This window comes from Helianthus annuus, chromosome 4 (genome assembly GCF_002127325.2).
Source record: "Helianthus annuus cultivar XRQ/B chromosome 4, HanXRQr2.0-SUNRISE, whole genome shotgun sequence".
Classification (NCBI taxonomy): domain Eukaryota; kingdom Viridiplantae; phylum Streptophyta; class Magnoliopsida; order Asterales; family Asteraceae; genus Helianthus; species Helianthus annuus.
The window spans coordinates 33,946,285-34,018,373 of NC_035436.2; the positions used below are offsets into that span (position 1 = coordinate 33,946,285).

At 34.1% G+C, this 72,089-nt stretch overlaps 4 protein-coding genes, 2 long non-coding RNA genes and 1 pseudogene across 9 annotated transcripts; 4 read left to right on the forward strand and 3 right to left on the reverse strand.

Moving 5' to 3' along the window:
- The first annotated feature begins 8,157 nt into the window (after positions 1–8,157).
- LOC110936085 (G2/mitotic-specific cyclin C13-1) lies at positions 8,158–10,814 on the forward strand. The gene is made up of 6 exons (XM_022178432.2): positions 8,158–8,647; positions 9,305–9,537; positions 9,630–9,816; positions 9,910–10,059; positions 10,176–10,310; positions 10,416–10,814. The coding sequence occupies exons 1-6, from the start codon at positions 8,297–8,299 to the stop codon at positions 10,488–10,490; spliced, it is 1,131 nt and encodes a 376-aa protein (XP_022034124.1). The 5' UTR covers positions 8,158–8,296; the 3' UTR covers positions 10,491–10,814.
- An 8,113-nt stretch (positions 10,815–18,927) lies between these two features.
- Positions 18,928–22,775, reverse strand: LOC110933176 (annotated as a pseudogene).
- A 2,152-nt stretch (positions 22,776–24,927) lies between these two features.
- On the reverse strand, positions 24,928–28,409 carry LOC110936084. 2 transcript variants are annotated; one of them, XR_004891601.1, is made up of 4 exons: positions 28,260–28,409; positions 27,331–27,376; positions 26,306–26,861; positions 24,928–25,679 (listed from the first exon to the last, which is right to left on the reverse strand). It is a non-coding gene; the product is annotated as an uncharacterized LOC110936084 (long non-coding RNA). The 2 variants fall into 2 exon arrangements; XR_002589701.2 differs by having other exon boundaries at positions 26,694–26,861; positions 28,260–28,405.
- A 1,177-nt stretch (positions 28,410–29,586) lies between these two features.
- LOC110933175 (replication protein A 70 kDa DNA-binding subunit B-like) lies at positions 29,587–31,910 on the forward strand. Its single transcript, XM_035989277.1, has 10 exons — positions 29,587–29,857; positions 29,938–30,040; positions 30,142–30,269; positions 30,365–30,449; positions 30,530–30,665; positions 30,744–30,952; positions 31,021–31,141; positions 31,217–31,396; positions 31,506–31,574; positions 31,674–31,910. Exons 1-10 carry the CDS (start codon positions 29,587–29,589, stop codon positions 31,908–31,910), a joined length of 1,539 nt encoding a protein of 512 aa, XP_035845170.1.
- Positions 31,911–34,276: 2,366 nt separating this feature from the next.
- Positions 34,277–42,411, forward strand: LOC110933198. The gene is made up of 12 exons (XM_022176432.1): positions 34,277–34,612; positions 34,690–34,827; positions 35,369–35,482; positions 35,595–35,690; positions 35,778–36,012; positions 36,777–36,842; positions 37,207–37,458; positions 37,558–37,794; positions 37,912–38,335; positions 38,430–39,373; positions 39,444–40,664; positions 40,751–42,411. Exons 1-12 carry the CDS (start codon positions 34,277–34,279, stop codon positions 42,409–42,411), a joined length of 5,724 nt encoding a protein of 1,907 aa, XP_022032124.1.
- Positions 42,412–49,360: 6,949 nt separating this feature from the next.
- On the reverse strand, positions 49,361–57,053 carry LOC110936113 (WD40 repeat-containing protein HOS15). Of its 2 annotated transcripts, none has more exons than XM_022178447.2 (14): positions 56,898–57,053; positions 55,621–55,766; positions 54,985–55,468; positions 54,056–54,150; positions 53,911–53,957; positions 53,641–53,791; positions 52,859–52,922; positions 52,612–52,770; positions 51,666–51,787; positions 51,492–51,566; positions 51,350–51,403; positions 51,197–51,270; positions 50,323–50,397; positions 49,361–49,729 (listed from the first exon to the last, which is right to left on the reverse strand). In XM_022178447.2, the coding sequence occupies exons 1-14, from the start codon at positions 56,956–56,958 to the stop codon at positions 49,510–49,512; spliced, it is 1,827 nt and encodes a 608-aa protein (XP_022034139.1). In that variant the 5' UTR covers positions 56,959–57,053; the 3' UTR covers positions 49,361–49,509. The 2 variants fall into 2 exon arrangements, with proteins under 2 accessions (XP_022034139.1, XP_022034138.1); XM_022178446.2 differs by having other exon boundaries at positions 54,056–54,153.
- Positions 57,054–61,757: 4,704 nt separating this feature from the next.
- LOC110934538 lies at positions 61,758–68,960 on the forward strand. Of its 2 annotated transcripts, none has more exons than XR_004891602.1 (3): positions 61,758–61,815; positions 62,292–62,345; positions 64,929–65,010. It is a non-coding gene; the product is annotated as an uncharacterized LOC110934538 (long non-coding RNA). The 2 variants fall into 2 exon arrangements; XR_002588419.2 differs by lacking the exon at positions 64,929–65,010 and adding an exon at positions 68,862–68,960 and having other exon boundaries at positions 61,762–61,815.
- Positions 68,961–72,089: the final 3,129 nt, after the last annotated feature.

Genomic DNA, 72,089 nt, shown 5'->3' on the forward strand with positions numbered 1-72,089 from the left:
TCACCCATAACAGGTCCTGATGTAAATTCCGCTGCCACACAAATGATAAACACCGATACCACCATCTCTGAGTAGGCCGCGATCGCCCGCCTCCCGGGGCAGGGGTCGGGGTTGCGACAATACGGCCACACAAGGACCCATGAGTGGGCTCGCTACACCCGATAGATCTACCACTCATACCCCTCGGTCTTTAAACAAGATTAGTGGTCTTAAGTGTGTGCCTACCCATCCACATGATCTAACAGTTCATTCCTTAGCTAAACATACCATTGAAACATGTATTTCACCCCTGAAAGTTATAAATCCGAAAACAATTAAGAGAAAATGGGGACATGAACTCACAAGTTTGCGTCCGTAATCTCATGTACCCAAAGTAGATATCCTCAAGCCGTACTACTACCTACACACGTGTTAAGTTTTATTAGACGCTTAGGTCGCGTAACGACTCTTAGCCTTAGTGATTTATTAAGACTTATTTTGGAATTCTGGTATACTTTGAGTTACACGCTTGGTGTATGTTGCATATATAATTATATAATTCCAGATTATATAAATATTAGTTAAAATAAGGATATTTTAACTTAAATTATTTCCATACAATTATTTGAAATATTGTTAAAAATAATATATTTTTAACTTGTTTTGTCATATGGTTCTCACATATATATTTTCCAAGTATAGGTATACTTATATTTGCGTAATTTACCAAGTATTGGTAGTGTATGCCAGTATGTATTTATACGTATAGGAATACGTATTTTCTTGTATTTATTAAGTATTTTATACTTAATTTAGGTACAATTTTCCGGAATATTATTTTTTACATAATTTAGAATTACCAACTTTATATTCTTGAAATATACATGTTTTAAGAGAATCCTATAGAAAAAAATCTATAAATTTTATTTGATAAAAATATGTATACTTCCACATATATCTTAAAAATAATATATTTTTAAGATTAAACTTAGAAAAATATATATTTTTAGTTTCCACCAAAATAATATATTTTTGAGTTGTTTATGAAAATATATATTTTCTTCCACTTCAAAAATAATATATTTCCAATTTGACAAAATATGATATATTTTTTTAATAGTTGTAAAAATCCATACTTTGCCGTTTCTTCGGTTTCAAAAATACCGTTTACCATATTTGTCAAGATACGAATTTTATTTCCGGAATATATATATATATATTTATATATATATAGTCCAAAGTACATTGTCCGAATCGTCTAATATTTGGGTGTATATATATATATATATATTCTTGTGATTTTTGTAATATTTCAAATTGCAATTTTTATTATTTGGTGTGCTATATTATTTTCATGGTTCCTAATTTTTAGTATAACTAATACAAGCAATATACATGTAGCACATAGTTTTTTTGTGACTTCAAAATATATATTTTCCTAAATATGTACTTAGTCATCATTTTTATTATTGAAACTCAACTTCCAATACTTGTAAATTTTTATAACAAAAATTATGGCAAAATTTATATTCAAACCATGAGCAAAATTTACTTGTAGACACTTGTTTAAATATATTTTTCTAAGTGTTGAATTTTTACAAAAATTTTGCCATAGTTTCCCTTGAAAATGGAGGTTTCCATGCTTATTAGCATATCATTTTCTTTTTAAAAATTCATCATCAATCATCAACAATTATCCTACAACTTACCATAAGCCATAACATGGATTTCTACAAGATGGTATGATCTTGAAGTTTTATAAAATCTTGTAGTAGTTTAACATGATGTTTAACATGGTATGCTAATACTAAAAACATGATTTTTACTTCATAAAACTCATTCTTCCAAAATTTCAACCTTTACAACTTGTAATACATTTTTACAAAAATTCATCTTCTTGAGTTTTTCATGTTCTCCATACATCAAGTGTTCCATTTAACACTTAAAACATGTTTACTTTCTTTCAAAAACCAAGCCATGTTAAATCCTAAAGTAAACTTTATTTTCTTGAAACTTTTATTTTTGAAATCTTATATTTTTAAGACTTACAACTTGTAGGAATCGTCATCCTACACAAAATCAAGTTCATCTTCAAGTTCACACTTAACATAAAGGATGATCAACATAGATCTTTCAAGATCCATCCTCATACTTGCTATATCATGTTTTAAATCATCATCTAGCAAGCTTTTATGTGGTGATCTACACCTTACATTCAAGAAATCAACAAACAAGTTCATCATATACACTTAAACAACTTGGATCTTCATGATTTCAAGCTTTATTCTTATGTTCATGTTCTTGTTTTGGTGTGATCTTTAGATTATCTTGTTACTACCTACTTTAACTACTAAAATCAAGTGTATAAACAAGATTAGGAGAGCTTACTACTAGCATAAAGGCTAGGGAAGAACATGATGCAAGTTGAAGAAGAAAATAGGTGGGTAATAGCTCCATAAGATGGTCCTTCAAGTCACCTTGCTTGCAACCTTCCTAAATAGCTTTGATACACCTTAGAGACACCTTACATTGTATGGAGATGAGCTAGAAAAATGGTGATGATGATGAGGGTGTTTGGCTGTGAGCTTGTAGAGGAGGAAGAAAGAGTTTGTGAAGTTTGAATGAGAGAACGATAAGTGTGTTGTAGACTTGTGGTTACTTAACAATGTCTTCCAACATCTTATTAACCAAGAGTCTAAGTGTTTGGAAGTAATTTTGGAGTTGGTGCAAGTGTTTGGAAGGTGTTAGAGTTGGTATTTATAAGAGGGTTAAGTGGTTGGGGTTTAAATGAAGGTAGTTGGAAGTTAGGAGGGGTATTAAATGAGTTGGTTGGAGGTTAGGACATTAAAAAAAAGTAGTTGGGGAGATGCAAATTTTCATTTTTAGTCCTTGCACTTGTATTGTTGGTTATTTTATGCTATAACTTGTATTATTTACAAAAAATTAAGTATAAATCATGTATATAAGTGTAACTCAAGTAAAGTGAAGATATAAATAAGTATTTGAATGCATAAAGAGTCCTAAAACGCGTATTTGTTCGTGAAATAAGTATGTGTTTACGAGAATGATGAGCAAGTATCAAGTATGTGAATAAGTCGAATGTAAAACAAGTACGAATAATCAAGGTATAGTCCGTATAAAATACTCAAGTTTTATTACGGTCAAAGCTTCGAATTACGAAGCTGGAAGTGAAATACGAATACGATACAGATATAAGTTTCCAAAAATAGGGATATAAATAATCTTTCTAAATAAGGAAGGTTTCAAAAACGAGGCGTTACATGAAGTTCCACTAATATCACCACCGATACCGAAATACATTTCCGGATTTTGCGGAACTGGAATTCTTTTGGCCTTTCTAATTTCTTCTTCATCTTTATTCTCTAATGTTTGAACAAATTCATAGATACTAATCATGTTCAAAACGCCATTTTTCTTTAGGATCTACACGAAACACAACGAAACAGACACGAAGTATATTTCGTGGAACAATATTTATAACACGAAACATATGTATTTCGTGTATCCTATTTCGTGTCCAATATATTTCTTGTATATACATTTCCTACATAAGCCATGTTTGTTTCGTGTAGTATATGCATACAATCCATGCATATTTCATGTGGAACATTTGAGATTCAACAAGACTGTTTCATGCATGTGCACATGTAATTCTCACAAAGTGTTTCGTGTGTGCATATGTATTTCATGCATGCATTGATGTCTTGAATAATGATGACATCATCATCATGATGTCATGGTGATGATGTCATTCTCGCACGTATCGTATCGTCGTCACTTCCATCTTGTACGCGGAGTCGAATTGACGGAGGAACGCCGTTGACTTCGGTCGTCTCTTGAACGGTCTCGAACGTCACTAGCGGCATCCACACTAAGTGCATCAACACGTTTTAAAAACATTTGATCAGCTTCATTCAATCCGTATAAAACACACAGTATTGTAATTGCAACATTAAGAGTTTTTATATTTGTTTATATCTTTCAATTACCCACAGTACTTGTCACTCGCCCATTTCGGTGACAGTGGTCATGTTACTATTGGCTAACTCTTTATCCAATAGTAAAACTAATCAAGTAATTTAAACAAAACCCCACATACCGGCTGTAATTTCAAATTACAAAGACTTAATCACTATAAATACAACTAGAAGACATTTAGGGTTTTGAAATTCATTTTGATAAAAGAGAATGACTCACTTTGTAGATTTAGGATTTTCAGTGATAGCCTTATGGTCTAAGTCTTGGGTTCCTAATTAAGCACACAATGAAACACGTATTAGTGTATTAACCCAATTCAACTTTAACGATAATCACAAGATCAAAACCACAACGTAGATGACAAAGTATAGCCTTATTCAGGCGGCACTTAAACATCAGTTGATTTGGTTTCAGATCGATCAGACATGGTATCATACCAGTGATCCGAGTTAGCACGCTGATTATGGAGCAGAGTTTTAGAGCTTCGGGTATTATAGCAGTACTACGAGAGAAAGAAAAAAGATTGAGCAAGTCTGGAATGCTCAATTCACGTCCAATTTATAGCCGAATTTTGACCACGTCACGTCGCGCGATCGAGTCTTCCTTTCATCGTCGCATAGCACGAAGGTGTTAACCTAAGGCACATATGGCATGAGTCACCACGTACCACGTGGTGCTACGTGTCTTCTAGCGGTCAAAGGGGTGTCGCGTCATGCGACTGCATTCTCATAACATCGTCGCGTAGCGCAACGTGACCCAAACCTGATTTCGTCGTTTTTCATGCTGGTTTCCATCGTACGCGTTTGGGGTCTTGATTATGATTTGTTATGTGCCTTTTTCGGGAGTCATAATATCTTTATGGCCGGGTGACCACTACTGTCCCCCATTATACCCTTACTGGTGAGTCTGGTACGTAGACCAACACCAAGAGATCATGCACCCCTCCTTCACAACAACTCAACGCATCACTTGATGGTCGAACTACCCCGGGTTCATGGACAAGCCAGTTACACGTCATCGCATGATATGTATCGTCCTGATACTCCCGTTTAGCTATTTTTATCTCTTATATATATAAAAAATCTTGTATTCAATTTTATTAGTATATTTAAAAAAAATATGATTTACGATGGGGTAGGCTAAATATACCCCCCTCTTATTACTTTTTATACCCCCTTTCTATAAAATCACATTAAAACTTTTAATATTTACCCCCTACACAAATTATCATTTAAAAAATTATTCTTTTTGTTACAAAACAAATTCAAAAGTGTAAAAAAAATTACTAACGTTTTTTTAAATATTTATTTTTTAATTTTTATTTAAATCATATTTTTTAAAGTTTTCATATATTGTTTCTAAAGACACTTTCTTAAATAGTATTTTGATTATATTTTTTAGAGTAAATTACAAGTTTTGTCCTTTATGTTTGTAACAAATTGCAGGCGGTGTCCTTTACCTTTAAATTTGACGAGTTTTGTCCTTAATGTTTCAAAATCTTGCACGTTATGTCCTTTAGGCTAAACTCAGTTAGATTTTTTGGTTAAGTATGGTCATGTGCCTTGCACATGAGGGTATTCTTGTCATTTTACCTCCCTATGGGCTATTTTGTAATAAAACTCTTTGCTAGGGACTATTTTGTACAACTTCTAAACTCATCTTCATCATCTCCAAACTCCAACTGAACTACACCCTTCATTTGAGTTCAAACTCTGTAAAATCCACACAAACCCATCAAATTTCAGAATAATCTCATCAAATTAAACCAAACCCAAATCACATAAGCTACAATATTCAAAACCCATATTGAAAAATACTATTTAGATTAATCCCTTCAAATTAAACCAAACCAAACCCAGACATAAGCTATAATCATCAAAACCCACATTAAAAAATACTAATTTAGATTAATCCCTTCAAATTAAATCAAAACCAGATCAAATTAAATCACATAAGCTACAATATTCAAAACCCATATGGAAAAAAAAAAAAAAAACAAACTTGATCAGCAAACTAACTGAAAAGGGGATATGAATATATGATCTTGAAAATTACAAAATTGAATAAATAACATGAAGTAAAGTGAAGGTTCCATGAAAGTAACCATCATCTTGGGGCTAGAGAGGGAGGAGAGAGAGAGAGGGGAAATTTCACCGTCCACCACATCCAACTTGAACCAGAGGCATGATTTATTTGGGTAAGTAAAAATTAATTTCTTTAGCTTCAGTTGTAGTTTTATTACAGGCAAAATGTTGACTTTAAAAAACGATATGTGGGCCATCCGCCATTCAGGAAAGTTTAGAAGTCACTTGCCGACATTGGAAGAACTGTCTTTTGGTGGGCAAGGAGAGCATATGTTTGTGCCCTTGTTCAGATCCAAACACCACATTGGATCCAACCGTCTCAGATCCAACTTGAACCAGAGTGGAGATGGTGGGTCGCCGGAGGTGGTGGTGATGGATGATGGCAGAGGGCAAGAGAGATAGTGAGAGAAACAAGAGAGAGAGAGATATAGAAAGAGACTGGAGAGAGAGGGGGGCTTTTAATTTTATACATGTTTTATTTTTTAATTAAAATAAATGGATAAAATTACAAAAATAACCTTATTTGCCTACTAAAATTACAAAAATACCTTGATTTAACAGAAAAAAATTAACTTAGTTTGGCTTAAAGGACATAACGTGCAGGATTTTGAAACGTTAAGGACAAAACTCGTCAAATTTAAAGGTAAAGGACACCGCCTGCAATTTGTTACAAACATAAAGGACAAAACTTGTAATTTACTCTATTTTTTATTGAACATCTTTACAAATAAATAATAACATTTTTTCTTATAAAAATAATAAAAAATGTTTTGAACTTTCTTTTTGAAAAAAAGTCTATATTATGTTTTTTCCTCGTCTAGTTTGTATTTTAAAGGTCTTACTTTTATAATTTTTAATACTTTAGACGTGTTTACAAAATAATTAACAATTTTTATTTATCAAAAAAGTAAAAAAAAAATATATTTTAAAATAGCATTTACAGCCCATCTATGTAAGTGAACAAATAAACAATAGATACTAAAATTATTTTATCAAACTATAAATTAACAATCTATATAAATTCAAATTTAATTAGTGTAAAGAATATATGTTATAAACCTGTTAAAACCAGTTTAAGACTTAGATCGAAGTGAACACTTTTCTAAAGCAAAACAAATGGATAGAGTTGATTCACAAATATTTTTCTCTTCTTCATTTAAAAAATAGATCAAACTGGTTGATTTCAAAAATATATATGGATTTTTTTTGTAATCAAAAGTAGGTCATTTGAAACCAAAAATCACGTAAAAGCATAAACATAATTACGAATAATAATTGGTTTTCGACTACGCATCAGATACCCACTTCAGGTCGTTCCAAAATAAAAAAAAAACATTTTAAAATATTAAAAAATAATAAATATAAGACATTTAAAATACAAACTACACGAGGAAAAAAATATAATGTAGACTTTTTTCAAAAATAAAATTCAAACTTTTTTTATTATTGTTTTTATATGAAAAACGTTATTAGTAATTTGTAAAGATGTTTAATAAAAGAAAACATAATCAAAATACTATTTGAGAAAGTGTAAAAAAATATCTGAAAACCTTTTAAAAAATATGGTTTTTTAAATAAACATAAAAATATTTTTTTTAAAAACGTCTATATTATATTTTTACACTTTTGAATTTGTTTTGTAACAAAAAAGAACACTTTAAAAAATATGACTTTTTAGGGGGTAAATATGATAAGTTTAAATGTGATTTTATGGAAAGGGGGTATAAAAAGTAACAAGTGGGGGTACGTTTAGTAGCCCCCTTTACGATCTGTATGTTTTTTATTTTAATTTCCAGAATTTACAATGAATTAACTAAGGGGACCAAAAGTATAAATAGTTTATCAAAGCTTACAATTTTCATTTTTCAAAAGGCGGGTAGTTAGTATTTCAAACCACAATCAAAACCCATGTTTAGTTTTTAACATTTAAAACTAGCCGCCACCCGCCACTCCATCAACCCAAAACATTTCACCAAATTTTAAACCCTGGACCCGCATCCGACGTGTCAACCTCCCATTCGTCGGTTCAAAAATTTCATTTCAACAATTTTCACTCTCACCCCTCCACCCCAAAACCTTAAAAATTTCAAAACACAATAAAAATGGCGGCATCTCCTTCCTTAAAAATATAAAACCACTCACAGTCACACTCTCACCACACATCTCCACCAACAACACCCACATTAATCCAACAATCACCCATTTGTCTCCTGTGTTCGTTGCTGTATTCATCAATGGCGGACCAGGAGAACAATTGCGGCGTGAGAGTCACGCGCCTCGCGAAGAAAAGAGCTATGGAGGCAATGGGGGTTCACTTGCAACCAAAGAATAAGAAGAGAGTGGTGTTGGGTGAGTTATCGAACAATGCGGTATCTTCGAATGCCGATACGGGATCTGATGGTGGTCAGATCGTGAAATGTGGGGCCAAGAAGGTGAAGAAAGTGGTGCAAGTGGTTACAATGGAGGTGAAAGAGAAAGAATGTGAAGTGGTTGCTGAGAAGATTGATGATGGATTGGTTGATAGTGACCCTCAAATGTGTGAAGCTTATGTTTCGGATATTTATGAGTATCTTCGTAATATGGAGGTCTGTTTCTGATTCTGTTGTTTGATTTTTAGGGTTAGTGTTAAGCTTGGTAAAGTGTGTGTGTGTGTGGGGGGGGGGGGTTGGATGGGTTCGGGTGACGGGTCAGAATGGGTTTGGAGCAAAATGAGTTTTTGGTCAAAACGGGTTCGGGTCAATATGGGTTTGGAGCAATATGAGTTTTGGTTCAAAATGGACCCATTTAATTGATTAGGGATTTGATAAAATGGGTTCTTTTAATTAAAGTATCAATTTAGTTTAGGTTAAAACCCGTATTGACCCGATCCAAATTAATACTTTTGGATCGGGTCAATACGGGTTTTTGGCAAAATGAGTTTGGGTTAGAATGGCTGTTTTAGAAAGGTATCAATTTGGTTCGGGTCAAAACGTGCCTTTTTTAAAAGTACTAGTTTGGTTTAGGTCAAAACGGATCTTGAGAAAAATGCATTGGGTCAAAACAGGTTTTTAGCAAAATGAGTTCGCGCAAAACGGGCTGTTTATAGAAAATAGTATTAATTTGGTTTGGCGGTCAATGGTTTCTGACCAAGGTAGGGTCGGGTTGAAATGAGTCATTTTGAAGTGTAAATTTTGATATGGGGCCAAAGTATTTTACTATGTTGCATTCAATTAATAGAATTGTGTTTTTATTTTTGAATCCAGATGGAGGTAAAGAGGAGACCAAAGGCGGATTACATCGAAAAAGTGCAAAAAGATGTGACAGTTAACATGAGGGGTGTATTGGTTGATTGGTTAGTTGAAGTTGCAGAAGAATACAAGCTTCTTCCAGACACTTTATACCTCACAATCTCATACATTGACAGATTTTTATCAGCAAATGTTCTCAACAGACAAAGACTTCAACTTCTTGGCGTTTCTTCGATGCTGATTGCGTCGTAAGTATCACAATTCCGTTGCTTAACAGATTCTGTTTAGCTCTATGGTTTCGTTATCCGATGCTGATCTAATCTTGTTTTATGATCACTAGAAAATATGAAGAAATCAGCCCTCCACACACCGAAGATTTCTGTTACATAACAGATAATACGTACACGAAGCAAGAAGTGGTTAAGATGGAAGCCGATGTGCTAAAAACGCTCAAGTTTGAAATGGGAAATCCCACAGTCAGAACTTTTCTTAGACGGTGTACTCGAGTTGTTCAAGAAGATTATGATGTAAGCTCTACCTCCTTTATGTTTAATGGTTGTTTTGTGTGTCGTTGATAATTATGTAATGGTTTATTTACGGGTATATTTTGAAATTTGCAGACACCTAATTTGCAGTTGGAGTTCTTGAGTTATTATTTATCCGAATTAAGCTTGTTGGACTACAGTTGCATCAAGTTTTTGCCGTCTATGATAGCTGCATCCGTTACATTTCTTTCGAGATTCATTCTTGATCCAAATTCACATCCCTGGGTAAGAAACTAAGAATCATTAACAATTTTTTTTTAATTTTTAGGTTTTTAAATTATTATTATTTTATAAAAAAGGGAAACAGTGATTCTTATGTAATTATATTATTTGTTGTACAGAACTTGGCGTTGCAACAGCAATCGGGATACAAGCCATCGGATTTGAAAGAATGTGTTCAAATTTTACATGATTTGCAGTCAAGTAGAAGAGCTGCAAATTTAGTGGCAATTAGAGAAAAATACAACCAACATAAGGTTTGTTCAGTATTACTATTTACTGCTACTAATTTACATGATTTTTGAATCTTGATGGCGTTGGTTTAAAATGTGATTTTAACTGTTTAATTTTTTTTATCGCAGTTCAAATGTGTGTCGGGGTTGTCTTCTCCTTCTGTGGTTCCGTCTTCCTACTTTGATGACATCAAGGAGCAATAAATTTTGAAAAAAGGATGATGGGTGTACGCGTACTTATGAAGATTTGTGTTCAAATATTGAAGGATTTGAATGAACGTGAATCATTTGACTTGATTGGCGAGTCGAAGGGTGTGAGGCTGGCGTCACGCTTGATGGTTTTGATCGTGTTTAACGCAAGCTATGACTATGATTGTAGTTTTGCTTTTACAGATACAATTTTGGATGAGGAATAGACATTATTTATTACTTGTTTAAATCAAAGGAATACATGTTACTTTTGCTATCAGAAAGTTTGGTTTCTGGTTATGGCTATAATGTAATAAAAACAACTTATAGATTGATCAACATTTTGATTTTTGGTTCTTTATATTTTATAAATTTTCACAAACTATTGAAACTTATAGAGCCCTCAACACCAAAGCGAATCTTTTGCTTTAGCGGTAAGGGACATGGTGTGGTCGTTCTCTCTCTGTTCTAGAAGTGAGACGTTCGTATCCTGTAATATATGAGTAATTAGGAGTAGGTTAGCTTGCCTTTAAAAAAAGAGTTAAATGTTATTTTAGTCTCTGTGGTTTAGGTCATTTTGTCAGTTTAGTCCAAAAGTTTTATTTTTCGCATGTGGGTCCAAAAATGTTTCACCATTGTCATTTTAATACACTGGGTTAACTTCATCCATTATTTTTGTTAATGAGAAAGACAATTCGGTCATTTCATATGGCTGAATTGTCCTTCTAGTTTACAGAATTACATACAAAATGACTGAATTGCCCTTCTCGTTAACATAAATAATGGATGAAGTTAACCCAGTGAATTAAAATGGCAACGGTGAAACATTTTTGGACCTACATGCGAAAAATGAAACTTTTGGACTAAATTGACAAAACGACCTAAACCACAGGGACTAAAATGACATTTAACTTATAAAAAAGAAGTCGGTTTGGTTAATTTGAGGTTTATATGGTTTGGTTTATAAGTTGAAAAATTGGTTTGGAACTTGAACTGTTAAGTGGTTTATTTTTATTGTTTATTTTTTATTCAAGTTTTAAATGCATAGTTACGTATAAGTATACATTGTCTTCATCATTATAAAAATATGATAGAAACTAATGATTTATTTAAGAAACTTGGTTGCAACCATCAAAACGAGTTGTAGCTAATGGTTCGGTTTTGATTTTAGTATTCAAAACGGTAGTTAATGGTTCGGTTTAGAGTTTTAGTCAAAACCAATCGGATCATAACAGTATAGTTGTGTTGCTACAAGACTTAACACCTAGATGCTTAGGTTTTGAAGCAGTGCAAGATTGGAGTTGATGCCTTCTTCGGTTCCTGGGCCTGGGTCAAGTCCTTGGTCCGTCGTAAGTCTTCGTTCCTTCCATTTCTTTTACTCGTACCTTCGCGTTACATTTTGGAATGAAGGAGACCAATGCTACGAGATCCAAATCACCATGAAGTTCGAGTAAAGACCCCAGGCCATGACTAGCTTTCGTCGACTGGACTTGTGTTGGGGTTTCTTGTTTTCGAGTTGAGTTGGGTGTAACCATGGTTGTAAAACAAGGTCTACAAGGCTGAGTACTCCCCGAGTAGTCACTACAAGGTAGGCTGCCGAGGCGACTTTCTTCAACTCCGACTAATTACTCGGAATCGATCAAATGCGGTCAACATTGGCCGAAATCGGATCTAGTAGGTTAACTCGGGCCGAGTTTGACTTAAAATAAAATAAAACATAATTTCTATGCTTGTCATATTAAAGAATGAATATCAATTTCACGTATTTTGTTATAAATATTAGTGAATTTATGTTATTTGACATATATTTAATTTCTGAAAACTAATTTCTTTATAATTTGGCATCTCCGAGTACTCCCCGTCTACTCTCCGGCTAGGCCGAGTACTCTCAACTCCTCGGTCGACCGACTAGGGTGCGCCTAGCGACTTTTACAACCATGGGTGTAACCCAGTCAAGTTGCACCAAACATATATCAAAAACCTTTCTTCATATTTCATATAACAAAATATGAAGGATGACATGTGGTCTTTGGTTTCAACTTAAAATGTGAAGTCGTTGCTAAAGTTACTAATACCCTTCATGTCAAAAGTGACTTTCGGTCTTTCACTATGTTGAACATGTTAATAATGTAGCTTTTTAACTTGATTAGTATTGGCGGATTAATGTAATAATGACTTAAAAGGTTACACTTATTGAGAAAAATGTATAATCTGAAAAATATGGTAAGAACACTAATAAGTGTACAAAGAACTACAGAATATGAAAATATGGTAGAACACTAATAAGCGTACAAATAGGGATGGCAAAAAAGCCCGAGTCCGACGGGTATACTTGAAACCCGAAACATATGGGCCGGATATACCCGAAGCCCCGACGGGTATGGGCCAGGTGGGATTAAAAATATAAAAAATTTCAGGTACGGGTATGGGATTTAGTGACACCCGACGCGAATTATACCCGAAAAGTATATTAATTTAAGTTGTTAGGGATTTTATGTTTAGTTATGTTGTTTCTATACAGATTAAGATGTGTGTTAGTTTTGGGATTTTCTAAATACATTTCAAATTGTTAGAGAGATTACTTGGGTCTTTATTAATGTTACTATTTTTCATGTCTGGTGTTCAATTAAATGCAAAATACATAAAATCTATCTACTATACTAAAGCAAAATAAAGGTTGACCATTTGACCATGATGTGGCAGCTCTCTTTGGCCAGATAATTGTGACTTTGGGCGCCATTCTTCTTTTCTTCCATATTCCTTCATTTTCTTCAATGCTAATAAATATCAGTTACCTTCACCGCTCTCTCTCTTCAATTATCTTTGTTACCACCGCCTTCTCTTCAATCGATTCTTTTCAAGTTCATCTTCTTCAATCGATTCCTGATAGTTGTCTTTGATCCATATCGAAAGTTTGTAAGTGTAGATTGTATATTTCTTAGTTTAATCCTTTTTTTTTGTCTGAATTTTATATTGTTTCTGAAAAAGTGTTATTCTGTACAACAAACCCTAGATCCGGTTGTCATTATAGATTTGTTCTTTATGATTATTTGCTTTTTGTTTTTGTTATGCATTTTTGTGTTTAATCATATCACTAAATCGGTTTATCTCTTCTGTTTTTTGTTACTTTTTTTGAATTTTGAATAAATTTTGTATTGTATAGTGTATGAAACCCTAAGTCCGATTCTAAGTCCAGATCTGTTTATAATGTTTAGTAACATTATTATGTTGTTATTAAATTTTATGTTTACTCATATTCCAGATCTGTATGTTATTGTTATTGAACTTGATGTTAGATTTGTTAAAATCCCTAAAATGTTTAGCTGATATCAAAATTTCATTGTAAAAAAATGTTTAATTTTTTATTGAAATTTGTTGTTTGTTCATATTCCAGATATTTATTTTATTGTTATTGAAATTGAATCTATGTTTACTCAAATCCCTAAAATGATAAGCTGATATCACAGTTTCATGGTCAAAAATTTGTTGTTTATTCATATTCCAGATCTTTATGTTATTGTTATTGAATTTTATGCTAGATTTATTCAAATCCCTAAAATGATAAGCTGACATCACTGTTTCTTGGTCAAAAAACGTTTAATTTTGATTGATTATGTATTGTATGCACCATAAAGTCTTTGAATATATTGTTTTTAATAATATAAGATCTGTTTCATTTGTTGTTTTTTTTGTTATTTTTCCTTTAAATTTTAGCCTGTATCTGATTTTCTATGAAGATCTGATGCTTTATGATGATTAACATTACTGTTTAAATTCATTATAAAATCTGATTTTTTATTCGCATTCAAACCTGTTTTTGCAGGTTTATAGTATGCCTGTCCCTTCTTCATTAAGGTATATGCTTTTTTACTAACGTATTGTATTATAATATCCATGTGACTTATCCAGTAAGTTATATTTCGCGTTTAAACCTGTTTTGTTAAGAAGAAACTTTCTGTTGAATAAAAAATCAGTGAAAGTTTTTTGCTTGGAACATTGAGGCGTCGTTGATGTTGCCAAGGAGTCTCAGGAAATGTTAAGCTATATAATTTTCTTACACTCCTCGGCAATGTCAACGACTCCTCAAAATAGTTTCTTCGAATCTCTCTGACTGATTGCTTCGTCGACAGATTGTTTCTTTTTCTCATCACAGATTTCCTGTATATTCCTTAACCGCCCTAACTTCATTATATATGGAAACTTGCCTTTTTGAATGAATAATATTTAATTTTTTTTAGGTAATTTTGGAACCGTTTCCATTTGTACTCCATATATATACAAAATTGTTTTTAGTATAATGTTGCAATCCTTCACTTGAGAAGCGTATTCTTTTTTTTTGTTCATCATCATACCTCCAAATACAAGCATCGGTAAGTATATAAAATGACTCCTCAATAGAGTTTTTTGTATTATTTATGTTCTATTTAACTGTGTAACTGATATTTCAAGTGGTATCGACATCCAAATACAAGCATCGGTAAGTATATTGCACCTCTGTTTGACATTTGTATTTTTTATTATATATAACTACAATTATAGTTATTTGGTTTTTATGTTCTATTTAACTGTGTTATTGATATTTCAAGTGGTATCGATATCATAAACAATAATCACTATTTAGAATTTTCATTATATATAACCACAATTATAGTTATTTGGTTTTTATGTTCTATTTAACCGTGTAATTAATATTTCCAGTGGTATCGATATCATAAAACCTAATCACTTTTTATAAATTGGCTAAATACATTTGTTATAGAAATACTGATTCAACTGATTGAAGCAAAAATTATATTATCTATTGTTATGAGATTTAGATTTTTATTAATTTACTATTTATACAATTTTTTAATTTTCTTATTATGGTTATTTTCATGTTATACAACTCATTCTTCAACTTATTCATTAATCCTTTTTTTGTTAATTATTTTTATTGAAATATATTATTAGATCTGATTTTTATTTTGTATCCTGTTTTTTTTTGCAGGTATTTAGTATGGGTGAACGTTCATCAAGGTATTATGTGTATATATTTTATAGTTTCTAACAATCCCCTTTTCCTGTTATATTTTCTTAACATTCTATTATGTATTTCAGTTACAGAGGACCCTGTTTCTGTCGGGTAATGAATCGAGCAGACCAACTTATTCTGGTATACGAAAAAATATTACTTTAGTTATTTGTTTTATCTGTTTTTTCATATTTTTAAAAACATAACATTATTATTATGTTGTTTGAATCAATTGAAAATATTTATAATTCATTTTCCATTTCATTATATTATTAGTCCATTCCGGATGATGCGGCCTCCAAACTATGGGGTGTTGACAAAGGCCCTACTAATGTTATGATACACATTGAAGATGGTCGTGACTTTAATGTTTTTTTAAGCGCGTCTAAAGGGAAGTTATTTTTTTTTCATGGATGGTCCAATGTTGTTGAACACTTGGGTCTAACTCAGGGATGTTTGGTAGTATTTAATCCTTTAGATCATGCTACCTTTAAGTTAACAACTTATCAGAATGGTGTTAGTCGTGGGTCTTTCTGGACATATATGCTACCTCCATCATGCAATTTTTATGTAAGACAAATGTGATTTTATTTTTCCTTAAGTATTTAATTATAATTTATAAATCTATACATACTAACCTTTTTTTTTTCATCCTACAGGTCATCCCTGAATGTATTTTCCCCAAGATTTACGATTTTTCGTCAAATGATGTAACCTCTACTGTGATGATCGACAACCAAACCTTTAACGTTTCCATTGTAACTAATGACGGCAAAGTCGGTTTTTCCGCTGGTATGGATGTAATTATTAGTATGTTTCAGTTGGAGGTTGGTTGTTATTTCTTATTCACCAAAGGTTTTGGACACTTTTTCTATTTGAAAGTCTTTGGAAAAAACGGTGTTGAAATCACATATCCTAACCTAGATTTTCATGAGGTAAATTAAATATATGTACTCACTTCTATGTATTATAGATATCAGGATGTAATTCATTTTTTATATATTAATTTGCAGATTGAGGTTGCACCTATAGATGTTGATAATGAAGTTGAAGAACAAATACATGGTGGTGTTACTCGGTTTGTTCGTACGGCTGGTGAAGATTATTTTGTAAGTTTTGATATCATTTTCAAAACTGATATAACACATAAGTTTTATGTTATTTTATTTTATTTAATCGAGTTTTAATATTTTTTATTAATTTAATTTAAATACAGAGAATTCCTGATCACGTTTCACGCATGGCTAGGCTTCATGAAGGGTTAAAAGATTTGACCATAAATTTTTTGCATCTGGACCCGCCAATGCAGATTACTAATGGTACCAGACGTGAAAGAAGAACCAATGGTCGTGGTTATCGATACGCTTTAACCTCTTGGAAGAAGTTCATGAAAGCCGCTCAAATTAAGGTCCGTGACGAGGTTCACTTTTCTTTTGATGAAAATGAGCAGGTCTTGACTATTGAGAGGGTTGTACCTTACGTTAACCGTAGTAATTAGATATATGACAATTAGGGCATGTTTTTGGCCTTTCAAGTTTCTTTGGTTATAACATTGGTTTTTGGACTTTAATTTCAAGTTTTTATGTATCTTTCAATCTATTTCTTATTTTAACCACTGTAAGAAAATACTTAAAAGTATAATATATAATTTTAGTAAATTATATTCCCACTAAAACATTTTATCATAGATAAAACCACGATATTCAAACTACTTTTATATAACATTGCTGATTATTGTTTACAGCTAAATATGTAAAAAAAAAACAATATATAAACTAACTTTGCATATATGAAAAACTATTATCAACTTAGTATTATATCTTCAGCATATTACACTAATTTGTTACATTATAAACATTTTATAAACCTTCCAGAATAGTTTTCTTTATTATATATAATAATTGCATGAAGTCAGGTACTACATAGTAGGTTGCATATTTATAAATGTTTTCATTATTTCGAAATTTACTAATCATCACATTTCCCTCCGTTCCTTGCAATTTCAAATTAATAACTATTGAAATTGTTAATATGCCCCATGTGTTTTTTATTCAGTGTAATCGTTTACAAATCTATAATAAGCCAAAAAAATATACAAATTTAGTATACGTAGGGATGGCCATTATATGGATATGTTCTTCAATGTGTGATATGTCATAGTTCAATGCTGTGTTTAAAACTGCTAAAGTTGTAGAATGTTCCATAGTTTCAAATTCAATTTAAGGTTATGAAGGAATTTAATATTGACAATCCGTATACTAAGTTGGTTAGTTACATTTCATTTTCTAATTTTTAAGACATATACCCTATTTTTGGACATTTAGATTGATTGACTATATTTTTAGAAAATACCTTCATATTACATATTTCCATTTTCATCGTATATTATAATTGATTGTGTTCGATATTTTAAATTTTTAAACTTTACAATGTTTACTTAATTAACTATGCCTACCTATTATAAATATTCTTTAAACATTTCACATTTTAAGCAGTCTTATCTATTCATCATTTTTTCTATCATTTTTCATAATCTTTGGTAAGAATACCATTGACAGTTCTATACGACATTGATTTATAATTTATTACAATGTGTTAGTATATAGTGTTTTTTTTCTAAGCTTTACTTTGAATTTTATGCAGAAATGGAAGAAGGTGCAATCACATTGTTGAATAATTTGGACCTCAATGTTGATAACTATACCATAAGAATACGCATTGTTCGTTTGTGGACAAGAGCTGATTTCAATAACGCTAGAAAAGTGTATTGTTATGATATGATAGTCATGGCACTACAAGAAATTTGGTTCTTTACCAACAGAAAGTATATGTGGGAAAAAGCATATAATGTGTTGTTAGTTGTCTTTACCTACATATAAAATAAGTGTAATGATGTGTAGGCTCATGACTGTGGATATATGTCATTACCCACACATAAGTTATATGTAGGCATATAGCAAGCTATACCTACACATATATATGTTGCTAAAAACCATTTATATGTGTGGTTAAAAGTACAACAATTTATTTAGAAAACATCTGACGTGGCAACTGACGTGGAATCTGACGTGGCATCCAACATGGCAGTCGACGTGGCAGTTGACGTGGCATCCGACGTGGCGGTTGACGTGGCATCTGACGTGGCGGTTGACGTGGCATGAATATATGTGTAGGTAAAAGTAATCTTATGTGTAGGTAAAAGTAATATTATGTGTAGGTAAATGTTGAAGATGTGTAGGTAAATATTGAAGATGTGTAGGTATTGATCTTAATTTGTGTTGAAAAAAACATTGATGTGTTGGTAAATATATTTGAAATTGTAGACATTAACCACACTATATGTAAATAAAAATATTCAATATGTACAAATAAATACCAAAGCAATATGGAAACATTCGTGAACAAATTAAGATTCTTAATTAAACTAATTAACATCAGTCATACAAACAACCAAATAAAAGTGGCAGTTATAGAAATTTAAATACTAAAACAAACAAAACTAAAAGTGTTTATATGTTACTAACAAGTTATAGAATCTACTAAATCGCTTTCACTCATCAATGTTTTCAACACCCTCTAATGCATCACATTGCGATTGTTCTAGTGTGCTTGATGGACGAGGCATGATATTATTCTCAATCAACGCTTGTTCCATAATTGCACATTTACCTTTCACGGTTCCAAGTTCTTCCACCAGCTCATCGTTAGCATCCACAGCTCTTCGTAAGCAAGAAGCTTTGATTTTTTTAGTAGCACCCATTGCGCTACTAGAACTAACCGGATCACGTCCCCGCCCGTGCAAACGAAGGATTGAAATAAGAAATCCGTTTAACCAAGAATTTAAATTGGAAAAGAAAAGGATGCAACTGAAAATTAAATACTCACCTGCTGGACAAACGAAAGTGAGGTCCGAATGGTAAAAGAAGAGAATGACGTACCTCCTGCCAATATAATCGAGGAGCCTAACCTGCTTTTACATAGTTCCTAAGATTGAACAAAAGTTCCATATTTTTTTTCAAATTTAGACGACTATTGTGACAAATATTAAGTTTTATCAATAAATATGAAGGCAAGGTACAAATAATTTAGTTACCTTGATGAGTTCTTGATCAAAAACAGGTTCTGCTTCCAAATCTGGAGCCTTATTTCCAACTAAGGGTAGTGCCTACATAAAGAAACAGAGTTAAGATAAGAGATGATAAGTAAATATTAATGTCACTAAATAAATGAAATGGTAAAGAATTGATCTCATCTTAATCCTTCTTCCGTCACTCCTCCTCCTATTCTCCACCACCGCCGCCGCCTCCGACACACCAATGGCGTACGACGAGCTATTGGCCTACGATTTCTCTGTCGGTCTTCTCCCAAGACCTAAAGACGGCATATTTTAAGAAAAATTAGAACCACACAACTACACCAAGACCTAAAGACGGTATATTTTAAGAAAAATTAGATATGTTTTTTAAGAAAAATTAGAACCACACAACCAGATTTCAAATATAACAAGTATATGCTGAAATGAAGGAAAAAATAATAGTAGGAGCACCATAACCAGGATGGCAAACTTTCTCCAAAGGAGTTTGGAATTAGAGGTGTAAACGAGCCAAGCCGCTCGTGAGCTAATCCAGTCCGAGCTCTCTTAAAATTAAAGAGCCAGGAAAAAGTCGAAATGAGCCCGGGCTCGACTCAGCTTGTTTACACCCCTATTTGGGATCAATTTTGGCGAAACTTACATCATGTACAACAGTGTATGTGTATTGACTAAACGTAGAGGTCCCCGTAATAGTGCATACCTCTACTCTAAACCAATACTTCAAACTGAATTTATAAAATAAGATACCAAATAACCATAAAGTCAACCTAGTAGGTAAAACTTAAAAGGTTTGTTATGCTTTCATGAACAGTGCTTGACCTTGCAGGACATTTATCATGGTTGGTTGAATTACTAGGCTCACAAAACCTTATCTTGATAGGCCACGGGATAAACTTTGTTGTCGTGACTTTATTACGATAAGTCGTGAAACAATAAATTTAGCTATTATACACCTTATTTCCAAATTGGAGCTATGCATAATGATACAGGCGGAAATTTTAACCCATCGACTCTTGAATAGATAATGGAATCTACCTGGGAAGACGAGGATCAATAAGGCGTCTCTCCCGCAAATCTTCCATTGATAAAAGCTGCAAAGTGCAAACATTGGAGTTAATCGAAATGGCAATTTTAAGTAGTGGTCATTTTAGTTCCGGTACCAATTCTGGATCTGGTGATCAAATCCTACTTCTTCCTTCTGTAAAATATAAACCCATACTTGATCAATATAAAAAAACTTATTAATTGATGTTTCTAGCTTTGGCTGTATACAGATGAATAGTCAACGGTACCTGAAATGATGCAATCATTGTGAAAACCACCACTCCTTTTTGTATTGCATCTATCCTTCGGGTAGCAAAACTATTGTCATCGCGTACGCGATGTACATGATATATTTGGAACTGCAAACATATAAAGATTGAAAGAAAACGGTTTAATATATTGCAACAACCATTCCACTTATAGGTATAGAACAATGTATAACATACATGATAACAGTTTTATAAGCTAACAGAGTTAGTTACTCATTATCCCCAAAAGATGAGGAGTAGGACTTACGCTCAAGATCCCAACAAGAAGAAAGTAAACGTGTAAGCTATGAACAATCTTGAGCGAATCAACAGTTTTTGATGCCGCAGCCAATGCCTGCATCAAGTCAATTTTTTAGAAAATATAAATTTGCACTTGTGTTTTAAATATTATAACGAGTAAAATGCTATTTTCAACCGGCTCATTAACTCCATCCATTTTTCTCCGTTAAGTCAGTGGTATTTCCGTTTTTTTGTTAACTTAAAGGGCAATTCGGTCTTTTTCAGGGGTATTAGGTCTTTTTACATAAAGTGAAAAAGACGGAATTGCCCTTTAAGTTAACAAAAAAGACAAAAACACCCCTGACTTAATGGAGAAAATGGATGGAGTTAACGAGCCGTATGAAAACAACAAGATTTCAAACCTTTTGGATCCAGATGCGAAAAAACAAACCTTTTGGAGGAAAGTTGCAAAACTAGACAAACCTCAGGGACGAAAATGGCATTTTACTCTATTATAAATGATACATTGGCATGAAACTATTTTCTATATTATAAAAGAGTATACGAACATATGAAAGTACTTTCCCAAATCATAAAGAATGAAAACAAGGTGCATATGCATATGCTCCTGTAAACTATTGATGAATGAAAATAGTACCTGTCAAATGAACTCTCCTCCAAACATTTTCCCGAATCGTGGAGCATCAGGCAATGTGATCCCTTTGAATATGTTGACCTTCATAGAAACCATTACAAATATTAGTTATTTTTGTTTGATGAACGTACTGCACAGACACAAGTTGATGCTGCTAAGAAGATAACATACCCTAGCCTGCTAAAATCATTAAAAAAATCTGAACTTTTCAAAATCTAGCTTACATACTTCTATAGGCTCAAGATGCAATATGCTCTCAACAGGTGAGCATGTTTCAACAGTTTGTTCTGCACTCCATATTGATTTTGACTGCAACAAATTGCAATGCTCATGGGGCACCACTAAGCAGGTCAGCAGTCACAACAAAGGAAATATCAGACACTTTGAGCAAGGGTTCCTTCAAAATACCAGTTACTACATTTTTATGACTAGAAGTGGCGAAATGACGGGTCGGGTAGGATCAGTAACGGGTCAAAACAGATTACGGATAGAACGGGTCAACTGCGTTCATTAAAGTTATCCACAACACTGAAACCCTAAATTAAACAACGTACAGATCATTAAGACATTAACGAAATCAATCCGTACCTGACACATATCACCTTAATCGTACCAAGTGCATACATTTCAATAAATTGAAAAAAAAAAAATTTACGCCGTTATGGATTCAATAATAACGGAGAAATTACTGAAATTACGGTTTGAAATAGGATTTGACCTGTGCCATAATTTGGGAACTTTACGATGAAGCAGCTTCGTGGTAACTTGCTTGCAAATGCACCATTTGGGAACTGAACCTACCGGGTTGTCCGAACCTTATAGCCGCCCATGTATCAGCCTTCACACGCATCCCTAGTATTACCTTGTCGTGGCCTGAGAAAATAACCTCGAAACCCTAGCCGCAGATCAGGTCCTATCTCTAACTCACTTTTTTACTCTGGTTCTCTCCTTGCAAATGTAAAGAACGCGGGATAATGAAAGATTGGGATGAGGAGCGGGATTTCAACATTTGGATGCAATGAAATAGATTTTGGTCTCCAAAACTTCATTGTGTAGAGACGAAGAACAATGAGAGAGAGAATTGAGAGTAAGGTTTCTGTGAGCTTTTGAAAATTAGAAACTTGTGTGAAGGGAGAATAATAGCCGTCTGATTATGATTTGAGTGGACGGTGGATGAGATATTTGGGATTAGTATCCATGTGGTGTCTTTTCTGGCTGAGGTTTTTTTTTTTTAAGAGCATCTCGGTAAGGGTTATAGATGACCAAAGCTCGGAAGAAATGGGATTCGAACCTGAACACTCCCGGGCAGAAACCCACAAGGTGGTAAACCTTCCGTTGTACCAAAAGCTTTATCTATTAATGTGCATAATGAGTGTACATTATGCATTAAATGAATTTTAAGGGAAGTGGCAAATGACCTAAGTTGCCCTTTCAATATGTATATTATTTATAGTATAGGTATATATGTGTACATATCATGTTATATATACAAGTTTGAAAAAATAAACTATTATAATAGAATAAGTTACGATTTTGGCCCCTGTGATTATATCACTTTTACCCTTTTAGCTCAAAATTTTTTTTATCATCTGAGCCCCTAACTCGTTCGTTCTGTCTTGTTTGCTGCTGTTGGTACAGCTGGCCAACGCTGCACAACATGTCGTGGTCTGGTAAGCTTTATTATCAACTACTGGAAGCATATAAACTCGCTTGACCGATCTACACTCTGAACGCATATAAACCCACTTGACCGATCTAAACTCGATGTTCGTTCTGTCTTGTTTGCCGCTGTTGGTACAGCTGGCCAACCCTGCACAACATGTCGTATACTAGTAAGCTTTATTATCAACTACAACAAGAAGTTACAGCCATACATGAGGTTATATGCACTGATAATACATTCTGAACGCTTTCAACCCGCTTGACCGATCTGACTTGTTCTCTTTTTACCTTATTTTTCTTGTTAAAATACAAGCCAAAACACAAAAGGGTGGGGGCATGTAATAACCTGTTAAAAAAGGGGCAATTTAAATAAATTAAAAGAATGACAAAACTACCCTTCTATCAACTTAGTATTGTTAGAGTATTAGTCATTTTGGATGGATTTAACTACTTTTTTAAAACCAGTGGTTCATATGAGAAAAACACATTTTTTGGATGGATCTAGCAAATGTGAACAAACGTCAGGGATGATTTTAGCAATTTACTCTATTAATCGAAGTCGTCCGTAACGCGCGCCGAGTCCCTAACGAGCCGTAATTATATAATATTTTTATTTTTTAGTTGAAGTCGTTCGTCACGCGCGTAGGTCTGTAACGCGCGTAGGTCCGTAACGTGCTTCGAATCCGTAACTAGTCGTAAATATATAATATTTTTATTATTTAGTCGAAGTCGTCTGTAACGCGCGTAGGTCCGTAACGAGCGTCGAAACGTACCTAGTCGTAAATATATAATATTTTTATTATTTAGTCGAAGTCGCCCGTAACGAGCGTAGGTCCGTGACGCGCGTCGAATCCGTAACTAGTCAGAGATATATAATATTTTTATTATTTAGTCGAAGTTGTCCGCAACGCGCGTAAGTCCGTAACGAGCGTCGAAACGTAACTAGTCGTAAATATATAATATTTTTATTATTTATTCGATGTCGTTCGTAACGAGCCTAGGTTCGTAAAGCGCGTCGAATCCGTAAGAGACGTAGTTATATAATATTTTCATTTTATCATTCGAGTCGTCCGTAACGATCGTATGTTCGTAACGAGCGTCGAAACGTAACTAGTCGTAAATATATAATATTTTTATTATTTAGTCGAGGTCGTCCGTAGTCGAATCCGTAACTAGTCGTAAATATATAATATTTTTATTTTTTTAGTCGAAGTCGTGTCCGTAACGCGCGTCGAGTCCGTAACGAGCCGTAATTATATAATATTTTCATTTTATCGTTCGAGTCGTCCGTAACGATCGTATGTCCGTAACGAGTGTCGAAACGTATCTAGTCGTAAATATATAATATTTTTATTATTTAGTCGATGTCGTCCGTACCGAGCGTAGATCCGTAACGAGAGTAGGTCCGTAACGTGCGTCGAATCCGTAACGAGCCGTAATTATATAATAAGTCTGGGGCACGCATTTATGTGGAGATAAAAAATGATGGTGTCAAACGATTTGTCTGGGTAAACGGCCAACTAATTTTTATTATAAAATGGGTCAACAAAATTGTGTTAACCACGTTAAGTACCATACACCAGTACAACTACAACATTACACACTACACAACAAAGCAAGAAACATCAAAATCACTCCACTTTTCCCATGTCAATGCCGTCGCTTTGGCTCGATGTTTTATCCTCAAAAACCCCATGTCTTTGTTTCTTCCAGCACCCTTTCAGGCGAGCACTTCTCCCGCTCAAACACCAAATTATTTCTACTCGACCAAATACACCAAATCGTTGTTTGAAAGACCTGAGTAGATCAATTGTTTCCAGACTTTTGAGCCCAGCACATGTACATGATAATTTATCACCCAAGCCAAAAAAAAAAAATAAATGGCTGGAAGTCTGCACCACCTCGCAATTCCATCCCAAACCTTTTGCGTGAACGGGCACGTGCAGAAAACGTCTTCGGTAGACTCCTCTTCATCTCGACACAACTCACACAAAGCGGATGGCACTTGTACGCCTCTCCTTAACAAAGACACCCGCGTTGATAGTCTATTCAAGTTTAACCTCCACACTAGAAAGTTAACCTTGAGTGGAATCCATCGATTCCACGAGTAGACGGTAGCTGCAGCCGTTTGGTTGTTTTGCACCAAGCACGTCCTCAACCCACTGACCGAAAACAACCCATTTGAGTCCAAAGACCAGCTCCATTTATCCCCTTCATCAGTCAGCGAGACGTTGGACAGCAGCCTAGAAAGCTGCATAAAATCATTATGTTCAGCAGCCGACTGGAAATTGAAAATCTTACACTAAAAACTGATAGATTTTCTTTGATTTAGTTCCTTCTTCGAACCAAACTCAGATCTTAATCATCAAACTGAAACTGATTCAGATCTGATTTCGATTCAAAATATTCTCTCAGCCGATTTAAACATACATGAAACAGATCTGATATCGATGTTCTGATAGATTTTAGCCGATTTAAACATACTAAAAAACATAACTACCCGCGGTACTAATCCGGCTGAATGTGGGAGCGACATTGCTCCAACACATTAACGGCTTCGGTAAACCACTGAAAAAGTAAATTGTTGAAAAAGTTATATGTTGAAAAAGTTGTGCTATATAACTTTTTATTAGAAAAATATTACTGGTCATTCATTTCATCCATAAAACCAAATTACTGGTAATATTTAATGACCCAAGTTACAATTTGATGTATTGATTGAGATTAACTGAACCGTTTATAACCGAGCACGACTGGTTATAATTAGTTAAAATTTGAAACATTGGCGCATAATCGAACCCGTACCAAACCATTTTTGCCCCTAGCATGTGCACTGTCAATTTGACATGTTTACTAGACAGAATTTATTTGGAGCACCTTGACATGGACCAAACATCTAAAGTAGAGTGTTGTCACATGTAGAAAAACATTGCCGAAAATTGTTGCTGATTTCACTTGATTTTGTTTGGGCTTGTTTAGGCTCGAGCTCGGGCTTGATTTTTTCAAGCAGGTGGCATTCATAATATTATTATTATTTTTTCCTTCTTAGGTACCTACTATCATTCAAGAGGACGCGACAATAGGAAGTGAACCAAGGAAAACCATGATGAAGTTCCGATCTGCTGAAGCCTTGGAAGTGAACACCGCGACCACCAAATATACAGGACAGGTCAGTGGCCTAAAACCTTTTTAAGTCTCCCTCCGTGGGCGCGTGCGTGTGACTAACAAAGTATATAAATGGGTTGAATGAATTTTGTAGCCTTACCTTGGGCAAATGCTGGTGTGTGAGGATAAAACCAACAAGGGGAAGATTGTGAGTGTTGGAGACATTATTGATGTGGAAAAGGTATTCCCTTCATATGCAGATGTTGCAGTTGAAACTCTCCTTCAACATTTGTGGAGTCTACCAGCTGTTCTTTGTTCAAAGAATAGCCTGCTAAATAAATAATCTCATTAAATAAATATTTTTCTGCAGTCCAGAAGTGTTATTGTTCAAAGATATAATCAATCCGAATATTTTTGCATCTTCACAGTATATCTACGTTGAAGTTTACTTAATTTTAATTAGAGTAAATTGCCAAAATCGTCCCTGAGGTTTGGGCATGTTTGCCATTTTCATTCAAAACAACTTTTTTGTACAATATAGCCCTTCACTTTTGAGATTTTTTGTCATTTTCATCCAAACATCTAATTTGTTGTCCCGCCACATCGCGCGGGTTTCCTACTAGTATAAATAAGATGCAAGAATAGATTAAACATCCATTTATTCTGGTTGAATGAAAACAAGTTTCAAAAACTCATTTTGAATAACTAGTTTAAAGAAAGGAAAACTAACAAGTGAAGTTAAAACAATAAAACATCAAATCAATTTGGATTAGTGAAGTTAAGACCACTAGAATTACCTGCTTTTTATGGATCTTTCAAGTTTGTCGTTTTCCCTTCAAGCGCCTACATTTACAAAATTAAGACAATTAGAATTACATGCTACACATTTATACATTAATAGTTATTATTTATAAATTTATGATAATATATATATATATAAACAATAAATTTATAAAAATCATGTTAATAAAACAATAAGCAAGCCAAGCCTAGGCCAAGATTGAGCTGAAAAACTAATCACTAGGCCAGGCTCAGGTCCTTTTAAGTTTGAGCTCGAGCTTTAAAATAGACCTGGCAAACGGGTCGGCGTCGGGTCACGGGTCAAAACGGGTTCGGGTTGAAACGGGTTCGAGTAAAAACGGGTTCGGGTTGAAACGGGTTTCAGGTCGGGTCGGGTTGGTTAAGAAAATGTTTTTTTAAGTGATTGTATATCAAGGGGCAATTTTGTCGGATTAAAACAGGTCCGGGTTGGTAACCTTCGAATATGTACCTTCGATTATGTACCTACTTTGTCCAAAATACAACATTTTAAATTCATACTTACTTCAGTGTATTGTACATCTATTAAGGTACAGAATACTTGCTTCTTAATTCATATTCCTTTTAGCACCACACATGGTTAAATACTGAGATTCAACTTCTCTTGAACCAAATGTTTACTTAATTAAGAACTCACATATTAGAAATTCACTATATAGAATACTAAAAATCCAATACATGTGTGATAAAAAAAAAAAAAACTACTTTGACCTTGCCTTGTAAAATTTATACTCTAATCAAATGTTTCATTCCAAATTCAAGCACAAACACACGGAATACATGAATCAAGCATAACAAATAAAACAATATTACATCGAGTCTCAAAATTCAAATTTCATTCACGAATATCAACACAACTCCACCAATTTCGATCAATTTTACAAACGAAAAATCAGTCAAAACTAACCTGAGTTCGTTTAATTTTAACCAGAGCCTCCTTCTGAATGCGAAACGCCCTCCGAAACTTGTTTTCTAAAAGTTCGACTGAAGAAGAGGAAAAGAGCCGATTGCAAATAGTCTTCACCCATTCTATTTTTTTTTATTTCCCATCTATATTAATTAAAATCTGATATCCACATTACTCCTTTAAATTTAAATGTTAACTCAAAACAGCCCATGACTTTTCTTTTAAAGTCCAAATCAGCCCAAAACACACCCCATGGGACAAATTGCTAGGTATTAACTTCTAGGGTATTAACCATAGTTAGTCATTGTGGTTTGCACAAACTAACATAGTTAGGTACTAATGGTTTAACAAAAAATTAACGTTAATACCTCTAAATATTACAAAATGAAAAGTTAATGCCGTAGAAGGTGATTTAAAACTATTAGTACCTAAGTATGTTACTTTGTGCAAACCATAGGGACTAACTATGTAATTAACTCTTGATATAAACTAATTAATAAATAAAATACGAGCCGAGTCGGAGCTTGAAAAACTTCCAACGAACCGAGCTTGACCTTTAGATGGAGCTCGGAGCCCTCATAATTTATTTTTTATGTGTCCAATATCTACACATATTGTACATTTCTTAATATGTGTAGGTATTTTTTTGTCACGTCATCTTAAAAAAGATTTAATTATTTATTTTATATGTATTCAATATATACACATATTGTACATTTTTAAATAAGTGTAGATATTTGTTTTGTCACAACATCTAAAAAATATATATTACTTACTTTATAGGGATGTAATATCTACACATATTGTACATTTTTAATCATGTGTAGTTATTTAATTTGCCATGTCATTTTCAAAAAAACAAAAAGTGTACATGAACTTAGTTTATCTACATATTTTTTTTTAAATTCTTATGTGTTGGTAAGCATAATCATTTACCTACATATATATTAGTTTTTTTTTACATATGTGTAGATAATTTAGCTACACATGACGAAAATTTGCAACATGTGTAGGCAATTTTGGGGGGGAAATTTTCCCACCAACACCAAATGTGGCTAAAATGTGTTACCAACACATATTAAGTGTTAATCATTATGAAAATATATCATCAACGATTACCTACACATATAAAAACATGTGTAGGTAAATACCCACACATTTACATGTGTAGGTAAATTATGTGTGGGTAAACACCCCAATTTCTTGTAGTGTGGACAGTGAGGTAAGTGTTCATATACGTATGTTATAATTTAGGTTTATATACTGTTAATTGTCAAAGTACGTATTATTTGTCTAACATAATGTTGTTGTTTGTCAGGGAACAAAAATGCAAGCTTTTGTCTTAGCTAAAAACGCTTCTGGATATCAACATCTTTTGGAAGAAAAGCGTTGTTTGACGATTAGAAATCCTTCATTGGGTGAGAATCGTCAGAAGGTCAAGTACGCTAAAGGTGGTTTGAAGATTAACCTTAATAACAACACCTTTGTTGAGGAATGCCATGAGGCTATTGGTTCTGAATGGGGTTTTGATTTTACTCCGTTTGATTCAGTTGTGGAGGATCCAACAGTTGACAGCAAGTTTTTTAAAAGTCCAATTGGTATGATATACAATTAAAACTATATAACTAAACATAACACATTTTTTACTTTGTTGACAGTATTTAATTTTTATCCACAGATGTAATTGGTTTTGTGGTCAAAAGTTTTCCCTTCGAGATAGACACGGAAACTAATAATGGACAAAACCAGAAGAAAGTCACCTTTATGCTTGAAGACTTGAAGTATTTATTTATTTTTTCTTCACTTTTATTCTTTAATATATTTTTTTATATTATGTATTCTGAACAGCTACTTTGTTTGTATTGATTTCAATAATGTTCAGCAATAAGCAGATCTTTGTGACACTTTGGGACGGTTATGCGGATCAAATAATGGAGTATGAGAGCAGCAACCGAGGTGAAAAAAATGTCGTCGTAATCATTCAGTTTGGGAAATACAGATTCTGGGGAGGTATCGTATTACTTCAAATATATTGTGTTTTTTTCTTTATGGTTACATTTTGCATAATTGTTTACACTTATTAAAATAAATGTATACATCTGTAGGTCATTTGTCTGTTTCAAATTTGTATACTGTCACCCGAGTTTTAATTAACAGTGATATTGATGAGGTTGCTGACTTTAAACAAAGGTTCACTATCCTAATAATTTTTTTTAAATTTCCTATGCGTTTCTGTGAGTCTAAATTATTAAATTTTATTTTTTTACTAGATTTATCGAGAAACTTTCTCCCGAAATGTCTTCCAGTTATTCTGGCCTAAGTTCTTCTGTTGCGAAGTCTGCCACTGAAGAGTTCCTTTCTGACCTCACCTTTTTTCCCATTCGGTCGTTAACCTCAATAGATACGGTAACACGGATAACAGATACTTTTTATATGTTTTACACTATCAATTTTTTTAATACATTATATATATCTTAAACACAGACGATGTTTGTTGTCATTGTTGGCACTATCAAGAGTTTTGCATCGAACAATGAGTGGTTTTACAACGCGTGCACAAACTGCAACAAAAAGGTTTCAACCGTTACAGTTGTTAAAGAAAAGCAGGATGGTACTGATGGTTCTGAAGAGGTTACTGTCTTAGAATGCAAGACTGATATTTGTAATACAAGGACCGTTACATCAATTCCACGGTAAGTATTAACAATTTTTTGTTTTTTTTTTGTCAAAATAAGTTAATCTCATTTATATTTTTTTGCAGAATTAGGCTTTATATACGTGTCCAAGATTGCACTGGTATTGTGAGTCTAACATTGTTTGAGCGTGAGGTGACAAAGCTTTTGAAGGTTAATGCTAATCAGCTTTTAGACAACAACATTGAAGTATGTAGTAAATAATTCATTTTATCATATTTTTTTTTATTTTAAAAATATTAATTATATTTTATTTTTCAACAGTTAGCAAACGAAGGAAGCTTTCCAAAGGAGCTAAATTCATTACTCAATATGAAGTTTGCCTTCAAGATTGCTGTTTCTTCTTTTAACATCAGCAAGAAGTCTGATGGATACTCAGTCTCCAAGATGACTGATAACCCGGTTGTTTTGTCCGAGCTGGATAAACATTTCGACACTATTCAGGTATATTTATTCCAATTCACCCTTATACTATTATTACAATCTTCCAACAATGTTTAACTACTAATTAATATCATATATTGTTTTAACTTAAAAAAATTTACAAAATCAGCCTATTGATGAGGAAGCCGTCAATGTCGAACCATCCGATTCAAATCGTAATGATGATTTGCCTGTTAAGGTTTAGTATCGTTTACCTTATCTATTATTCAACTTTAACTCATTATATGTTAATTGTATGTTTATAACTCATACCTATTTGTTTATTTTATTTAACTAGGATTCTATATCCCAAACTGGAGACGATGTAACCCCTTGCTCAAATGTGTTTAAAGTTGGCTTTACAACATCGTTGGATCAGAAGGATGGTGACATTGATACGAGCAGCGAGCGTGACTTGAAGCGCAATTTGGAAACCGTGTATGACGTGGATGATGTATCTTCGCAGTCTTCTTCGAAGTCGCGTAAAGATGGTGGTGTGGATGCAGTTCTTCTAATTCCAAAGAAAGAAAAGTAGTCACCTATATTTCGAACATTTGATTAAATCGGCTGTTTTTTTCTTAAGTATTTGGATATTTATGTTTATTTTGACAATGGTTATAACTGTGTGGTTGATTTTTATGAACATGGTTGTTTTATTGTTTAGTTGTTTGTTATGTATATCAATTGTTATTTTGCTAAATTATTTTTCTAATCCCGTTTTTTGTTTCTTATACATATGACATCATTATTCTTTTTTGGTGTATAACATTTTAATAATATGTCGTTTGAGTATTGATATTATTATTTAAAATATAAGAGCTAATATGATTTTGTGTAACATAACTTAATTTAAGAACCTATGATTTAATACTTACGTATGTATAAATTGGTATTTAGAAAAAATTACATAGTAATAAGATAACAACTTTTAACGTTATTTAAATATTTAAAAAAATAATCCCTTCTTTAAATAATGAATCTTACTTAAAATATAGTAGCCAATATGAGAATTCGTTAATTTGGCAAACTTAGATATTTTTTTATTAGATTAAATTTTTATATTATTTGTATTTTATTTAAATATAACGTAAAATTTTATTATTGGTTGATATTTGAATTAAATTTTATTATACATGTAATTTAATGTATTTAAGGAATTTATTTGATACATTATAAATTTTTTAATATACACTTACCATAAATTATTTTTATTACTTTACTTATTTGTGATATCTTCCTTTTTCATATATTTAAAAACATATAATTATTATTCAATTCTATTATGTAATGTAAAAGGTTGTTGTGGTAATTATAGATTAAATCAATTTTATTTTTGTCAGAAATCAAACTATAGGGGATGTATATGTAAATTTCAATATGGCGGTTCTAAATAATGACTTTCTCCTTACCATACTCTACCATCAAATCATCCTTCTTATCACTCTTATCGTCCCTAGGAGAACTCAATATTGGCACCGGATCTTATCATCGGATTATCTCCGGAATCATCATTCATTTACTTTTCCGGCAACCGAAACTAGGGTTACGCATCTTCACTTAAAGGTAACAACATTTATGTTCCTGTGATTGTCATAAACTTTACTTTTAATCTTTTATATCTTTGATTTTATACCACTTCATTGTTGTACTTATAAGGTTAACCATTAATATTGTTGTTTTTTGTAAGATTAAGTCTTTAATTGTATAATATATACTGTTGTAGTTTAGTTTTGTTATGCTATGTTCAAAAGTTGTTTATATATCGGATTATCGCCGGAATCATCAGATATAATGGTTTCCGGCAACCGAAACTAGGGTTTCTAATCTTTACTTAAAGGTAACAACATTTATGTTCCTGTGACCGGTCATAAACTTTAATTTAAATCTTTTCCATCTTTGATTTTATACCACTTCATTGATGTATTTCTAAAGTTAACCATTAATATTGTTGTTTTTTGTAAGATTGACTCTTTATTTGTTTGAAATATACTGTTGTACTTTAGTTTTGTTATGCTATCTTCAGCAATTTAACTCTTTATTATAAATGTTTGTTCATGAAGAAGTATGTAATCATTTGCTTAAATTTTGATAGATACTGGTATTAAAAATTTTAATTGCTGATGCACCAAATTTATTTATAATATTTTATCTATATTCATATAAAATTATAATTTGTTAATCATATAAATATGAGTTTTTAATTATTTTAGTCGTCATTTTTTGTAGTCAAAGCAGTGTTATGTATATATTGTTTTTTTGTTGTATACTGTATATATTAGTGTTTGCTAAACTACGAGAATTTGAAAATAAATTATTGTTGCAGGTATCAAAATGTATACTTCATTTGTAAAGTATCTTCTAAACCCATCCTCATTGAGTATAGTAAGTAATCTTTATTTAATATATAATTCCGCTGCTAGACTAATTTAATTTTTAAGTTATTTGTTAAACTTATAATACTAAATATACTTAATATTAATATTAATATATATACAGGATGTCCCTATCCGATTTGTTAATCAATTCTACGGAGAGGATTGGGCCGATAGGAAGATGCGTATATATCACTCAAGTGGGAAAATTTGGGTCGTAATGTTGAAACGATTAAAACGTATGCCAGTCTTAACTGACGGCTGGGGAGAAGTTGTTTCAGATCTCAAACTTCAGAAAGATTGTCTCCTGTCATTTCGTCCCATGAACCATTTTGGTCTCTATCTTTCATCTTATGTTAATGGCGTATGTGAGCAATCTTATTTCACAATTAATCGTCATCTAACATTGGGTTATACGGTACGTAATTTCATTAAGTTATCCTTAAACTTTATATTTAGCATGTATTTCTTTTTTAATAATATAACCTACATAGTCAACATTCAATTTGTTATGTTTCATATTAAGTAGATGATTGAAGAATCTTTTGTCCAACAATGTTTTGGAGACGATGGAATGGCTGGCTCATATGAGGTTAATTATAAGGGTTCTCCGTGGACGGTGTCAACAAGTAAGGTTAATTCAAACTATGTTTTCTCAGAAGGTTGGACTCAACTTTGCAACGATCTTGGCGTTCAAGAAGATGATTTATTGGTTTTTGAAAAAATTAATGATGTTATGTTTGGTTTAACGGTGTATCGAGACGAGGTTGAGATAAGGTTGAGCAAGAAGGTTGAATCTGATGATGATGATGATGATGATGTAATTCAGATATCCAGGGCTGATTACGATAAAGCGCTTTTGGAGGTTCGAATCTATTAGGTATTATACTTTGTATCCATTTCTATTCTTCTATTAATTTTTTTTTAATATGATTTTTTCAGGACATAGAGGTAGATGATAACCAGCCCACATCTGTTAAAAGTACATCAGTAACAGTCCCGACAAGTACACCGAAGAAGGTTCATGTTAAAGAGACGTTGAAAGTAGGTGATGGCTTACATTTCACGACAAGACAAGATGTAAGTTTACATACTCTATTATATTGTTATATTAATTTATTTATGACAATTGCCTATTACAAAACTAATTATTTGAATTCAACCTACAATTAACACATACGAACATTATTACTGATACTAAACCAATGGTTGCATTTATATTATTACTTTTATACTTTTTTTGTTTGTTTCTTTGTACAAATACATAGTTTAATCAATTTGCCTTATCAGTAACACCATGGAATAGTTTCAAATAGCATAATAGTTGTATTCGAGTTTTTTGGAACTTCATTGTTTATTTCTTTGGTTTAGAAGTCAAATATTTATTAAATTAACATGACAATGTACAATTAATTTAACAACTTTATTACGTCTGAAAAATAACCTCCAACTTTATTAGATCAATTAGAAGGTGAGTCTTGTATGTATATTTTCCTTTTTTTTTTTAAATATTAGTACAGTTTTTATATGTAATTTGATGCTGACAGATTTTGGCTTTAAATTATAAAAACATAAATGAATGAAATAAATTTCATGTTCTCACTATATTATTTCATATCAGGTCAAAGGAAAGGGAAAAGGTAAACTTTCTGTCAACCGATCCGTCAAACTTGATAATTTCAACCAACAATGCAAAGGCCGAAAACGTTATACAACATCTGATCAAACTGTCAAGGTATTAAATAATTTATGTATTTTATATTAAGTGTACTAATATCCGTTTGTATTTTACATTATTTTCCTTATAAAAGGCAAAGATATTCTTAACTGTTGAAAAAAATGTGTAGCATCCAAAGAAGGGTTCAACGAAGGCAAACAAAGTTTCCCGTATCGGCATTCATCCAGAATATTTCGACTTTAGCCGTAAAGCTGAATATAGGCTGGTACTTTTTCTTTTATACCTGATCAACCATTAAAACTTTTATTATTGTTTATATTTGCTTATAGTTTTATTCTTTCAACGCATATAGCGGCTTCCGGTGGAGGTTGTTAATAGAGCCGGCCTGTCTGATAGATTGCAACCTATATCTGTCCAGAACTTGAATGGTGATGTTGAAGTTTATGACACAAAGACAGAGTTAAACCGTTGTACGTTACGTTATGCTGTGGATGGATGGAGGAAATTTATGGATGATAACCAGTTGCAGTTTGGACACATGTTGCATTTCACATTTGTAACTTCACAGAGGAAGATTGTGTTGAACGGTGTAACTTCAATATAATCAAGACTGCTATAAAGTGTGTTTAAAACAGCCATGGTTTGGTTAGTTGTTTGTTAGTCTTTTGAATGGATTTTTTTTGTTGGTTGTGGTTTTGAACATGAAAAATTTGCGTCGTTTCCCATGGTTAACTTTATTTATATCTTTTGTAATGATACTAATATGACTTATTTTGTAATAGTTTTTAGATTTTGTTAGTGTTTTATATGTCTATTATAGTAAGTAATTACAATCTTCATAGTTACACAGTTCATATCTTTTATTTATTTTGAAAGATGTTATAAATCTCAATTTCCTAAAAAAAATTTTAATATATGGCAATCAAATTCATTTATGGAAACATAATCATAACAATTTAAAAACTTCTAAAATTAACGTATTACATGAATATATTTCTATTTTTTTATATTCTATCTCTATCTCTATATATTATTAAAGACTTCTTCCAATTTGTTATTTCTATATCCCCCTTTCATTTCGTATTGGATGATTCAATAAGAATTGATCAAAACACTCATTTTCCCTTGATTATTTCAACCTCGGTATTCAACATTTCAACTCGGTTAGTTTGTTCAGTTTGTATTTTTGTCTATTGTTATTTAATCATTTAGCATCTTATTTGTATATGTAAGTATTTTTGTTAAATTGTTTATATGAATCTTTATTTACGATTGATTGATTAAATATTACTTAATACGTGTTTCAACATACGAACTATGTAATTTAACAATTCTTTTTCTAAATTCATAGCAATGCCTAAACGACCAAAAATTGTGTCCGTATCCAATGACGTTGATAAAGAAAACACTCAGCATGGTAAGTTATTTAAAGTTTTATAGTTTTTTTACCTTCTTAGTTCTTTGAGTATATAGATAGAGATGTATATTTTTTTATACGCAGTTCACCGGAATGAAAACACATCCTCCGACATTGTTAACGGTATAGCACTAATTATTTTATTGTCCCTTTTTATTATTTTAGACCTTCTTACTAAGTTCACTATTACGCTAGAATTTTTTATTAATTCTTCATTTTTTTTTGTGTCTCTTAAAAGTTCGACGAGGCAGAAGACCTTTATCAAGCATAACGAATGGTTTGTTCCTTATCTACAACTAACTATTTTGATTTGTTATTGTTTGTTCATTATAATTTTTTCATTTTGTCTACGATTTTATAATAGTTGTCCTCCCAATTGTTACTCGAGACGAGGCATCTCATAGAAGAAAATTAAGAAAATTATTCTTGGATAATAAGAAATCAAATGTGGGAACTACATCGTCATCCCTCAATATTGATTCCACTAATATTAATTCCACTTCCACTCCGTGTGTTACATCTGATAACATAGTCAACAAAATTGGTTTTCACACATTAGAATCCACTCCTGAGGTGACTAATAATGTTAATTCAAGTCTTTCAAGTATTGTAACAAGTAAGTATTTATTTTTCTTAATGTTTTTATATTTGGGAATATGTTCTTATTGTTTTGCATCGATATTTTTAATATGCTTTTTTGTGTCAATTGTAGCAGGTAACAATATTTGTAGTACCAGCAATCGTACAACGACAAAAATCGTTATTGAGAATAATATTTCAACTGGCATCACATCAACCACCTGCACATCATCATTGAACCGTAATTTGAAAAGGCTATCATCTGGTAAACGTAAGTTGGTATCCAAACCACGTATTTCGTCTCCTATACCAATGATTGACTTGACCACAGATGAAACCGTAGTACGAGATCCTTATAAAGGTGTTTCTACAGGTTAGGTTTGTTGATAAGTAGTGCTACATATTGTAAAATTAATAAGTCTTAAATACGTATATCTTATTATTGTAATGAATGTTGTATATATAACTATAATGTTGTATGTTTTAACAGATTATTTGGATCACGGTGATCAAGTTATTACTTGTGAAGTTTGTTATGCAAAGTTATGGGACGCAGAGAAAGGAAGCGGAAGAAAAGAGGGTGGCAAAATATGTCATATGTTATGTTGTGGTTATGCCAAAGTTGTCTTACCGGATTACAAAACCGCGACACCTTATTATAAAAGTCTATTCATGTCAAATGACAATGAAAGCAAGCACTTTTTGAAGAACATTCGACGTTACAATTCTATGTTCGCGTTTACCTCAATGGGTGGTAAGGTTGACCACACTGTGAATACTGGTAATGCTCCTTTTTGCTACAGAATTAGTGGTGAAAATTACCATTCTATTGGTAGTCTTGTGCCACCAAACGGAGGGAAGCCTAAATTTTGTCAGTTATACATATACGATACTGAAAATGAGTTGGCAAACAGGCAATCAGTTTTTAGGTACCAGTCATGAACTTATTTTATTAATAACATTTATTTTAAGTGTATATTTACTTAATATATCAATTTGATGAAACAGGTATTCAGACAATGCTTCCTCATCATCCGCTTCAGATGAAACCGATAACAAGCTGATACAACAAATCAAAGCAATGTTTGATGCCGAAAATGTGCTTGTGAAAATTTATAGGATGGTTAGAGATTGCTTCCAACAAAATCCTAATACCACTTTAAAGCTTCGCCTTATTGGCAAAAGAGAACAAGATGGTCGGACTTATAACTTACCTACTTCCTCAGAGGTTGCTGCTCTTATTGTTGGAGATATCGATAACGCACTTGAGAAAAGAGATATCGTTGTCGAGACACAAACAGGTTCATTAAAAAGAATAAGTGAATTGCATCCATCCTATCTTGCACTTCAGTATCCTATTTTGTTCCCATATGGAGACGACGGTTACAGAATTGACATACCACATAGGGGTGTCGTTGATGTTACTAACAAGAAACGTCCGAATTGTACAATGAGAGAGTTTTTTGCGTATCGTGTACAAGATCGTAGTAACCAGTTTTCATTGATTCTAAATTCTCGACGGTTATTCCAACAGTTTTTGGTTGATGCTTATACGATGATTGAGAGCGAGCGACTTAACTTTATAAGATTTCAGCAACAAGATCTCAGGTCTGATACATATGAGAATATCCGGAAACTAAGATATAACGGCCAACAAGATTTGTCTAAGGTAGGAAAACGTATTTTCCTTCCATCTTCCTTTACAGGCGGGTCACGATATATGATGCAAAACTATCTTGACGCAATGGCAATTTGTAAATGGTATGGTTATCCAGACTTTTTTATAACCATTACCTGCAACCCCAAATGGCCGGAGGTTCAAAGGTTTCTTAAGGACACAAATCTTAATCCGGAGGATAGGCCTGATATTTTATCTCGAATTTTTAAAATAAAGCTGGATGCAATTTGTAAAGATTTGAAAGACCGTGATTTGTTTGGAAAAGCTTCCGCTGGTATGTTTATAAATTTACTTTTTTAAAATAACCTTAATTACATTTACAACGTTTTTATTTTTTTTTGTAGTTGTTTACACTATTGAGTTTCAGAAGCGAGGATTGCCTCATGCACATATGTGCTTATTCATGGAGAATGATTACAAACTTCCAACTGTAGACCATGTTGATCAGTTTATTTCTGCAGAAATCCCTGATTTAAACCAAGACCCTGAACTATATACGCTTGTGAAAGATCATATGATTCACGGTCCATGTGGTAATGCTAGAATGAGCTCTCCATGTATGGTTGATAGAAAATGTTCAAAAGGTTTTCCCAAGAAATTTCAAGATCACTCAACCTTGGATTCTAACGGATTTCCCTTATACAGAAGAAGAGATGACGGTTCCTTCGTTTTAAAAAATAAAATTCAGTTAGACAACAGAAGTGTTGTACCTTATAACAAAAAGCTTTTGAAAAGATATCAGGCGCATATAAACGTTGAATGGTGCAACCAAGCGGCGTCAATAAAGTATTTGTTCAAGTATATTAATAAAGGTCCTGATAGAGCAACAGTTGCTGTGGTTCCGAGCAACAATGAAAACGAACAACCAGAAAATGATGAAATTAAAGAGTATTATGACTGTAGGTATATATCTGCGTGTGAAGCGTCTTGGAGGATTTTTTCTAATGAAGTTAATTATAGGAGTCCTTCTGTTATGCGTCTTCCTTTCCATCTTCCTGGACAACAAACAGTTTGTTTCGGTCCTGATGAAGATATTAATCAAGTGCTAAACAAACCATCTGTGAACTCATCAATGTTTTTAGCTTGGATGCAACGTAATCAAGATCCTAACGACCATGTTGCACGTACACTAACATACGTACAGTTTCCGCGTTTTTATGTTTGGAAGCTTGACAAGCGTATATGGGTTCCGAGAATAAAAGGAAAAACAATTGGAAGAATTCATTCCGTTTCTCCTTCTACCGGTGAAGTGTACTATTTAAGAATTCTTCTTAACAAAGTTAAAGGACCAACATCGTTTGATGATATTAAAACAGTTAATGGTCGAGTGTACGATACATTTAGAGATGCTTGCTATGCGCTGGGTTTGTTGGATGACGACTCTGAGTATATTGAGGCCATCAAAGAAGCAAATATATCAGGTAGTGCAGGTTATATTCGCAATTTATTCGCCACCATGTTACTGTCAAGCACATTATCTAGACCTGAAGTTGTCTGGGAAAGCACATGGAAGTATATGACAGATGATTTTCTGTACAGATTCTCAAAGTATCATCGTGTTTCAGGTAAAATTATAAATTTCATATTATTGTTTTTTGACAGTTACAAAAAATTTACCATTAAATTGATATGTGGTTTTGATTTTTCACAGGTTTATCAATTCCGGATGAGCAACTAAAGAACTACGTTTTATGCGAAATAGAGAAGTTTTTAACTCGGAATAATTCATCGCTTCGGAGATTTTTATCAATGCCTTACCCGGATACTTCATCTTTAGATAACTTTCGCTGCCGATTGATTAACGAAGAGCTTGCTTATGACAGAACAGAGTTACAAAATGTTTATCAAGGTCAGGTGAATTTGTTAACGGATGAACAACGTGCAGTATATGAAGAAATTATGAACGCAGTTCATGGAAACAATGGAGGAGTATTTTTTGTTTACGGTTATGGCGGGACCGGTAAAACGTTTTTATGGAAAACATTATCTGCTGCAATTAGGTCAAAAGGTCAGATTGTATTAAACGTTGCATCTAGCGGAATTGCATCATTGCTGTTGGAGGGAGGAAGAACGGCTCATTCTAGGTTTCATATACCTTTGAATCTTAATGAGGATTCCGTTTGTCATATAAAACCAGACGATGATGTAGCTAAATTACTACAGCAGACCAAACTCATTATATGGGATGAAGCTCCTATGGTTCATAAACATGCATTTGAGGCTTTGGATAGAACTATGCATGACATTTTCAATATATCTAATCCATCCAGTTCTGATGTTTTATTTGGAGGGAAGGTGATTGTATTTGGTGGTGATTTTAGGCAAATACTACCTGTTGTTCCAAACGGTGGACGTCAAGAAATTGTGAATGCCTCATTATGTTCTTCTTATCTGTGGAGTAAGTGTAAGTTGTTGACGTTATCTAGAAACATGAGGTTAACTGTTGGAAGACCATCATCTGAAGTTGAAGAGATTAGTAATTTTGCAAAATGGTTGTTGGACGTTGGCGAGGGAAATGTTGGTGGTTCCAATGATGGAGAAGCAATAATTGAAATACCACCTGAGCTTTTAATTGATAGCATTTCTGATCCAATTTCTAGCCTGATTGATTTTGTTTATCCGTCAATCTTGGATAATTACAATGATCCTAATTACTTTAGTACAAGAGCTATACTTGCGCCTAAGAATGAGGTTGTTCACGAGATTAACGACAGATTGTTGGCAGTTTTCCCTGGTGAAGAAAAAGAGTATCTTAGTTCTGACAGTCTATGCCCTACTGAAGATGGCAATGTTGATCACCAAAATATATATTCTCTTGACGTGCTCAATGGTCTCAAAGTGTCTGGTTTACCAAATCATAGGTTAGTCCTTAAAGTTGGCGTTCCGGTAATGTTGTTGCGAAATATTGACCAACGAAATGGTTTGTGTAACGGTACAAGGTTAAAGGTCACAAAACTTTACAGCCGTGTTATTGAAGCTGAGATAATTTCTGGTGGTAATATTGGTTCTCGGACATTCATACCTAGAATCAATTTGGTACCTTCGGACCGAAAGATTCCTTTTGCATTTCAAAGGAGGCAATTTCCAATAACTGTATGTTTTGCAATGACGATTAACAAAAGCCAGGGACAGTCGCTATCTAAGGTTGGGTTGTACCTAAGACAACCAGTTTTCACACATGGTCAATTGTACGTAGCTTTATCCAGGGTTACAAGACGAGATGGAATCAAGTTACTAATACTTGACAATGATGGCAGGCCTACAAATAAAACAACCAATGTCGTATATAAAGAGATATTCAATGGATTGTGACTTTTATATTTTTGTCCTTTTTTTCTTTACGTTATTTGTATCATTTTTTATTATATGCGAAGAAACTTATAACGAAGTATTTACGCATTAAAGTATAGTCACATTCTTATGTAGTATTGAATCAACAGTTATTTCTGGTAATAATATTGGTACATGATCTTTTATTCCAAGGATCAATATTTCTCCGTCCGACAAACTAATTACTTTCAAATTATATAATGTAACCGATTCAGATCAATAACTTATTATGTTAATATATATACATACACATACTAATCAACAACCTTTTATAGATGATACCAACATTACTTACATTCCAAAATATGGTTTTTTTCAAGATATATAACTAATTGTCTTTAAGGTTAACCACTAGCTGCATGTCCATAATAAAAGTAAACACACCAACATAACCACTCATTACATGTCTAAAACAAAAGTAACCATAACATAAGTAGCATAATATAGTCCTGAATTCGAGTACTCAAAATACCTTCTTCATTAGCTTAAACATTTACCTTTCAACCTGCATTAACTTGATCCACGTCTGATAAGATCAGCAGATTTCCTGTGCTTATGAATTTGAAATGCATTTTGTCACCCAGACGAAGCCCATTCTCTTTCATGAACATTGGCCAACCTTCGATTGCATACCTCACATCATCTCCGTTCTTTTGGCGCCTAACATTCATATCCACTGTTTTTCCCTTCATGTTCCTCACTTTTAACACGTGCACTTTGTTTTTTAATCCGCCAACTCTTACAACATTAGCAGGCAATCTCTGCATGAATATGATAATTAACAATTAAACCAGCCTTATGAATGTAATAGTATTACCGTTTATCCATTAGTGTTTAAAAAACATACCATTCTGTTACCTCCCTTTTGTGTAAATTCACAGTAACCATCTTTATCAACAGAATTCTTCCTTGCAACACGTTTTGGTGCAACATCTAATATCTCCAATTTACTGCCTGATATCTTTCTAATATCTTTTTCCTAATTATTACAGACACACATAATGTTTATAATAAAAAATGTAATATATATTTTAATCTCTTTGAGTTCATCATAAAAAAATGTTGTTATACGTACCAACCGACTGCGTGTTCTTTTTCCAACTGTTGAAACGGTTTGCATTTCCACTTCTGTTCCGCATCTCAGCGCCTTACCTTCGTCTGCCTTACAATATCCCTCAGTACGTTTTCCTTTGTTCTTAACCTGTTTACACAATTTCTTATTTTAGACATCAATAACCAAGTAGTAAAAAATAAAATTCTTACATTTTTTGTTGGCAGTTTGTTTATCTCTTCTCTTATCACACTGGACGTTTCCCCCTTTGAGACTTCTTCTCCACCAACGTTCTTACTCCCCTCATCTTTGTAACCACTTTCATTCATCTATTTATCATACAATTATACTTATTAAAATCCCAAAAGCTAATTACAATTTATATTTATCTACATAAATGGATGCTTATTACCTCACACCTAAACAGATCAACTGAATCATCGTCTTCACATAATGTCTGTCATACAATAACATACGTAAGTAAGTCGGATTTTTTACTAAACTCTTATAATTTACTTTAAATTACTTACAAAGTCAACGTTTTTGTAGTATGTGTCTTTAGGTATCTCCAGCACAGATTCATCAACACTTTCTTCTTTGACGTTCACATCTAACTCAACTCCTCTACGATATATCTTTATCTCAAATGTTGCGTTGTCAGTTTTCGTGAACAACAGTAAATCATCCTCTTCTATTCCAAGATCATGAAATAACTTCGGACAACCTTTTGTAAGAACATAGTTATCATTAATTTTTTCCGTCTCAACTTTCCAACTATGACCTGCTGCATTTATGTTGTAACAGTCGTTCACTGGTTCGTACGAGAAACATTTTGTGACATAAGCTTCTGGAAGCACCTAAAAAGTAATGTAACAGTTTATTGATATATATTTATGTAAATCATCTATATTTCAAGTATGACAATATAAAAAATCATTAAGAAATAATAGTATACTTACTATTATCTTTAAAACGTTGTAACGATTGAATGTTACAAAAGATTCACCACTTATGTTTTCAACAAAGCAACTGATTTCCATACTTTTGTCCTCCATTATCGTTAATCGCAATATCGTCCTCTTTGTCAATTCAAGATCCCTTACTAAATTACTCCATCCGTCGGTTATAACAGATTCCCCACTAACACTTCTTAAGGACACTGGCCAACTTCTACGACTTTCATGATTTATGATTATTTTTTTCCTTTGCCAATATACTCCGTATACATGCTTAACAAAATCAATTGGCAGCACCTGCAGATAAAGTTAGACTTTACATAATTTGTAATACAGGTTATATATATTATTTTTTAAGCTTTATACATACAATTTTTAACGACGATGGCTCTTCTAAGATAGCAATGCATGAGGGACTCATTTTTTAAACCTGCATTATACCAACATATGGTATAAACATTTAGTGTTGAACTTTAATGGATACATATATGTTCATATCAATAAGAAAATTATATTTTAAACAGATGTTCACAAACATTTTGCTGATTCAATTAATATCTACAATATACATATAAACAAGACTAAACAACTTTTCCTGATCATTACATGTATATAGATTATTATAAATAAATAAATGAGTCAATTATTTTTTACCAAAAAATATCATTTTATAGTGTTCAAGATGAGTTAAATATAATCTTACTTTGAATACAATTCAACAAAAAAATGTCTGGATCATAAATTTAAGATGATAATCATATCTATTCAATCATCCAAATCACACTATTAACTAACATTTTTTCTTCATAATAATATCATCAAAATCTATCAACCAAATCAAACTATTAACCGAAATTATATACATTCAAACACATGCAATACATATACTCTTTCTTAAACACAGATAACATACAGAACTTTCGAATTTATGAAAACCTAATTCTGATTTCACGTCTAATTCTTCAAAAATCGATGGAAATAAACACAATTCTTGAGTTGTTTGTAATACCGTTGTTAATTTTAGTTTCTAAATGAAAGTAACCATGTTATTACAACTGATCGGAGATGAAGTCGGAACTTACCTTTACCAATTTTTAGAATCGCCGGTGAAGTTTGTCTTGAACCATGTGAAGAAGGTGAGCTTATTTTCAAGAAGTTGATTTGATATATTTGCAGTGATGATGATGATTATTTTGTTAAAAGATTTTATCATATTTTTTTGCCGGAAATATTTATTAAAAAAAAAGTAATTGGACGGTAATTTTGGTAAGAATTTTTTACTCTTATATTTTTGACTCAAAAAAAATTAATACCTATTTTTTTGTTTATTTTAGGATATAAAACTCTTATTAGATTATTAGATATTAGATGTTCAATTTTTTTACAACTAATTGTAAATATATTTACAAGTTTAGTAATGTACAACTGATTGTTTTTTCAATTGGTCTAAACCGAATTTGAAGTTATTTCTTACAAAACTCCATGAACCATAAGTTTTAGAGTAAAAAATTTTAAATATATATTGACATCCGAGAATCATATTTCTTACATACACATCATCTATCCACTTTTTTTACATTTGTAGTACGATCAATATGTTTTTTTTATATTATAACTTCAAATTGATATGATAACAACGTATTCTGTTTTCAAAAAGTAAGAAACATGTCATTGTTCAACACTGCAATATTCGCGGGTATTATCAATCGGCATCATTTATCATAATGTTCTAAGGTAGTAACTTTACATTTATGTAGATTAAAATATATCATAATATTCAAACGAAGATGTAATAAAGAATTTACGTTTCAAAGTATAATTTATTTGTTCTTTAGCCACCCGTGTATTACACGGGTACTTAGACTAGTGATATTATATATTCCAAAATAGACCTTAATTAGTTAATTATATAGATATATGTTTCAAATATGCATTTGAATATGATATGTATGTATGTTATTAAAATAGTAAATTATATACAAACATTAGAGTAAAAAATGCACATGAGAGTCTCAATGGTATTTTTAACAAATTAATGAGTATACCCGATACCCACATGTATACCCGATACCTAATGGGTAATTACTCAACAAATACCCGACGGGTAACGGACCGTGCATGAAACAAAGAATTACAACCGGATACAGGCTTGGGATTTTACCAATATTCAACCCGAACCCGGCCCATTGCCATTCCAAGGTGATAATGAAGATCTTAAAGTTTTTCTTGCGCCAATATAACACCGATACAAAAATTAAAAAATAAAGAACTTGTAAAAAAATTTTAGAGAAAAATGCCCGGATAATCCCTGTGGTTTGTCTATTTTTCACCTTTAGTCCCTAACTTTCTAAAATTACAGCTATAGTTCCCAACTTTTGCAATTTTGTTCCCGGATAGTCCCTAGCGTGAATGGGGGTTAGTTTTTGGTGTTAAGTGGATGTGAAATTACTTAAATACCCTTTTATATTAAAAACTGATAAATAAAAAATTTAAAGATAAAATTAAACTTAAATGGGTCCCACCTAAATCACCACCCACCTCTTCTTCCTCCCAACACCACCTGCAACCACCCACCTTCACCTTCACCATCGTCTTCAACCTCATCCAGCACTGTCACCATATGAAATTTTAGACAATTCTGGAGAAGGCAACACATTGCTGCTCTTTAAATTTTTGTGAATGTTTGGTGGAGTGATAAAATTGTGCAGTTAATGAAATCATATGAGATTTTTAGATAAGTCTGGAGAAGAACTATAGACATAACAAGGATGGAGTGTATAGATTGGTGAAAATCTTGAATAAAATTCTTATATTTTGTAGTAAGTTTTAGAGTGCATGTATACATTTTGAAGCTGGATTCCGAATAGATTCGAATTCGAAACAGATTTAAAAACAACAATTTGAATTTGAACATTCCATGAAGTATCCTCTAAACATTCTACTTTCAGACCCTGTACAAACTAGCATTTTTTTCCTGACACCAAAAAACAAATATATAAAACTAATAAAACATCACATGACCAAAATCCTTTTGGAAAACATGGCAACACTTATGAAAGGGCTCAGACTAATAAACCGCACAGACCCGTACACACGTATGCTGCATAACAAAGTGGCGATTCACTGGTTCGATGTAGGCTTGGAATCGGTTCGGTTTGAACCTGGACTATGAGGACTCAAAATTATGAATAGGACCTATTGGCGTATAGAATCTTATTTGTGATCTGTTTTTGTTTGGAAGTTGATCAAACTTCCTCTTGATGTCTTTCAATTGAAACAATATTACAGCAGTTAAAGTTAAATGGTATCTTCTTTATCTGCCATGACTAAGAGACCTTGAGTGTTCAAGTTCATCAGATGGATCCCAGTCTAAAGAAGAAGACAGTATCTTAGACAATGTCGCAAACACCTCCGAAACAGAAGGGCGGTCGTTTAAGTCAACCGCCACACATTTGCTAGCGGTCTCTGCCATGGAATAAGCCAGTTTTCACCGGATACTCACCTCTTAGCCTGCCGTCCATAAATGCAGCCAGCTTATCCCTCACATTACCCCCCCCCCCCTCGAACCACCTCTTTTACCATCTCCGACAGCAGCACCTCCTGTGACTCCGCCACATTCTTCTCGTCGCCACCACCCTCTACTGATCGACTAGCGGCTTCTTTTCCCGAAAGTAGCTCTGATATCAGAACTCCTAAACAAAATACATTCATTTTAGGGGTAATCAAGTCGTTCTCGATGTATTCTGGTGGCATGTAACCGTAAGTCCCAACAACATGTCGAGTCAACTGAAGCTTTCCATTGTCTGTTTCTTCCACACTTCAAGCGAGCCCGAAATTTGTTATTTTCGCTCACATATGCACGTCTAACAACACATTGCTGCTCTTTAAATTTGCCGTTGGTTGGTGATGGTGGCAGTGGTGGATGAGGCTGAAGATGATGGTGAAGGTGGATGGTTGCAACTTGCAAGTGGTGTTGGGATGAAGGAGAGGTGGGTGGTGATTTAGGTGGGACCCATTTAAGTTTAATTTTATCTTTAAATGTTTTATTTATCAGTTGTTAACATAAAAGGGTATTTTAGTAATTTCACATCTACTTAACACCAAAAACTAACTCCCATCCACGTCAGGGACTATCCGGGAACACAATTGCAAAAGTTGGGGACTATAGCTGTAATTTTAGAAAGTTAGGGACTAAAGGTGAAAAACAGGCAAACCACAGGGACTATCCAAGCATTTTCTCAAAATTTTAAATACAAACTTAAAGAATCGTTTTTATGATGTATGCAAAAAAAAAAAAGCAAGCGAACAAGTTGTTTTAAGTTAAACGAGCCAATTTCAAACTTAATGTGGCTTGAGTGCAGAGATTAACATTTCGGTTTTTTAGAAACCCGGTTCCAAATAGGTTTTTTGGCCGGTTTTTGGCCAATCCGGTTTCAGTTCGGTTATGCCCTGGTTTGGCCGGTTTTTAACACGCGCACTTTTTTTTAACCTTTTTTACAATAAAAAAACATAAAATACGAATCCTATTATTTTATTAACGTTTTTGAACTATTTTTTGATAAAAATAACCGGCTTTTTATAAACTAAAGAAAAAACAAGATAATAACATTTTGTTAAAAAAAAAACTGCTGGTTTTTCTTACTACCAGTTCCAAACCAACTTGACCAAAAACCGGTTTGCTGCGGTTTTAGGCTTGAAGAATGGGAACCGGTACCAAACCTACTGTTTGTATACCAAACCAAACCGGTTTATACTATATGAGTTCTAAACTGGTTTCAGGCAGGTTTTAAAAACCGGTTTGGTGTTCATTTCTACTTGGGTGGCCCGTTTTCATCGTGCTAAAAAAATACCCACCTCAATAACCCAAATTTCCCAAAAAAAAAAAAAAAACAAATCATTAGAGCCATGATACCAAAAACCCCTATGAGAAAGCAACTTCCAGCAAAGAGACTTTATACCAAACAAAACTACAATTTAAAGTTACTAAATAAATGATACCAAATTACCTACAACTAAACAAACTTTCTCAAGATACACAGCCTCCAGGAAACAACGACAAGAACTTAGAAAACGTTACATTCGGAAGTCCAAGACAATAACTACATTGTTTGAAAAACAGGCCCCGATCTTATCGCCTTCTTTGTTCCAGCAAACTTCAAAGATCCCTCCACTTCCCATATATGTTTTCACTACCTTTGCTTCTTTCACAGACCATATGTGCATGCATTTATCCAATGACCCGCTTGCCAAATACTCCCCGTTCGGGCTAAATGCGACAGAATATACAGGATCCCTACATTCGAAAAATTTAAAAACATTACAAATTACTCGTGCACGTACATCACATTGCTGGTGTCGGAAAAATTTTGAACGATAAGTGGGGTAATATAGGTGCAAGTGCAACTAGGGGTGTAAACGAGCCGAGCCGAGCCCGACTAGGCTCGAGCTCGGCTCATGTTTTTATGAAGCTCGAGCTCGGCTCGACTCAGCTCGAGCCATTTCGAGAACAGCCTCAAATGAGCTAAAAACTCGGCTCGAGCTCGTTTCAACAGCGATTAAGCGAGCCAAAGCTCGGCTCACCAATGTTATCATCATCATTATTATATATTATATATAAAAAAAACTAAAATTTTGTTTAGGCTCGTTTGGGCTCGCGAGCCTAAACGAGCTTTGTATTTCAGGCTCGAGCTCGGGCTCGATAACTAAACGAGCTCTATTTCAGGCTCGAGCTCGGGCTCGGGCTCGTTAAGGCTCGACTCGTTCGAGCTTTTAACCGAGCCGATCACGAGCAACTCTCGAGCCTCTGGGCTTGTTTACATCCCAAAGTGCAACTAATAATATATTACGATGAAGTAAAAGACGAAAATCTTGATATAAGTGACGTACCCATGGGCAACTAGATTGTGGAGAAGTCTCCCGGTTTCGACATCCCATAGCTTTATGGTAGAGTCAAATGATGCACTGTTAACAAATTTTTTTTTAATAAAGTTAGATATAAAGCAAAAAAAATGCTATATATTGCGAAAAAAGTCTAGGGGTGTTGAATGGGTTGTGTTACGAACACGAAAATTTGCCACAAACCCGAAAATCATGTTAGACACATGAACCCGAACACGACACGAGTTTCACGTATTGACACAAAAGCACGACCGGTTTAACCCAAAATTTACATTTTATTATATGTTTTTGCATATTAACACTCTAAAATTAAATTTTTAAAACCACAAGTACAAATGCATATAAAATAATTGTTTTTGAACCAAATACTACATTTTTTATATGTTTTTGCATGTTAATACTCTAAAATTAAAATGTTACAACCACAACTGTCTTTTAATTATTAAAAATCAGTACAGGTAATGACATAATACTATTTTTTAATTTATATAAAAATAGTTAAAAGTTCAACCCAGGAACCAGCCAAGTCAACCAAAACACGACCTTTTAGCTAAATGTGATGTTAGTTATAATCCAAAAACGGGTCTTCTTGAAAGAAAGTGAAAGTTGAAGGGGTGATTCATAAAAAGAGTTTAGTTAATTAAAACGCAAATAAAAAGCAAAAAAATCGGTGTATAAACTTTTAAAAGACGCATATTTACGTTTGTGTCGTGTATAAACGCAAAGTGAAACTTCATGTTACGTTTGTGTCGTGTCAGAAATTGACACCCCTACAGTGCCCACATATATAGTAGTAAAAAGAATGACAATAAATAAAAAGCAAAAAAATCGGTGTATAAACTTTTAAAAGACGCATATTTACCTCGCCAACACTAAAGGCTGGTTAGGGTTGTTGGTTCCCGGACCCGTTGGGCTCCATCGGATGGTATATATTTCCTGTAAATTAATATCATAATGTTAAAAATAACAAAAAAAATGATCATAATATGTAGGAAAAGTATTTAATACGGTGTACCTTTGTATGCTCCTTTAAATCATGCAAGCATGTATCCTGCTTCAAGCTCCATATCTATGAATTATAATCATTGATTAATTTAAGTAATAATATAATCAGGGCTTCAAGCATAGTCAGTTTTACGATATAAACAAACAAACACCTTTGCAGTGGAATCGTCTGAGCATGAAGCCAGAAGTGTACCCGTAGGATCCCATTTGATAGCATTAACTTCACCCTAGAGTTAAAATTTAATAATATTTTGAAAAAAATAAACGTAAACAAAATTCAAATATAATACAGAAGAAATTAAAAAAAAAAAAAAGCTAAAACAAACCTGATGCCCTGCAAAAGTTTTAACAGGCCGGTTATCTCCAACTTTACAAACATAAATCATGTTGTCGGTCGAACATGTTGCAAATGAGACGTTATTACGCCAATCGACATCAAGAGTAGGTGCTGCAATGATAAAATAACTCTGGGGTCACGTGCATAGCAATTAACTATAAAATGGGGGAAAATATTACTTGAATAATTTCCTATTTACCCAAAAAAAAAAAAACTAATATCAAATACACCCATACAAAATACTTAAAATTTCATATTTACCCATTTCATTAAATAAAACTTATAATATGACCATTATATCCTTCTCTTTCTCCTTACACTCAAAATTCCCACATCATGATGCAAGTTGTAAAGAAAGGGTATACATGTCATAAATTTGAAAATGGGTTTGTTTGATATTATGATTCTTTGTTGGATAAATACAATAGAGTAAAATGTCATTTTTGTCCCTAAGGTTTGGCCGGTTTTGCGACATTCGTCCAAAGGTTTGTTTTTCCGCATCTGGATCCAAAAGGTTAGAAATCTTGTTGTTTTCATCTGGCTCGTTAACTCCATCAATTTTTCTCCGTTAAATGAGGGGCATTTCCGTCTTTTTAGACAATTTTATTAAAATTAAAAACACTATAAGAAATAAAGATCCAACTCTCTGGACTTTCTCCCCACCCAGACCCGTTAATCATCACAAAAAAAACTGTCTAAAAAGACAAAAATAACCCTGGCTTAACGTTAAAAATGGATGGAATTAACGAGTTGGATAAAAATGGCAAGATTTCAAACGTTGTAGATCCAGATGCGGAAAAATAAACCTTTGGACGAAAGTCGCCAAAGTAACCAAACCTCAAGGACGAAATGGCATTTTACTCCAAATATTATACAAAGTTTTGAGGGGGATATATGGAAAATATCCCAAATTATTAAAATACAGATAAACACACCTGCGTGAAATTCAAACTGTTGCTTCCATTCTCCGGTCTTAATGTCCCATACAATTGCGGTTTTGTCGACACTGCCACTTAGAAGATAATCTCCTTTTTTGTTCCACTTCAGAGAGAATATCGGTCCTTTATGTTTTGCTAATGTGTTTACAAGCTCCCCTAAACAAAAAAATCATGTTATTTGTTACTGCCACCTCAGCAGAATCCGTCCTTTTTTTTTTTTTACTTTTTAAATTTAAGCACTCACCATCTTTACTCCATATTCTGGCTTGACCGTCATACGAACCAGTTGCAAGAAGTGTACCCTCACTCTACGTAAAACAAAAGAGAGGATTAATGAAAGAATTGGGCCCGTTGAAATACAAAATTCCAAACGTAGAAGCTCACGCCTCGCTCGTTTGGCTAGATTAAACTAATGCCCAAATTTTAGTGTATATATACATAATTCTGTAGCTTGTGAATTATGTGTATGTTAGATATATTATTTTTCTTTTTATATTTATCAATATGTGTAAAAGTTCAAAATTTTAAAAAGAGTAAATGCCATTTTCGTCTCTGAGGTTTGGCCAGTTTTGCGACTTTTGTTTTTCCGCATCTGGATCCAAAAGGTTTGAAATCTTGCTACTTTCATCGGCTCGTTAACTTTATCCATTAAGTTAACATAAAAGGCGAAAATACCCCTGACTTAACGGAGAAAAATGGATGGAGTTAACGAGCTGGATGAAAATGGCAAGATTTCAAACCTTTTGGATCCAGATGCGGAAAAACAAACATTTGGACGAAAGTCGCAAAACTGGCCAAACCTCAGAGAGACGAAAATGGCATTTTACTTTTTAAAAAAAATAAAAATTTGTAAAAAAAAAAAAACAAGCTGGCTTGAGCTCAACATTTCAGCTCGTTAAGATAAGCAAGCCGAACTGAGCGGGCTCGTTTAACTTCGAGCCCGGACTCAACCTGGCTCGGCTCGGCTCATTTACAGGCCTAAAAACGGGTCATATAATAAACCATAATATAGCAGTAAGAACTCACATTCCAGTCTAGAGTCGTTACATCTTTACTCTTATCATTTGTTCTACCTCTGTAGTGTTTTAAAACCGCAACACTTAGGGGCCCTTTTTGTGAATTTGAGCTACACGGTCCATCACCAACGGTCCAGATTCTAGCTGTAGAATCTCCCGACCTAAAAAGTACAGATAAAAAATATACAAATTTAAATAAGACTCTAGCATTCCGTTTGAAATCAATATTACCATATAAATTTACATAAATAATATTATTTACAAAAGAAAATGCACACACCCGGAGGCCAAAAGAGAACCGGTTGGACTCCATGCGCATACAAAAACCTTCAAGAAGAAATGGTTAAAAATTAAATTATGTAATAAATCATTATTATAAATAATTCCAAATTATTAACTTTTATACTAAAATATAAACTACACACCTCAGAAGTATGACCTTCTAAAACGGTCACGTCAGAGTTGGGAATAAGAGAAGACAAAGGCGTTAAATTGTTGTCAACTTCCATTGGTTCCGGTCCTACTTCACATTTCGAGAAACATATTATTAACGAATAATAAAAAAAGATATTGTGTATAGTATAAAGCAAACTGCTTAATGATGTAACAAAGTAACAAACTTTGGTTTGATTTTCATTAAGGTTAATCTTCTAAGTTAATTGGATCTCAAGCGCCACACAGCCACATCAGCTTCAAATCATATAAAAGAAGTCAACATGGTCAACGTTATTTGCATGTCATTACTGACAGTCCAATTACCTTTTTTTCGGGGTGCAAACGAGCCGAGCCTTATCGAGCCCGAGCCAAGCTTGAGCCTTAAATAAAGCTCGTTTATTTATCGAGCCTGGCATGTGAAGCTCGTCAGGCTCATCGAGCCTTAGTGTAATATTAGTTTTATTGATATATAATAACATTTACCCCTAATTAAAGTTGTCTAGTAAACGAGCTAAGCTTATTAAACTTGTTTACGAGCCCAAGCTAGCGAGCCTAAACGAGTCTGTTATTTATATTATTTTTATTTAATATATTAATTACTAGATAATAATCGAGCCGAGCTCAAGCTTGAAAAACTACCAATCGATCCGAGCTTGAGCTCTCATTGGTTAATCGAGCTCGAGCTCGGGCTCGGCTCGTTTGCACCCCTAAATTTATGGGTTGTCTTCTAAGTCAATCGGATCTCACACATCAACTTCAAGTCATATAAACAAAGTCAACATGGTCAAAGTTATTGGCACGTCATCATTGACGGTCCGATTACCTTTTTACGCAATTTACTTATACCATATACATCTAACTTTATAAGCATCATGAACCATGCACAAATAAATCTTTTTTTTTTATTAAAGTACATTACCTTCTGTGGTCACATTTTCTTCCTGTTTGACTTGTGTTTTATCCTCTTCACGATGCGCATCATCAAGATCCTCGTTTTTCTTTTCCTTTTCTTTTTGTTTCGCCTTATCTTTTTCTCTCTCTACTTTCTCTCTCTCGAGTTCACGCTCTTTGTCCCGTATTTGTTTTTCTTTTTCCCGTTCTTGATGAATTTCAATTTCCATTTTCTTTTCTCGTTCTCGTTCTCTAACACGTTGCCGTTCCTTTTCTCTTTCTCTAACATGTTCTTGTTCGATTTCTTTCTCCTTCTCTCTAGAACTTTCTTTGTCTTTTTCTCGAGAATGTTCTTGCTCTGGCTCCCGATTGCCTTTGTTTTTCTCGCGCGTTTTAGCTTTCTGCGCGTTTTGTTTCTTCTCGTTTATCATTTGTTGTAGTTCGTAAACGTTTTTTGTGATAAGATCGATCGGTTGTATGAACGAGAAATCTTCGTCAATGTCAGAGTCATTCTGAAGACCCAACAAACACGTTAGTCAAATAAATGAAAAAAATCACATCCAATAACAGGGGTGAGCATGATAGGTTTGCTTTTACTATAAAACCGAACCGAGCCGTGCACACCCCTATCCAATAACGTTATAAAAATAGTAACCGTGCTTACGCATGATAGGTTTGCTTCAAGTTCAAGATACTGTATTCCTTTCTGCACAAATGTAACAAGGGCACCCGGTGGAACCAGATTTCCATCTATTGTACTTTTGTTCAGTGCAGCCTCGTAACCCAATGTGAAGGCAGTATGTGTGAATCCTAAAACAACCAAAGACGTTAACTTTAATAAATCTAACAGCAGTAGCACGGTTATAACTAAGCCTAGCAATCTTGATTTTAAAAAGCGAGAGGCGCACAAAAGCGACGAGGTCTAAAATTGAGGCGCGAAACGCAAAGCGCAAAAGCGGTGGGCTTTTCGTACCCGAGGCGCAAGATGTTTATATAGTTTTTTTATATATCCATACATATCCCATAGGTTTTTAGCTTTCTTTAACCAAAATATAGCTATAAATAAGGCTTTTATACCATTTTACTTACATGTACAAGTCAAAAAACCCAAGGTACAACAATTTTCTGCAGTAAAACGCCTCAGATACATAAGGCGCGCGCCTCAGGCCAAAAAGCCCCCAAAAAAACCCTAAAATTTGCGCTTTTTGGGCGCTTCTTGTAATTACACAAGGCGCTGAGCGAAAAAGCCCCAAAGGCTGCGCCTCGCGCCTCAGGCGCGCTTTTTAAAACCCAGCTAGCAATACGGGCAGTCAAGCCAGGTTATGTAACGGGTCAAACAGGTCGTCTGAAAATAGTATCCAAATGGGTGCACCGTATTTGTTTCTATGGCGACTAGTTGTGACGGTGGTCAAAGGCGGTGGTCACGATCCCTTATGAGAAACAATATCTATCATAATTTACATTATCAAGCCTCAAGTAAAATCTATATCCTTAAATAAAGTCGAGGGATTACGCTACAATAGCCAAAGAAAACCAAAAATACAATCTTTTATTCCACCGAGAACTTAATCATTAAGCAACTAATAACATATTTTACAATGATGCAAATTATAAATCACATGCTAATGACCATTATTATTACATAATTCAACCTCTTCTTTAATGATTAATTGCTTGATGCATCCTGAATTTGAGCCAAGCATATCATAATTCATAACTTTAACTACCCCCCCCCCCCCCCCCCCCCAAAAAAAAAAAAAAATCAAAAATTAAAAAAAACAAAATAACAAAATTAACAACTAGTAACCCAGACCCAGAAACAGAATCTATCAATAATCAACATATCAGATGAAACCCAAAAAGGGTTAACAGGATCTTTCAATCTTGAGGCAACCCACAAAATCAAATGATAAAAAGATAGAAACTTTAGTAAAAACAGACCTGATTCATGAAGATAACGGTAGACCAAGTAGTTCAACTCTTGTGAATTCATGTTAATCATGCTGCAATTATCAACATCAAGCCCTAACTAGAGAGGAAATTGGTTGAATTTCCAGACGAAATAAATAATAAAGGGGTTTTGGTTCTTTTGGAGTGAGGGGTTATAAAAAGGGGGAGGGAGGGGGTCCGTTTTATCGGGTCAAAGCCCGGGTTGTGAATTTTCGGGTCAAAATTCAAACGGGTCAAACCCGAGTAAGTTACAACTTTGGTGTTTGGTACCTAAAGTATTTAAGATTGAGTAAATTTGGTTCAAAAGGTTTTATATAGTTTCGATTTTAGTCCAAAATAGCTAATTAATGATTATTTTATATTTGAGTATTTATGGTAATTTACTAAATTCTTACTACATTTTCAATTAATATTTGATTTTTTTAATTGTCGTCTGGGTCTGAGTTGGTGCCAGATGGATGACAGAGGGTACATGGTGTTTTGAATTTTGAATGCCACCGAACAAGAAATGTGAGGGGAGGAAAGATAGATTGAGAAAAAGAGAAAGGAGGTGGTGACATATGTTTTTCATTGCCGCTATTGTGCATGATACGCTTTGAATGGGATAGGGATGATGAGTTGGTTATTTTGGCATTAAAGATCGAGATTGCGGTGCTGATGATACTGATTGTCATTCTTGCTTCTGCGGTATTATTATATTATATTTTAATTTATTCCTTTTGCGGTATAGCATTATAATTGTTATATTTATTATTTTGTTATCATTATAAGTAGCACACTCTTATTATAATTACAACTATCAATTTATTTCAATTAATTATTTAAAATTAATTTTAGATGGGTGGGATCAAAATGACCGATTTTCATGCTTTTATGATGAAAATGATGAGATGTAAAAAACAGATGTGATGCTGATATCGATGAAAGAAGTCAAAGAATCGGTGGGATACATAAGATGCATGCCTTCCATCCAAAAGATATGTTTTAGGGTACATGTGTTATAGCATGATGTGCAAGCTAAAAACACAATAGAAAAGTTCTCACTGTTAAACAGGTTACATATATCTATTTTCTTTAACAAAAAATGTGAAACAAAAAATCTATCTTTTCTATATTCATAGGGATAAAAACCAATCTTTTCATTATTGACTTATAACTTTTCCAAAAATAGTTTTTAAAAACATGTTTAGGTTAGCTTTTGTGTGATGGAAAAAATAACATGTCACACCCCAGCCGATAACGGAAACATCGGAGTGAGACAAAATAGATTGCTCATTACACATAACACTATTTGTGACAATAATTAATTCAAAACCAATTTCATTTCATATCAAAAATTGTCAAGTACAACATGGAAATCAAAGTAAAACATTTGGAAATTTAAAATACAACAAGTTTAATCAAAATAAGATAACAAAACTAGCTTTTCGTTATGAGTTTCTAAAGTCATCCCTACTAGATTTTATCATGATCATCATCATCAACCTGCAACATGTTTAAAAGTATAGTTCAACACAAATTGCATTGGCGAGTACACAAGTTTTAATAATAGCATAAGATAAAAATATTTAAACAAACCCACATGGCAACCTAAGTTATCAAGATTAACGTATAATTGGCATGCAATATTCAAGTCAACCATCTGATTACCGCATGAATTAAATTTAACATGACCTCTCGTTCACGGGTGGTGCGTTACTCCTATAGCACTATACATGTTAAATGGAGGCTCGTTCGAAGCTAATGACATGTTTATCACATAAGAATCACCCAAAAATACAAATTAAGTATAACGAATAAATATGCATGTATTTGAATTGTTTGTGCATTGCATAAAGTATAATGTGTTTGTGAGTTTAATAAGCTAAACATATTGCACTCAAAATGTGTAAAATGTAAAAGGGGTGTTCGAATTTACTCACGGTTTTGCAAAGCTTTCCTTTGTAATCTCGTGAAGAGTTTGCAAGTTGGAGGATGGAACACCAAAGTCACCCTACATGGGGGAAACAAAGGTATGTAAGTAATGGAATTAAGATGAAAGATTCGGATTTGGAATTTAAAGTACAAAAAGTACGTATTCACAAAAGTATTATCTAGTTCAAAGTAGTCATTTTTGACACTAAGTTAGGTGTGGTTTCATGGGTCCTAATTTGCCCATTAGAATCAATAACGAGAGTGTAAAATTCGTAGATATCATCACAAATTCAGCCATGTTTATATATATATATATATATATATATATATATATATATATATATATACACACATAGTTATAATACGAACCTAAAACTAAGTCCATCATAGATTGTCATATATTATCATGGAAGTCAAGCATGGAGGTTCAACCTCTTTATATGATTCACCATTACACAAATCATCACAAGGATGATTCAGAGGGTCATATATAAAAAGAAATAAAGAACTAACTAGTATATTATCAAGTAAATCATCAAGTGAGGTGGGGAATCAAGTTAGGATTGCCAAAGCATCCAAAGTTCACACTTGCATCAAACACAAGTCTCACCATACGAACTATGGTAAACTTTTATGACTTCAACACTTGTGGGTTGTATTGAACCCTAATAAATCAGAGAGTTTAGAGGTTGTTTGTACCTCTAAACTTGTAAGAATCGACTCTAACAAGTTCCACAAGATGTGTCACACCCCCAAAATCTACACGCGGAGTATCACTGCATGGAGGCGTGACATGACCAGGATCAAGCCACCAATCATATTAAACAATGTAAGTAGTAAATGTAATTCAACCAAACAATATGAAAGGTGTTCAAAACAAAAGTATAGTTCAATGTTTAGCGGAAGCATAATATGAAAACCCAAACGTAAGTGTTAAGTTCAAAATGTCATAATGTTTTTAGCATAGTATCCACCGTCCATATCCCACAACGACTACGCCTCCCAATGCAAGCTCCATGAGTACCTAACGTCCTGCAAGGCATTTAATAAAGAGTCAACAACAAAGTTGAGCGAGTTCACAGTTGAATGTTCAGTTATTGAATTCGTTTCAAGTATCGTAAGTTTGTTTCATAATCAAGCGGGGTCTACTAGGCCAATGATGTGTTCAGTTATTAGGGGCTTCCCATGTTGTATGTACTAGACTAGTTGTAACCATAAGTGTTCTTCTCAACCCGAGAACAGTAGTACGTACGAGGTTTACGTAGGTTTTACGTAAGTGCCCTTCTCAACCCGAGGACAGTGGTACGTGTGAGTTTTACGTAGGTTTTACGTAAGTGCCCTTCACAACCCGAGGACAGTGGTATGTATGATTTTACGTAGGTTTTACGTAAGTGCCCTTCGCAACCCGAGGACAGTGGTAAGTACAAGTTTACGTAGGTTTTACGCAAGTGCCCTTCGCTATCCGAGGACGATGGTAAATAGTCTAGTAATAGTGAAAGTACGAGTAATTGTTCAATCCCATTCCCTACCCACCGGGGAATCCCATGCCTTGGAAGAGTGTGAACTCACCTTGGTTTGCTCGGCAGATACACGAAAAGTTACTTTAGCTATAAGGGGTCAACCACGTCCTAGTATGGTTACCATACGAGTTAGGTCTAGGTTCAAGTAGTGCATGCAAGTTTACACATAAACTAACAGGTTTCGAACACGTATGGATCATGGCAAACACGTTAACAGTCATAACATAACATAACATTTTCATGCTTATGCGATTCAAAAGATTGGGCTCGCACAAGTCTAACAGCCTTGTGCGATTCACCCTTTGAAGCCCAAAGATACCCGGCCCAAACAATTAAAAGCCCAATAATGACAAACAGTGATCTTGTGTGGTCCGGGTGGACTTGTGCGATCCGGATAATCTTGTGGGATTGGAATTGGGCTTGAGGCCCAACAGTGAAACAGTTTGAGTAGTTTGTGTGTGGCCCAAGCCTTGTGCGACCAGCACCGTCTTGGGCGATCCACAAGGTCTTGTGCGATCATGCCTCTTCTGGTTGTACTGTGAGCTTTAAGCAGTTGCACCAAGCTTGTGCGACTGCCTTGTGCGACCAGTCCCTTGTGTGATCTGATTAAGTCTTGTGCGATCAAGGGTGGCCTTGTGCGATTAGTTGTTTAATCCCCTAATTTCATGCAGTCGGTTACAATCACCCTAACAGTTTCCATATTCTCATTCGATCAATCAATGCTAACAGTTTTCCAACTATACAATACTCGATCAAACAAAACAATTATCATCTAATTCATAAGAACCCTAATTATATTCATAACATGAACAACAATCTCAACCATTAATCATAATCACAAGTTCATGACTAACATGCATTCTAACAATCTCACGCACTCATATCTCGCATAACAGTCGATTAACATGCAATCGGTTCTAGGTCAGGATCATGTAAATCCAATTTGTTTGAATATCATCACAAATCCCTATTTCCAAACCAATACTAATTTCACAACATTTAAACGAATTTAGATAATTCATACGGAAACATCAAACAATCATTCATCATCTAGTCATGCATAACATCAACAACAATAAAACACTAACCGGATTAGAGGATAAATAAAGGTTGATTCGAACCAACAAGCTTCAAGTGTAACACCCCAAAAATGTTTAATATAACAATAAGTAAAAATAAACAAAGAATTTAACATAGTTATGAGATATGGCGAAACGGTAGTTAGTTTATGGAAAAGCCCAAATTAAACACTCTTTCAAAATGGGAGGGTTTAATGTGTAAATAATGAACTAAAATTTTTTAATAGTAAACAAAATTGAAAAATACCCACATTTGGGGGTTCTGGGTTCGATCAGAGCAGGGGGGAGAACAAGCAAACCCTAGCTTGCTAAATCCCATCAATTCACTTGAAATCTCAAGGTGAACCTAATGCATGAGCCCCTATTTTCGAGTATCTAACCCTAATTAGTGAAGTGGTAAGTTTTATTTTCTGAAATTATGATTTGTAGGATGAGGGTTACAACCCAATCTCGAATTTTTATGTCTAAATGTGAGAAATCTGAGTTAGGGTTACCTTCTAGGACAAGAATCATGTTGATTTTTAGGTTATTTGAAAGATTTTGGTAAAAACCCACTTTGTGAAATTGTGGTATGAATAGGATGATCAAAGAAGCTATAATCATGTGGAATCTTGAAATATGATGATGTAGTAATGCTTGAATCTTAGAAAATTTATGTAGGATAAAAGAAGGTTATGAACATGGGTTGAATGTTGATGAATTATAAGATGAACTAGTAGGAATTCATGCTTTGTATACTTGTACATAATGATAGTAAATACGATGCCCACCAATTGTTTGATGAAATGCTTAAAAGAATAATATGTATAATTTGGAAGGTGAATGAATGAGATTTAGTTGTACTAAATAAAGGAATGAATGTGTTGTTATAGGCGCGAAAGAAGAAGGTTCCAACACTAGGAAATCGGAAAGTTCACAAGATCGAGGTACGTTAGTGTACACCGCATTTCTGTATTTATGATGTTGTCATATGTATAATAAATCTTACTTGTATTGTTTGGTTATGTCAAAGTTGTTAGAATTGAATTCTATGATTTTTCGAAAGTAAAAGTAAGGTCCGTCATAACGGATTGAAAGGAATGAAGAAGTTATGAAAGATAAAGCATTATATCCGGTTCTTCTAGTTGAACCGGGTATGGGAAGTTATGTATGCAATGGACGAAAGCGTACTCGATCCGTCTTTCTCGGATCGGGGTATGATGTAAGAATGAAATGACTATGATTGTTCATTATGAACAATTCGAATGAAGGTGATGTAATGATGCTAGTATCCGTTCCTAACGGGATGTTAAGTAAAGTATGCTTAGCCTCTATTTGAGACAAGCATGTAAGGAACCGTTTAACGGTTAGTAAAGTAATTGAATGATGCTTATCCGAGAAAGAAATAAATGGGTTTATTACCGAAAATTGTTAGTGGCGAAATACTAACCTATTTGTTATGTCAAATGTAGGTAAATCGTCAATGTAGGCGACTTGGCAAATTGGAGCGAGCATATGCACACCTTATGAACATCAAGCGCTTCCGCTATTATGTATTAATGTTTTAGGTCAAATGTCCGTTTTTGGTATGACATTGTTAGTAGTTACACTTGTTAATACTTGGTGTATGGTCTTAGTCGTGTCTAGTCGAACGGGTCGTAAACTTGTTTGTTTGTTGATGGTTAATACAGGGATACACTCGTCTTACGGACAGGTCATGCCCAAATTTCGTTAAAATCACGTGTTAATGATACTAGCGTTTTTACCTTTTAAGTTGTGAAAGATTTGTACATTTTAAAAACTTTATGTTTTTAGCGTCTTTTGGATGTCATTTCTTCTAGACGCAAATACGGGTGTTTCAAGTTGGTATCAGAGCCAAGGTTTGAGGGATTCGAGCATATGATGTGATGCTTGAACTCAAACCGACGACTCTTGCAAAAGTGTGCTCGCTCCAAGATCGCCAATGAGGTAATAATTTGAGTTTTCGGTTTAATATAAGTATGTATAGTGTGTTTACGATAAATATTTAAGTTAAGTATGTGGAGTAGTAATAATGGGAGGTGAAATGGGGAGTTTCAGGAACCGTATAACCGAAACCGGCCCGAAGAATGACTAAAATACAAAAAAAAAAACAAGGTCTGCAACGATTTCAGCTAACGGGAGGCCGTCGCCGACGGGCCTCTGGCCGTCGCCGACGCCCCCATGGTGCCGACGCCCTAAGTTTCTGTCGACGGGCAAAAGTGGCCGACGCCACATTCCAGGCCCCGTCGCCGACGGCTAGCAGAAGTTCAGTCCGCTGGAACTTTTCGTTTTATGTTATTTTTCGTATTTTGAGACCCCGAGTTGTCCGAAAGCCTATTTTATGATTGAGTGAGACCCATATAAGGCCCAATAAGATATATGCAATCACGGGTGGTGGTTACGAATGAATGAAATCGTAAAGGTCAAAAGAAATGTGTCGAATGACGTGAATGAATGATGAAAGTTTAAAAAGTGAGTAAAGTTTAAAACTTGAGAATGCGAATGAAGTAACTACAGACTAATGAACTATGATGTATTGAAAGCTTGTGAACTATAATTTAAGTTCCCATGCTTCTCAGAAATGCCCGTTTTATGTTCCTGGCAAGTAAATAGAAGATATAATAAGTTATGTAAAGTTATGTAGATTGTTGGCGATAAAGTAAAATTTATGAAAGTCGAATGTAACGTATGGAATGGCATGAAATGAATGAGGAATGTATAGAGTGGAGTATAGACTAAAGTGCTTGGATATGTGAAGGAGCCGGAATTGTTAATAAATAAATAATAAAAATGATGAGATCAGTGGTGAAAATAATTTGAAGAATGTGAGTTAGATGGAAATTCGTATGAAAATTCGGATGAATGTATGCTTTGATCAGAATTATGCATTAGAGGCTTGTACCTTGTACTTGAATGGTGTGATGCTTATGTGTATTTAATGATTTGCCTTGTTATGACTAAGAGGCGAATATGTGCTAAATGCGAATCGTACGAGCTTATTAGTAAAGGATGCGTTGGAATTATGTTATATAGTTAACTTGAATGATAATTACTATTTGTAGAATCATGAAGCATTAGCATGTGAAAGTACGTGAAAGTGAATGTATATATGTGTATTGTTTGGAGGATTACGTAAATTGTATGTATGAAATAATTAGAATATTAATATTACGGTCTATCATATTTAGATGATTACATGTTCAAAAGTTTGAAGTGTGTAAGCAAGACACTTGACTATCTAAAAGTCAACAGTATAGGGATATCATGAAATGGTCATTAGACACAAATGCTAAAGTAAAGAGTTAATGTGTCATGTAATAAGTGATTTACGTGTTATGCTTGACGATAGTTTAGTTATATGGATTGGAAGTGAGATAACTGATAATAAATGCCTCGTTTATACGAAATTTGACTAACGAAAGTCAATTAACTTATGAATAGAAAGAAAATGAATAGTTGTATGTATGCTCACATAAGCTAACAGTGTTACAAATGTAATAATATGCAAGGATGGAAATCTTGTCAATTGATTCAAGTATGGATGGCAAACGGGGTAAGAGGAAGCAATGAGGTAAACATGAACACTAAAGGTAAGTGATTTCGTAATCGCTCTGAATTCATCTACATGAAGGTGTATACGTGTTTGAGTATTCGAAATCAAAGCGAAATGTATAAATAAATTAGAAATGTTATGGTACGTTTTGTTGAAATTGTTGGCATAATGTTAAATCGATAAAACCTCATTATAAGGGTAAATCGGTCATAAATTTTAGTTGAGAAGTTCTAAGGCGGAAATGAGAACTAGGTAATGTTGATGAAAGGTATGAGAAGAATATTAGTTGGGATGTTAGCTAAAGACATTTTGTAAAGATGTTCGAATTGAAGTAAGTACAACATGTACTGCAATACTTATATACAAAAAGTACTGGGTAGTGGTTGACCTTATAAGGTTATATTGTACAAGACAGTAAATAATAATTACTTACAAATGCTAGAAGTATTACGTAAGAAATACAAATGTGTAATGTAGGATACTCATTAGTAGAGACATGTTAAGGAACGTAGGTAAATTAACACCAAATGTGGTGAACGAACAAATGGAAATGGTATATTAAGGGATGGTCATGTATTGACCGAAGCTCGAGAAAAACACGAGAATCATCTCACTTATGTCCGGACAAGCTAGTAAAAAGGGGTCTAACGATTCTTAAGGGATCGGGTCAATATAAGAGAGAAAGATAAGAATGAAAAGTTTAAGCTTACGATTGAATGTAAAACAAACTCAAGAAAGAAGGGTGGGAACACCACTAGAAATAGGATGTAGAGTGTTACGTTGAGACGCGCTACATGAATTAGGACATGGAATTAGTGCTAGGACCCAACACTTGAAGTTGAATGTAGAAGATTAATACGAAAATATAACATAAGGAATGATATGGTAAATGATACGACAGAAGAATGAAAGGTACGGATGAAAATGTTTAGAATCTGAGAAATGGATCCAACCCAGTAAGAATGAAAGGTAATAAATTAAAAGTTCGAATCTGTAAGTGAAGACAGAATAAGCAAGTAAGAATAAAAACTAAGTACCAAACTCAAATAAGTTATACGGGTCAAATGGCGATCCCCATTTGAACCCGGTATTTAATGTTCGGTTTGTCAAGTTTATTACTAATAGGTGAGGGGGTGTTAGTCTGACCTTGAAAGGTCAAACTGCGAAAGTTGGAGAAATAACCAATAAAAAGAAAGGATTGTATGTAAGAAATGGAATGTATGATATGTTTTAGCATGTACGTAAGAAAATTGTGAAAGAGGCAATGGGCGAACAAACACCCCGCAGGACGTAGTTATGAAGGGTTATGTGCTAACTGATTATTTATAGACAAATATGATGGAATTCTTAGTGAGATGTTAGTAATGAAGCTAGTGGAAGGATGCCCACGAGTGGGAGCATATTTCATGAATTAATGAGACCAAGTCTGGTACGGAAGGTACATATAAAGAAGCGGATCGATCCGGCGCACAGATAACCGACTTATGCATTGAAGGCGAGGTTAGTAAAATGTTTAATTCTTGATTAATGATAAGAATCCGTAGAATTATTTGTATGTATGAACAAAATGAATGGTAGAATAATTATGGTATGGTATACAATGATCGACCTGTAACGGTCAGCGTGAGAAGGTATGAATGTCATTAAGAGGGAGATCTAAAGGCCTTAAATGAAAGTTTGAGCTGAATTAGTCAAATGCTCGTATGGTGCTCGTACACAACATACCTAGTTGTTATCATAAGTAGTTCATGCAAGGAGCTAATAATAAAGTGTGTGAAGGATTAAATTTAAGGCTAAACTCAAACTTGTGATTAGTTCAAGTGACGGTAGTAACCGTAGAATGATACCTTATACTCGTATTAAGTATGAAAAAGTAATTAGGAAGTGGGTAGCTTTGTATTAGTACCACAAAATCATTAAATGTTTATAGTATACGTATAATGTTATGCTAAGCCCTCATATGAACAAGAAAGTAATTAGAAGAACGTTAGTAATGGGATAATGGGGTTTGCTCATGATTACAATAATGAATTATATCGTGCATGATTCGTGTGCGGAATGAAATAAATCGATTTATTTATATTTATATTAATAAATGTATGAATATGTTACACTTATTTAGAAAGATAGAAACAAGTCGTAAGCATAAGCTTGTACGACCAATAGTATACATTTGGAATAAATTTCAATGAACGAACCGCTAGTGATGATATATGCTAGGAACTAGCATTATAAGGTGAAAACGACACTAATAAGAGCTCTGGATTAGATTCTGACTTATATGTGATTATGAAAGTAATTTACTTGATTTAAGAACAGAGGGACAATGCGTACAAATACATTTATGCATGAATGAAACTCTTGCCAAGATCCCGAATGCATCTATGTTATATTAAGCATCGTAAATGAATAGATGAAAAAGTAAGAGTAGAAGTGGTGTAGTTGGAATGAGGAAGGTTTCGGGGACGAAACCTCTTTTAAGGGGGGTAGACTTGTAACACCCCAAAAATGTTTAATATAACAATAAGTAAAAATAAACAAAGAATTTAACATAGTTATGAGATATGGCGAAACGGTAGTTAGTTTATGGAAATGCCCAAATTAAACACTCTTTCAAAGTGGGGGGGTTTAATGTGTAAATAATGAATTAAAAATTTTTAATAGTAAACAAAATTGAAAAATACCCACATTTGGGGGTTCTGGGTTCGATCAGAGCAGGGTGAAGAACAAGCAAACCCTAGCTTGCTAAATCCCATCAATTCACTTGAAATCTCAAGGAGAACCTAATGCATGAGCCCATATTTTCGAGTATCTAACCCTAATTAGTGAAGTGGTAAGTTTTATTTTCTAAAATTTTGATTTGTAGGATGAGGGTTACAACCCAATCTCGAATTTTTATGTCTAAATGTGAGAAATCTGAGTTAGGGTTACCTTCTAAGACAAGAATCATGTTGATTTTTAGATTATTTGAAAGATTTTGGTAAAAACCCACTTTGTGAAATTGTGGTAAGAATAGGATGATCAAAGAAGCTATAATCATGTGGAATCTTGAAATATGATGATGTAGTAATGCTTGAATCTTAGAAAATTTATGTAGGATAAAAGAAGGTTATGAACATGGGTTGAATGTTGATGAATTATAAGATGAACTAGTAGGAATTCATGCTTTGTATACTTGTACATAATGCTAGTAAATACGATGCCCACCAATTGTTTGATGAAATGCTTAAAAGAATTATATGTATAATTTGGAAGGTGAATGAATGAGATTTAGTTGTACTAAATAAAGGAATGAATGTGTTGTTATAGGCGCGAAAGAAGAAGGTTCCAACACTAGGAAATCAGAAAGTTCACAAGATCGAGGTACGTTAGTGTACACCGCATTTATGTATTTATGATGTTGTCATATGTATAATAAATCTTACTTGTATTGCTTGGTTATGTCAAAGTTGTTAGAATTGAATTCTATGATTTTTCGAAAGTAAAAGTAAGGTCCGTCATAACGGATTGAAAGGAATGAAGAAGTTATGAAAGATAAAGCATCATATCCGGTTCTTCTAGTTGAACCGGGTATGGGAAGTTATGTTTGCAATGGACGAAAGCCTACTCGATCCGTCTTTCTCGGATCGGGGTATGATGTAAGAATGAAATGACTATGATTGTTCATTATGAACAATTCGAATGAAGGTGATGTAATGATGCTAGTATCCGTTCCTAACGGGTATGTTAAGTAAAGTATGCTTAGCCTCTATTTGAGACAAGCATGTAAGGAACCGTTTAACGGTTAGTAAAGTAATTGAATGATGCTTATCTGAGAAAGAAATAAATGGGTTTATTACCGAAAATTGTTAGTGGCAAAATACTAACCTATTTGTTATGTCAAATGTAGGTAAATCCTCAATGTAGGCGACTTGGCAAATTGGAGCGAGCATATGCACACCTTATGAACATCAAGCGCTTCTGCTATTATGTATTAATGTTTTAGGTCAAATGTCCATTTTTGGTATGACATTGTTAGTAGTTACACTTGTTAATACTTGGTGTATGGTCTTAGTCGTGTCTAGTCGAACGGGTCGTAATCTTGTTTGTTTGTTGATGGTTAATACAGGGATACACTCGTCTTACGGACGGGTCATGCCCAAATTTCGTTAAAATCACGTGTTAATGATACTAGCGTTTTTACCTTTTAATTTGTGAAAGATTTGTACATTTTAAAAAGTTTATGTTTTTAGCGTCTTTTGGATGTCATTTCTTCTAGACGCAAATACGGGTGTTTCATCAAGGGATGAGGATGTGTTGCCATCGACTTCGAGAGGAGAGAGAGATTTAGGGTTTGTGTGTGTGCTGTGTTTTGCAAGCTATGAGGAGTATACTCTTACTCCATTATGTTATGTGTGCAAAAGGGAGTGGGCCAAACCGATCATGGGCTGCCCTTGATCCGAATACGAAGAATATGGCCCGAATGGGCTTGTGCGATCGGTTCGACTTGTGCGCTTGGCTCGTTTAATATACATACGTTCGATACACATAACATATAACATATCATTCAATTAATTATCAAAGTTCACATCACGTTCACATACGTTACATTAATCACAAAGATAGGTTCGAAATACGAGTTGTCACATTATCCCCAAGTTGAAAGACATTTCGTCCCGAAATTTGGTACGTACTCACTGAGGAAGCTAGTTAAGTAGCATGGTTTTCCTGGGGTGTCACATCCTTCCCCCGTTGGTTTGGAATTTCGTCCCGAAATTCCGCAGTAGCTTGAGCCTCAGTAGTGGTTGTACTGCTTGCGAACAATTGGGGATACTTTTGCTTCATTTGTTCTTCGCGTTCCCAGGTGAACTCTGGGCCACGACGGGAGTTCCAACGAACTCGAACAAGAGGTATTCTGGTGTGCTTGAGGACCTTAACATCCCTGTCCGTGATTTCAACAGGTTCTTCGACGAATCGCAACTGATCGTCGATAGTGAGCTCCTTCAAAGGAACTATGAGGGTCTCATCTGACAGACACTTCTTCAGATTCGACACGTGGAAAACGTTGTGAACTCCACCGAGTTCGGCTGGTAAGTTCAGTTTGTAGGCCACCCTGCCTATTTTCTCGATTATTTCGAACGGTCCGACATACCGCGGATTGAGTTTGCCTCGTTTGCCAAAACGAACTACACCTTTCCAAGGTGAGACCTTGAGTAGCACTCGGTCCCCAACCTGGAACTCGAGTGGTTTCCTGCGCTTATCAGCGTAGCTTTTCTGACGGTCACGAGCTGCCGCTATTCGTTTCCGTATCTGAGCAATCCTTTCTGTTGCGTCTACCACAAGTTCTGGACCAGTGATCTGACTATCACCCACCTCTGCCCAACGAAGAGGTGATCGACATTTACGCCCGTACAATGCCTCAAAGGGAGCGGCTTGAATGCTGGTGTGGTAGCTGTTATTATATGAAAATTCTGCTAATGGCAGATGCTTTTCCCAGCTGTTGCCAAAGTCAATCACAGATGCCCTAAGCATGTCTTCAAGGGTTTGAATAGTGCGCTCAGACTGCCCATCCGTCTGAGGATGATAAGCTGTGCTCATGTCCAAACGTGACCCAAAGGATTTGTGCATTACTTGCCACAGTTCTGAAGTAAAACGCGCGTCACGATCAAAAATAATAGAGGTTGGCACCCCGTGCCTCGAAACCACTTCATTTAAGTAAACGCCTGCTAGAGTGGAGAACTTATCCGTTTCCTTGATAGCCAAGAAGTGTGCAGACTTTGTGAGTCGATCCACGATCACCCAAATAGTATCGTTTCCACGCTGCGATCTAGGCAGGCCAGTAACAAAATCCATGGAAATTTCCTCCCATTTCCACTGTGGTATCTTTGGTTGCTGAAGTAGGCCTGATGGTTTCTGGTATTCAACCTTAACTCTCGCACAAGTCAAACACTTGCCGACGTAAGTTGCGATGTGGGCTTTCATGCTAGGCCACCAATACGTAGTTCTGATATCGTGGTACATTTATCCGAACCCGGATGTACTGAGTAGCGAGACTTGTGTGCTTCGTCCATTACAAGTTCTCGTAAACCGCCATATAGTGGGACCCAAATACGCCCCGTTACATAGTAAGCGCCGTCTTCCTTTTGTTCTAACCGCTGCCTTAAGCCGCGTAAGGCTTCAGCCCTGACGTTTTCTGGTTTCAATGCTTCTACCTGAGCATCTCGTATCTGTGCCGGAAGACTAGACTGGATAGTGAATTGCAATGCTCGTACACGCCTAGGTGTAGTATCTTTTCGACTGAGGGCATCGGCCACCACATTGGCCTTGCCCGGATGGTACTTGATCGCGCATTCGTAATCGTTTAATAGCTCGACCCATCGACGTTGACGCATGTTTAATTCCTTCTGTTTGAAGATATGCTCGAGACTCCTGTGATCGGTATAAATGGTGCACCTGGTACCGTACCGTACAGGTAATGTCTCCATATCTTAAGAGCAAAAACCACTGCTCCCAATTCCAAGTCATGCGTAGTGTAGTTCCTTTCGTGAACTTTAAGTTGACGTGACGCATAAGCAATGACCTTGTCACGTTGCATCAACACACATCCAAGACCCTGAATGGATGCGTCGCAATAAACCACAAAATCGTTCGTGCTTTCAGACAATGAGAGGTGACACCCTTCTGCGTTAGTGAGGTGAGAGGTTGCGCAATCTTGGAAAAATCCTTGATAAACCTTCTGTAGTAACCTGCCAAACCCAAGAATTGGTGAATTTCTGCCGGTGTGCGAGGTGCAGGCCAGTTCTTATTCGAGTCTACCTTGGATGGATCAACATGAATCCCATTCTTGTTTACCATGTGGCCTAGAAAATGGACTTCACGAAGCCAGAAGTCGCATTTTGAGAACTTGGCATATAGTTGCTCTGTACGAAGAAGTTCCAAAATAAGTCGTAGATGTTGCTCGTGTTCCTCCTGACTCTTAGAATAGATCAGGATGTCGTCAATGAAAACTATAACGAACTTATCCAGGTAAGGTTTGCACACTCTGTTCATAAGGTCCATGAAAACCGCAGGCACGTTTGTTAACCCGAATGGCATGACCAGAAACTCGTAGTGGCCGTAACGAGTTCTGAATGCTGTT

What these genes read in the sequence shown, in the direction of transcription:
- LOC110936085 (XM_022178432.2), top strand. Translation starts at nt 8,297, where the DNA reads ATGGCGGACCAGGAGAACAATTGCGGCGTGAGAGTCACGCGCCTCGCG. An exon ending in TCTTCGATGCTGATTGCGTC is followed by an intron (nt 9,538 to 9,629) that starts GTAAGTATCACA and finishes TATGATCACTAG; the next exon opens with AAAATATGAAGAAATCAGCC. An exon ending in AAAAATACAACCAACATAAG is followed by an intron (nt 10,311 to 10,415) that starts GTTTGTTCAGTA and finishes TTTTTATCGCAG; the next exon opens with TTCAAATGTGTGTCGGGGTT.
- LOC110933175 (XM_035989277.1), top strand. Translation starts at nt 29,587, where the DNA reads ATGCAAGCTTTTGTCTTAGCTAAAAACGCTTCTGGATATCAACATCTT. An exon ending in GAAATACAGATTCTGGGGAG is followed by an intron (nt 30,270 to 30,364) that starts GTATCGTATTAC and finishes ATACATCTGTAG; the next exon opens with GTCATTTGTCTGTTTCAAAT. An exon ending in ATGATGATTTGCCTGTTAAG is followed by an intron (nt 31,575 to 31,673) that starts GTTTAGTATCGT and finishes TTATTTAACTAG; the next exon opens with GATTCTATATCCCAAACTGG.
- LOC110936113 (XM_022178446.2), bottom strand. Translation starts at nt 56,958, where the DNA reads ATGATTAACATGAATTCACAAGAGTTGAACTACTTGGTCTACCGTTAT. An exon ending in TAGAAGGTCATACTTCTGAG is followed by an intron (nt 53,958 to 54,055) that starts GTGTGTAGTTTA and finishes TTCTTCTTGAAG; the next exon opens with GTTTTTGTATGCGCATGGAG. An exon ending in CAGACGATTCCACTGCAAAG is followed by an intron (nt 51,404 to 51,491) that starts GTGTTTGTTTGT and finishes TATAATTCATAG; the next exon opens with ATATGGAGCTTGAAGCAGGA.
- LOC110933198 (XM_022176432.1), top strand. Translation starts at nt 34,277, where the DNA reads ATGATTGAAGAATCTTTTGTCCAACAATGTTTTGGAGACGATGGAATG. An exon ending in TCTTTCAAGTATTGTAACAA is followed by an intron (nt 37,459 to 37,557) that starts GTAAGTATTTAT and finishes CAATTGTAGCAG; the next exon opens with GTAACAATATTTGTAGTACC. An exon ending in AAAGTATCATCGTGTTTCAG is followed by an intron (nt 40,665 to 40,750) that starts GTAAAATTATAA and finishes GATTTTTCACAG; the next exon opens with GTTTATCAATTCCGGATGAG.